The 56,443-nt window shown below is 36.4% G+C and overlaps 5 protein-coding genes across 5 annotated transcripts in view; all 5 read right to left on the reverse strand.

The window, feature by feature from the left end:
- LOC306757115 (green-sensitive opsin-like) overlaps positions 1 to 6,373 on the reverse strand; it is a gene marked incomplete at both ends in the record, with an annotated part of 12,428 nt that extends 6,055 nt beyond the window's left edge. The window contains 5 exons of the mRNA XM_079242080.1: positions 2,879 to 2,959; positions 3,790 to 4,029; positions 4,583 to 4,748; positions 5,688 to 5,856; positions 6,010 to 6,373. Of these exons, the coding sequence (XP_079098206.1) occupies positions 2,879 to 2,959; positions 3,790 to 4,029; positions 4,583 to 4,748; positions 5,688 to 5,856; positions 6,010 to 6,373 (1,020 nt within the window). The remainder of the gene's footprint in view (positions 1 to 2,878; positions 2,960 to 3,789; positions 4,030 to 4,582; positions 4,749 to 5,687; positions 5,857 to 6,009) is intronic.
- Positions 6,374 to 9,947: 3,574 nt separating this feature from the next.
- On the reverse strand, positions 9,948 to 14,045 carry LOC306756655 (green-sensitive opsin-like; the record flags this gene model as incomplete). Its single annotated transcript, XM_079241474.1, has 5 exons — positions 9,948 to 10,046; positions 11,668 to 11,907; positions 12,684 to 12,849; positions 13,348 to 13,516; positions 13,682 to 14,045. 5 exons carry the CDS (start codon positions 14,043 to 14,045, stop codon positions 9,948 to 9,950), a joined length of 1,038 nt encoding a protein of 345 aa, XP_079097600.1.
- Positions 14,046 to 20,306: 6,261 nt separating this feature from the next.
- On the reverse strand, positions 20,307 to 25,604 carry LOC306757846 (green-sensitive opsin-like; the record flags this gene model as incomplete). Its single annotated transcript, XM_079243014.1, has 5 exons — positions 20,307 to 20,405; positions 22,746 to 22,985; positions 23,746 to 23,911; positions 24,909 to 25,077; positions 25,241 to 25,604. The coding sequence occupies 5 exons, from the start codon at positions 25,602 to 25,604 to the stop codon at positions 20,307 to 20,309; spliced, it is 1,038 nt and encodes a 345-aa protein (XP_079099140.1).
- A 4,682-nt stretch (positions 25,605 to 30,286) lies between these two features.
- Positions 30,287 to 35,879, reverse strand: LOC306756714 (green-sensitive opsin-like; the record flags this gene model as incomplete). Its single annotated transcript, XM_079241548.1, has 5 exons — positions 30,287 to 30,385; positions 32,759 to 32,998; positions 33,797 to 33,962; positions 35,181 to 35,349; positions 35,516 to 35,879. 5 exons carry the CDS (start codon positions 35,877 to 35,879, stop codon positions 30,287 to 30,289), a joined length of 1,038 nt encoding a protein of 345 aa, XP_079097674.1.
- Positions 35,880 to 40,204: 4,325 nt separating this feature from the next.
- On the reverse strand, positions 40,205 to 46,665 carry LOC306757853 (green-sensitive opsin-like; the record flags this gene model as incomplete). The annotated part of the gene is made up of 5 exons (XM_079243022.1): positions 40,205 to 40,303; positions 40,951 to 41,190; positions 44,334 to 44,499; positions 45,969 to 46,137; positions 46,302 to 46,665. The coding sequence occupies 5 exons, from the start codon at positions 46,663 to 46,665 to the stop codon at positions 40,205 to 40,207; spliced, it is 1,038 nt and encodes a 345-aa protein (XP_079099148.1).
- Between the last annotated feature and the right edge of the window lie 9,778 nt (positions 46,666 to 56,443).

Here is a 56,443-nt window from a genome sequence, read left to right on the forward strand (position 1 = left end):
AATCAATAATAAATCAATATGCATATTGCACCAACACTGATGTATCCTCTGATTGAAGTATCTCAGATTGATCGATTGATGGTGAGGTTTCTGAAAAAAGTCAAGGAAAATTAAATGTATCTTTGAAGATTTAAGGGACAGAAGACAGAGCTGTTACATTAGGTGCTACATCGGTGCCATAACTTATGATGAAGAAGGCTGACTGTTATGGACCAGTCTTGAACCTGGTGAAGTGACAGGAGGAAAACATCAAAGTTGTCATTAATCATGGACCATTGCTCCCCTCATGAGATTCTTAGAGCCCTGAAAAGCACCATCAGTAGCAAGCTTCTTCACCCATAGTGCAGGACAGAGAGACACAGGTCTTTCCTACCCTCTGATGTCAGACTCCACGATCAGGCCTGCTTCCAACAAAACTTGTTATCCACAACCCACAACAGTGCTCATTACCATGCAATATCTGATCATAATAACAGTATTCACATTTATACCTATTTATTTGATCCAACTGTCACTTTGCACTCTATTCATTCATGGCTTTTTCTTGCCCAGTATTGATAAATGCTGTTCTCAATAGACGTATAATTTTTTGTTGAACATTTTAAATACCTTTGAGTGTCTGCTTTTTATTTTTTCATCAAAATTTACCGTGAGCTGTCCAAGGTGTACCCTGACTTTCGCCAACAGACTGCTGGGAAAGGCTCCAGCTTCCCTGCGACCCTTCATCGGATTAAGCGGTTAGGATAATGAATAAATGAATACTAAAACGTGTGCAAAATCACTGAACAAACTAAGACAAGTATAAAATGATTTATTAACAGCGTGCACTGCTTTCAAAATACAAACTTGCGTGTTTGCATCCATTATATGTCCACGTGAATGAATACACAATATGGAATGTCCACGCTATTTTGTGTGTTTTGCGAGGAGAAAATGTAAATATATTAATTTGGTACCTGCATCAAACCCGATAAAAAAAAGTTTTCACAGAAACTGGGCTTATAGCCTTTTTTGATCCGTTTAACAAGGACGCCTGTGTGCGTAATTGCGCACGTGGCTGCGGTTATTGCCACAAGGAGACGCCGAAACAAAGCAACGAGACGCAGAAAACGCGCTTTCCACCCTCGTTTACACACCGTATTTTTATGATCAATACGCTCCGCTTATCCAGCATTTTGGAGCTGTCTGAGGTACCCGGGATGGATTTGGAGAGGAGTCAGACATACCTGCAAACGACAGATAGCCCACTGCGTGTCACAGCTGGGATTCGCCAATCCAGTTTTGTCTGGTTTCGTTTTGTTTTTTGTTTTTTAAATGTGCTGTCCAAGTCCTAAATGCCATGAGTCGCCGGATGGTCAAGCACTCGGCGGTCATATACTCAGACCAAACTTTTTTTTTTCAGTAGCTGGATTTCTAACAGTGATTTTTGTTTAGTTGACCTGCAATGTCTGCGATGGACTGGCGACCTGTCCAGGGTGTACCCTACCTTTCGCCCTAAGACTACTGGGGTGGGCTCCAGCTTCCCCGCGACCCTGAATCGGATTAGGCGGCTAGTAAAATGAATGAATGAATGACCTTCTAATGTCTTTAGACCGGCTTTTTACTTAATAAACTTTTTGCATTGTTTTACCAACAGCATGAACTTTTTCATACATTTGTTTCCAACTAGCATTTCGCAGCTTTGTAGCATTCATGCTTCATCTCCAAATTATCCAGGCTGAAAAACTACTTCAAGTGCAAAACCCTCATTTAAATAGGGAGTCGTTTGCACCTGCCGCTCAGTCACTCCTAAATCACCGACACCCTGCGGTGACCCTGGCTCAGCCCCACATGCAAAATTCTAGATTGCATCCGGACCTAAGTTCTTCTACCCCGTTGGTGCTAGGCGTTCCTTTAGTGGGATGTGACAAATAATTGTGTATTCTAATCAGTCTCTTTCAAATAGGCTACATACACAGATTTTAGGATACAGCATTGGAAAGATAGTGTTCTTGAAATCTGAATGATCTATTCAGTACCAGCCTACAATCATAATTGTGGAAGTCATACTGTTCTCCAACAGCAGATGCAACTGAAAGAAAAACACAAAACAACAACAAAATAAAAACACTCCTTTCACACCAGCAAGTACATTATCTGGTAAAAAAAAAAAAAAAAAAAAAAAAAAAAAAAAATAGTTGATCTAAAACAAGTATTTTAGCCATGAAAAAAGGGTTTGTTTGTTAAGATGTTCAATATGTTGGAACGGTCTCTTGGCAAGCTTTGATGACATGATATGTCAGAAACAAAAGCCTTAAAGACTCCTTCTTTTACTTTCCTACTCTAATAAGGTTACACAACTAACACCGACAGTGATACCACTGGTATTAAACTTTAGCAAGGACAACTTTGTCACTGTCAACAGTATTGAACATTTAATATTTATAAAAGTTTCTGACCTTAAAGAAAAAAAATGAAGATAAGGAAGGACAAACCATCACATCTTTTCATGCATGCATTTATTGTGCTGTTCTACATAATTTTTTTCTTTATAAAATATTTACAGGCTATTTTCATAGAGAATCAAACATATGAAAACCTCTTAATTTCAGACATAAACAAATGTGAGTCTCATTCATTCACCATTCAAGCATTTCACAAGCAGATGTTACCAGCATTGTTGAACAAGGAAACACTTCAGACTGTGTTTCATTTTAAAGTCCAGTAAAATACTTTCCATGGCCAGTGTTGAGAAATTTGTGTCCATTTGTTCCAGAACATATTACCTTGTATCGATTTACTTGTATCCATGTTACAAGTGCCACTCAGAAAGAGGAAGTCATAAGGAATTAAGCTGTCGAGAAAAGTGTAATTGTTGTCCTTAAGCAGCAGTTGAGACTTCTGTCTTGCTGGTCGACACTGAGGTCTCATCTTCAACCATTCCACCCATTCCAATTGTAGCCAGCATGCAATTACGAAACTATAAAATTCAAACATAAGGAGAAAACAAATAGAAACAAAATCAGACAATGAATGAGATGCTAACGTCTAATGCCAAAACTTTCTCTGGATTATCAACTTTTCTATCATTGTTATTGAATATATTGTTTCTTTTGGAAGACGTATCACTTCATTTTTCTTTAAAATTAGACACTTTGTCTGTGTTTGCAAGCTGTTACCCTTAGAGAGATATAAAGTATTTTAATCCAAATACAAACATGTAATTGCTGTGTGATAAGAAACCAACATGTGTTTGTCTTTCCCAATTAGACAATAGATCTTTCTTTTTAGTTTGTCAAAACAAGCTAATTTAATGAGTAGGAGATTGTTTGAAAAGGTTAAGCAGACTATTTAGACTTTTTAGGAACTAATAACAGGTGCAACTGCATAGTCTGACTTCTCAGGAATTGCCATTTCAGTTGTTATTTAAAATTACATGAACTCATTGTTTCCTTTCAATTTTCTTTAACTTTCATGTTTCTTTGACGAGCACCATTTATTTGGTGCTTGTTGATATACGTCTCTGCTTAAATCCTGAGTTGCAACACTATAATTGCAAGATAACACTAATCCTAAACAATACTAGTTTGTATCATCATGCTTATGTACAATTTTTTCTTGCATTTTTGTACCATGTGCTTGCATAAAATTAGGTTAAATAAAATCTTGTTATGATCCATTTAATAACAAATTAAAAATTTGTAACACAAAATTAATCCTGAGTTAAATCGGGAGGCTGGTGCTGGTACATTTGATTGTCTGAAAGCCCTATTATAAGTTATGTGTATATGACTAAAAAAAGCAACTGACCTGTTTGTTCATCAAAATGTAGATGATAGGATTGAACAACGCTGAGCTCTTTGAAAAGAAGGAGGGGATGGCAAAGGCTAAAGCCGTGAAGGAAGCTCCTCTGTTTAAGAATATCCATGCAGCAAATGATGCATATGGGACCCATGCAAGGAGGAAGCCACACACCATCAAGATGCACATACGTGTCACCTCTTTCTCAGCTTTCTGAGTGGAAGCAGAATCCTGCTGCTGGGCTGCAGCCTGGAAATGAGATCAACAGTTCAAGTCTACGCTTGTTTCATGGCTGATTTCTGATTTAATGTTAAAGAGAGATCAAAAATAAAGGTCAGATTAATAATGTTAAACATGTCACTGAAATTATTGAGAGGTGGAGTTGGTTGTCATGTCACAATGTTTACGTTCAAAGTAGAAAGACATATTAGACAGCAAGAGGAGTCAGTTCTTGTAACTAATCTGTTGAATAGATGTTTTAAAAAATCCAATTAGACATAAGTAGCATTGCCAAGGGTTAAGTTCAGATTCCCAGCGTTCTATGAAAGAGGGCATTTTTAAATGTCTGGTATTAGAGTCTTTACATGGATGTTTTAAGAATCTATTTTTCACAATGAAAGACAAAATGGTTTGGATACTGGAGGCTGATCAGTGCACTTGTAAGATATATCTCTGACCCTGGAAATGAGCTTTTAGTTGGAAATACTTTCTTTTCATGCAATAATGGCTTCTTATGTACTATATTATTAAGATATATTCTATAATATTGGCAAATAAAAGCAAGTAGATTTTAAACACTTACTGCTTTGACAGTCAACACAAGGCTTCCGTAGGTGAAGAAAATGGTAAAGACGGGGACACAGAAGTGGCAGCTGAACATGTACATTAAATATGTATCGTTGTTGTAGCCTGGGGCCATGGTGTAATAGTCAGGTCCACAGGAAACCTGAATCCCCTCAGGAATATACCTGTGAACAGAGAAATTACATTACTTTCCAGCAAGCTATTTTCTACACAAATACAGCAAATACCTTCATATTACATAGAAAGCACTTATCACAAAAGCCTTAGCACACATGTCTTGATGAAGTGCAGTTATGGTACAAAAGCTGTTCTTTATAAAGTTTTTACATCCAAAATATTCTGCCTGATTGCAGACAATCAATAGATGTTACAGGAAAAGCAGGTCCTTTTTTTCTTCCAGTTGAAATAATGATGTTTAGAAGCTTTAAAGAGAGTAGCAGCCAATCTGGAAAGGTCACGAAGGTTATTTGTGTTATTTGACCAACTAAACTTGAGGCAAAATATCTAATCCAATATCTGAATAAGCTGTTTAGTGGGGAAAGAAATTGGAATAGTAAGCACACAAAGTTAAAAAAAAAAAAAAGTTTAAAAATAACAACAGCTCAAGAGTCAGATTTACAAGGAAAATCTTGGGTTTCTTGAGAATCCCAATAACAATTATTGCAGTCAAATTCAATAAACTTAAGCACTTTCCTGTCTAAATGGTAATGATAATGATGTTTGATAAACTAGTGTTACCAGACTGCATGCCAAAGGTAGCAATGGGTAACAGAAACTGTATTAGCAATAAGGTTTGTTAACAACTTGTGTTTCACAACTCCAAGCTAATAGATGAGGCAATTATAGGATCCCTATTGTAAAACTGACATAACCTAACCTAAAGGAGTTCAAGATAGACCGATCCTACTTGTCTTCATCAGACAGATGTAGGTTTCATTGCAATCTGCCTGTCAGATCAATTAACAAAGGTTTAATAATTATCTTTTAAAGGACTATTTCCGTGTCGCAAACTTTATTTCAAACTTCCACCAAAACATTTCAATTTCCATTCCATCCAGATGTGGACATCTCTTGTGAGGCAATTTATGCAATGATCTAATTACCTTGACCAGCCAACCAAAGGAGGAACAGCACAAGAGCAAGCCATGAACCAGGTGAAAGCACAGCCTACTGCAGAGTGAGTGGCTGTAAATTTGAAACTTCCCATGGGTTTGCAGACCACAATGTATCTCTCAACAGCTAAGACCACAAGAGACCAGAGAGACACTTGACCTGTTAAAATAAAAAACACAAAACAAAAGATGTGATCTCACCATCTCCTTTATCAGCAACACACCGATCTTGTCTGACAAATTTATTAAGAAAAGAAAAAAAATCTGAAATCAAGTAATGAAATAATCTTCAGGTGGATCACTTGAGACTTACCTCCCAATGTAGCAAAGAATCCTTCCATCGCACAGCTTGTAGGTCCCAGACTAAAATAGCCGAACATGCAAGAATAAATGGTGACTGTGAATCCAAAGCAGACCATGATCAGTCCAGCCACAGCCAAGTTGACCAGGATGAAGTTCAGAGGTTGTCGGAGCTTCTTGTTCTGAGCTGTGACCACCAGTGTCAGAGCATTGATGGGGAAACCAGTGCAGAACAGGAAAAACATGTAGGCACCCAGTAATTTGAAAAACCAGGGTTCTGCCAAATAGTACTGTGGATATTCAAAAGGACTCCTGACAAGCCCCGTCCTGTTGTTCATGGGGATATAGAAGTTCTTGCCTTCTGTACCGTTCTCCATCTTTGCGAGTTAGGATCTGGATTAACGGAGGAGTAACCTCTGAGTTCAGTGTATGCAGCTGCCTCTGCTCTCTTACCTCTTCCATGTGGTTTTGGAGGCATGGTTATATACCCCCTAGGGGACGTTATAAGAAGATGAGCTAAGAGGATCTTGGAATTCAAGCCATAATCTCTTAGTATAATTAAGTGTTAATCACTGATTTGAGTGATCAGTGATCGCTTTTGTTGTTTTTAGGGCATGTTTACAAACAGAAAGTATTAAAGTCTCCGACCCATGGGAGAGAACTCTTCTTGCTTCATTTTTTCCAAGTTTTTTTCTTTTTTTTTACGCCTTTCATTGATCTCTTGGGTAAATTCTTACTCCACAAGTATGTATGTCTTTAACATAAAAATAAAAACTACAGTCTCAGAAACACTCAAATTCCAGCTCATCTGTCCCCACATGGGTTTTAAGTTACCCTCCCTGAGACAAGTCCCCTTTAAACATTTGACATAATCTGCCAGTGGAGATTAAACTTTCACTAAATGTAGACACTTTAAAATCAAGGAAGAAAACAGTTATTCTTATCTATTTCTGATCTGGCCTATATGCCATTGCAACTGAGGAATTATAAGAACAATGTGGGCCACGCAGTCGTTGAGCATCAAAACAGAACCAAGACTCATGGTGATTACAGCATTTTAGATAAGGGATTTTGGGTTTGTGTTCACATCATTCAGAAGGGGACAAGAAAATGTGATAATAAGTCCAAGTTGCTGAAGAATGGAACATCTTGGGATAAAGTTTTACCAAGATGTATAGATACCGTTCGGCTTATAATTTTTTTCCTTTCTACTTTGAATCTTGTTTTAATTCTCCCATCTTTAATGTTCCTTTTGCACCTTGCTGCAATGGTGTTAATGCTTTATGTAAAGCACCCTGCATATTTTTATACATGAAATGTGTTAAACAATTAAAGCTGTCTTGTCTGAAGAGCCTAATGCATTGAAAGTTGAATGACGCATATGAAGTTGAAGTTACTATTCTAAGTCCGTCGGTTCTAAGTGGCCTGACTGGGCCAGAAAAAACTATAAATAAATAAATCTTAAACATTAAAGGCATATATTAAAAAGTTCAAAACTTTTTATGTGTTTACTTAAAATGTGTCTACTGAAACATTATGATATGTCTTATTTTACAATATAAATCATTTGGTGGGTCCTCCAGGGCCAAATACTTCCAGTGGGCAGGTGTTAGAAACTTTATGATACCTTTGATCTCACCACCAGCAACAACAGTCAGCAGCAACTGCAAGTGAGTTAACCAGTTAATTAATGCATGAAAGGAAGCTGAATTTATTTAGCTTGGCATAGCATTATGATCATAGTTAAGATATTCCAAGGCTCGTCTGGCTGTCAAATATTTCATCTACAGTGAAAGTTGCTGTGGTTTGCTGCAGGATTGTTCTATCTTCCAGAAGCCCAAACATAAAATCAACTCTATATACTGACATTGGATGTACAGTAGGTCTTATGTAGCATGGTACAACCAAGATTAAATATTAGTTAATATTATGTGCTGCATTAAACTACCAGGTGACTATTTTAATAGTTCTTACAGAAATACTGTTCATTACTGTTATTGTCCAACTCAGAAACATCAACAAAACTATGCCAAGTAGTCTAATTAGGCCAAATATACATATATAATGAGGGAACCTCCTGCCTATAACAGTTTTTTCAATATGGTTATCTGGTTAAATATGTATTGATCTCTGACATTTTACATCAAAAAGGAGTTTGTGTTTGATGATTGGAATGAGTGGTGCTCCGGAATGGACAAACATCTCCGTGAGAACCTTGTGAGTTTTAATCCTGCAGTACCGGCTTTGCTTGATAGGGGCTAGAGCACCGTTCAAGATAAGCAACACCTTGAAGGGTACATGGAAAAAGAAAGTATACATGTATGTCCTTTTGAAGTAGTTACCTGCAGCTGAGACCACTGGATCCACTTGCAGATCAAAACTCGTTTATGTCTGGAGGAATTTTGCCCTCTCACAGCCACTATCCATTCACAACTTGCTTTGCCCATCTTTACAGCTAGATGTCCCTCATTCATACACGCTGTAACTTAAAATTAATATAGTCTTTTATCTTCATAAGTTGAGTTGACTTTTTCATTTTCTAACATTATTTAAATCACATCATGGGACGTTGTTGTTGATCAGACTTTGCCTTATACCTTTGTGTTTAATATTTGTGTTGGAATATTATAGCCTACTTACCACAGTAAAATGTGATCGAAGTGACTTGCTGACAAAATGATGCAGTAAAGTTGTTTTGGTCCAAAACACATATCATGAATACTTGAGTCCAGTTAATACTGTTGTATCAAGTCTTTTAATAGTGGTAGCGGAGAGAAACACATTGGACTAGTGGCTTATAGCTTTATGTAAATGTTTTAGTCTATAATTGAATAATGAGCTTTGGTGATCACTTAGCCCATGTGCCCATTTAACTGTGTGTTTGTGTACAGTTTGTGAATTGGGGTGGCCTTGGTGAGTGACCTCGAGTTTGACTTTTTGTCCCAGTCTAGTATCAGGTTACTGATAAAGTTGTTCCATGATGACATTGCAATATGAGAACATCCAAACCTTTGCAGTTAATAAAGTGTTTTACACTAAATCTGAAGATGTTGAGTGGATATGTCGACATCTTAGTGCCTCTCAAGATGATCAACTCATTATTCTTTGTCAAACCTTAATCACTTCTTCCTCTACCACCTTAATAAACAAACCAATCAGATAGTCATCAGATTATGCAATAACTAATAAGTTGACTTAATTCTAACTGTACTATCCCAAAAGTGAGCAATGGACTGTGGATGTAAACAGAAAAGCACCCTTAAAAAAGACAAGAGTCCTTAACCTTTTGGTACCAAATGTCCCATTGGTGGAGCTCAACAAATATTACTATTTTACTCAATCTCTATCAAATAACTACACTACATCTACAACACCGATTGTATCCATAAAAACTGATTTAGGCAAAAGAAATTAAGGATTTTAAAGTGATATGGGATCCTTTGAACAGTCTTCTGGAAAGCTTTGATGAAATGATATGTAAGAAACAAGCACATTCAAGTCTTGCATATTTCATATTTTTGAGCAGGTTCTGACTTTAAACAACAAACATGAAGATAAGGAAAGACAAACCATCAGAACTTTTTTTGCATGCATTTATTGTGCTATTCTACTGTTTTTCTTTTATAAAATATTTACAGGCTATTATAATTATAGCGGAAACATATTGAAATCTCTCAGTTTCATTAATATACGAAGCTGAATGTCATTCCTTCACCATCCAAGCATTTCACATGCAGATGTTACCAACATTGTTGAACAAGGAAAAATTTCAGACTGTTTCATTTTAAAGTCCATTAAAATACATTCAATGGCCGGTGTCCAGAAATTTGTGTCCATTTGTTCCAGAACATATTACCTTGTATTGATTTACTTTTATCCACGTCACAACGGCCACTCAGAAAGAGGAAGCCATAAGGAATGAAGCTGTCCAGAAAAGTGTAATTGTTGTCTTTAAGCAGCAGTTGAGACTTCTGTCTTGCTGGTTGACACTGAGGTTTCATCTTCCACCATTCCACCCATTCCAATTGTAGCCAGCATGCAATTACGAAACTAAACATTCAAACAAGAGGAGGAAAACATGATTATTATTATTATTATTATTATTATTATTATTATTATTATTATTATTATTATTATTATTATTATTATTATTATTATTATCAGTAGTAGTAGTGGTAGTAGCATTAATGATTTTGGTGATATTGGTAGTTATAAATTTTTTTTTTTGGAAGAAGTGGTCTAGAAAATGAATGAATGAATGAATGAATTTTTTTTAAACACATTTATTTTTAAACTAATTCTAAGTTTTCTTAAATATTATTGGAATTTTAATATTTCCTGCCATTATTTGAATATCTTGAATTTTGTTTTCTCATTTCTTATGAGTTCAATTACAAACGCCATTATTGAGACAAGTACAACAGTTATTATACATTTGTTATTGTGTATTATTATTATTATTATTATTATTATTATTATTACTGTTGTTATTATTATTGATTACATTTTTTGAACTTTTTCTCTCTGTAAGAGAATTCTCTTATGTGTGTTTGCTCCAGCTGGGCTTCCCTGATTGCTCTTTATCCTCACTATGCTCAGCCCTTCTTAAACTCTCTCAAGTCTTTCATTCCCTGCCAGATTATCGACAGCCTTGTGCCAAGTTAAGGTCCACTGTTTGCTTCTAAGTTCCAGTTTTCCTGTTACTGGCCGAGATATGTCCAAGGATTAGTCTTTCCTAGTCCATGATGGCTCTCCTTCAACTTGTGATTATCTGGATGCCAACACCTACTTGAATCTGACCGCCTGTACCTTGCCTGTACCTTTTGGATAAATATCCTGACTTCTGCCTCTCTGTGTATGACCCTTACTGTTCTCTTGATTATGCATCTTTACATCGGACTTATGCTCTGTTTTTTGGGAGTGTTTTCAGACCCCAGAGCTAACCTGTCTTGGAGTACACTTCTGCCCAATGTGACCAGACTGCTTCCTCCAAGTTTTTTTTTAAAAATTCCTACCACACATGCTGTCTCACTCCTTACAATAAGCCAACTTGTGTTTAAACCTTAAGTCTTGTGTGTGTGTGTGTGTGTGTGTGTGTGTGTGGGGGGGGGGGGGGTGCGTGTGTGTGTGTGTGTAAATGTCCAGGTCCTCTGGCTTATCCATTACAACTTACTACTATTTACTATTTCTTTTTGCTTATTAGTAATACTATTCCTATAAAAACAAGAAATAACTAACTATTTGTTGTACACATTTTCATTTATATACATATACATCTGGAGTGAGTGGAGTTGCATTTCTCTTTTTGCAACACATACTACAGTCATTTATTTTTGCATAACTTTGTACCAAAATGTTTTTGTACAACTTTTCTTGTTCCATGCTTCTTTGTACTTTTTTGTGTTTGGATAAAATAAAGTTAAAAATAAAAATCCAGTTATGATACATTTATTAACAGATTAAATATCTGTAATAAATATGCAATTAATGCCAGGTTAAAACAGGAACCTTGTGATTAATGGATATTAAAAATTAAAAATACTAAATATCTGTACTAACATAGAATATTTATTCATATATATATATATATATATATATATATATATATATATATATATATATATATATATACTTTATTTTAATATAATTTAAAAAAAACAAAACAACTCACCTGTTTGTTCATCAAAATGTAGATGATAGGATTGAACAACGCTGAGCTCTTTGAAAAGAAGGAGGGGATGGCAAAAGCAAGGGCTGGGAAGGCAGCTCCTCTGTTTAAGAAGATCCATATTGCAAATGATGCGTATGGGACCCATGCAACGAGGAAGCCACACACCATCAAGATGCACATACGTGTCACCTCTTTCTCAGCTTTCTGAGTAGAAGCAGAGTCCTGCTGCTGGGCTGCAGCCTGGAGATGAGATCAACAATTAATGTAATACCATTATCCTTATTGGTTTCTGATATAATGCTAAAGATAGATTAGGATTAAAAATAAGATTAAGACTGTCATCCATAGTAATATTTGACTGAGAGCATTCACTTAAACCACTGACAGGTGGAGTTTTTTTGTCAGGTAAAAATCACAGGACGTGTGACTTATGAGGCAAGAGTTCTTGTGAGTGATGCCTTAAATAGATTGAAATTATTATGAAATAATATTAAGTAGAATTGTGTTTGTTCAGCATTTAAATAAAGATATTGCAACAACGATGTTACAATACAAAAGCTAAAACATTCTCCTCTGCTGCTCATTCTGAGAGGTAACACGTTTCTTCGGATGAGGATGCACAAGCAGGATGTTGCACCCTGCCACATGTCAGTCAGCATGCATCGGGGCTCCACCTTGTATTGGATTTAAAGGATCTACTACATCACAGTAACTTCCAAACAAGAGAAGCTTAAGATGACTAACATTGTAGTCCATACCGAGATGTTTCAGAACTCCAATTTTCATGACACATAAAATAATTTACATTCTGTTTACATAATGTAGGCTGATCTGTGTAGTTTTAAAATGACATCTCTATCTCTGGAATTATTTTAAGTGGGAAAAAGTCTTCATTAATGTAATAACAGTTAGTCATAAAACAACTGCATATAAAAACATACCATGAGCAAGTTATGTCACAGCATTATTATTTTTAAAACAAATTATGTCAGAGCAATATCATTGTAAACACTTACAGCTTTGACAGTCAACACAAGGCTTCCATATGTGAAGAAAATGGTGGTGACAGGGACACAGAAGTGGCAGCAGAACAGGTACATCAAATATGTGTCATTGTTGTAGCCTGGGGCCAGAGTGTAATAGTCAGGTCCACAGGAAACCTGAATCCCCTCAGGAATATACCTGTAAAGAGAGAAATTACATTACCACCAGTTGTTCTTTTAAAATATTCAAGTTTCCTCTAAGGGATGGTTAAGCCGGCACAGTAGAGTGAATTACTATTCATAAACACACATACAAACCATTCCCCACACAGCACACACTGTCACATTACATAGAAAACACCTTTCACAACGACCCTACTGCAGACATCATTGTGCAATTACAGTTTTGGAAGATTGTCCTGGTTTTTATTATTTTTGTAAATTGTAAATTGAATTTACAATAAGTTTTGTTAAAAAAGACTTTACTATTGACTGAGTCTGCTCATCTTCATTAGGTTTTTATTGAATGATGCATATCCATCTTGTCCATTTGCAAAGGTTTTACACAATATTTTATGACGGAAAATTTTAAGCTCACAATATTTATTATAGACTTTCACCACTACATCTAAGTTTCCACTCCGCTAAACCAGATGTGGACATGTCCTGTAATCCATTTGTGGGAACGATCTCTTACCTTGACCAGCCAACCAAAGGAGGAACAGCACAAGCACAAGCCATGAACCAGGTGAAAGCACAGCCTATTGCAGAGTGAGTGGCTGTAAATTTGAAACTTCCCATGGGTTTGCAGACCACAATGTATCTCTCAACAGCTAAGACCACAAGAGACCAGAGAGACACTTGACCTGTTGAAAAAAACAGGGAAGAAGTTGTCATCAGATGCAACAGATTTCAACATCTCCTTTACAAGCAAAAGACTGATTTAGTTTGACAACTGCACTTATAAAAAAAAATAGTTAGAAATAAAGTCAAGCAATAATCTAACATTCAAAAAGAGTTAAAAGACTTACCTCCCAATGTAGCAAAGAATCCTTCCATATTACAGCTAGTAGGTCCCAGACTAAAGTAGCCAAACATGCAAGAATAAATGGTGACTGTGAATCCAAAGGTGACCATGATCAGTCCAGCCACAGCCAAGTTGACCAGGATGAAGTTCAGAGGTTGTCGGAGCTTCTTGTTCTGAGCTGTGACCACCAGTGTCAGAGCATTGATGGGGAAACCAGTGCAGAGCAGGAAAAACATGTAGGCACCCAGTAATTTGAAAAACCAGGGTTCTGCCAAATAGTACTGTGGATATTCAAAAGGACTCCTGACAAGCCCCGTCCTGTTGTTCATGGGGATATAGAAGTTCTTGCCTTCTGTACCGTTCTCCATCTTCGCGAGTTAGGATCTGGATTAACGGAGGAGTAACCTCTGAGTTCAGTGTATGCAGCTGCCTCTGCTCTCTTACCTCTTCCATGTGGTTCTGGAGGCATGGTTATATACCCCCTAGGGGACGTTATAAGAAGATGAGCTAAGAGGATCTTGGAATTCAAGCCATAATCTCTTAGTATAATTAAGTGTTAATCAGTGATGTGAGTGATCTCTTTTGTTGTTTTTTAGGACATGTTTACAAATCAAAAGCATCATTGTCTCCAATGCATTAAGGATTCATTTGTTTGGCTTCTTTTTTTCTTTTTATTTGCCCCATTCACTGCTTTTTTTTTTTTTAACTAAACAGGTACTCATTTATTTAAAATCACTTAAAAGGGGCACTGTTTGTTTTTGTAAACATGCAAATTCCAACTAGTCTGTCCCCACATACGTTTTAAATGTTCTTTTCTGAGAGTCTTTTAAAATCTAGGTTTAAAACATGACTTGTGGACTTCTATGTTTTAACTCATCTACGCTGATGTTTGCATTTTAAAATTTCCCATTAGCCACTGCCTTAAATGAAAAATATTGTTAATTCCTCATAATTATAGATTTCAGTTTTTTTTTTTTTGTTTTATCTTTTAAACTATCTAATTTTATTCTGTTGGCACCTAATTGTGGTCTGAGCTCATGCTATTTCAACTGGGGAACGAAAACATGAATGAGATGAACCTAGTCAATCCTTGGGAATTGAATCAGAACCAAGACTCATGATGACAAAAGCATTTTATTGCATTCATTCATTCATTCATTCATTCACTCATTCATTATCCTCACAGCATAATCCGAAGAAGGGTAGCGGAGAAACTGGAGCCTATCCCAGTAGTCTTTAGGTAAAAGGCACAGTACACCCTGGACAGCTCGCCAGTCCACTGCAGGGCATTTTAGTGCAATGACAGGAAATTTGTGTTTCTGTTCTCATCATTCAGATGTGGGACAGAAATAGCTAATCTTATAAATCAATCAATCAATCAAATTTTATTTATAAAGCGCTTTACAACAACCTTAGTTGACCAAAGTGCTGAACAAAGATAAAAACAAGTAAAAATATAAAATAGCAGTTCATTCACATGTAAAAATCTCAACAGCCAAAGGCTGATCTAAACAGATGAGTCTTTAGCCTGGCCTTAAACAGAGGCAGGTCCATGATGGAGCGTAACTCCAGAGGCAGAGAGTTCCAGAGTTTGGGCCCTGCCACTGCGAAGGCCCGATCGCCCCACTGTTTACACCTAGACCGAGGGACCACCAGGAGGTGCTGATCAGAGGAGCGCAGGGCTCTGCTGGGCTGGTGAGGAGTCAGGAGGTCACAAAGGTACAGAGGTGCAAGGCCATGGATGGAGCAGAAAACAAACAGAAGGATTTTGAATTGAATTCTGAACTGAACCGGGAGCCAGTGTAAAGAGAACAGTACAGGGGAGATATGGTCATGTTTGCGTGTGTTGGTGAGAAGGCGGGCAGCTGCATTCTGCACAAGCTGTAGACGGTGCAGAGAAGCCTGGCTGAGTCCAATGTAGAGGGCGTTGCAATAGTCCAAACGTGAACTGATGAAGGCGTGGATGGCTGTTTCAAGGTCTTGACGAGTGAGAAAGGATTTGATTTTGGCCAACTGGCGAAGCTGAAAAAAGCTTGCCCTGACCACAGAGTCTATTTGTTTATTGAGTCTGAGATTATTGTCCAACGTCACTCCAAGGTTCCTAACTGTCTGACTGAGATGGTTGGTGAGAGGTGTGAACAATGGAGCTGCATTTGCTGGGCTGGGGGCACCAAAGAGGATAAATTCAGATTTTGACTCATTCAGACAGAGGAAGTTTTGCGATAGCCACTGCTTAATGTCATCCAGACACCTGTAGATGGACTGTGTGTCTGAGGAGTTCTGGGAAACTGGCAGATAGATTTGGAGATCGTCTGCATACAAGTGGAATGAGACATTATGGCGGGATATCACAGAGCCGAGGGGCAACATATACAAAGAGAACAGAACAGGGCCAAGAATGGAACCCTGTGGCACACCGGAAGACAGAGAAGCTGAAGATGAAGAGAGGTCATTAATCATTACTGAGAAAGATCTATCAGTCAGGTATGACTTGAACCATTGGAGCACAGGTCCCTGAAGACCCACTTGCTGGGCTAAGCGAGTGAGAAGGACAGAGTGTGTTGTGGAACACTGGAAAGCCAAACTCTGTGAAAATTCTGTCAAGATGGACACATGCATTTCGGTCCGTATTCAGTTTTTTTCTTATTTTAATTCTCCTATATGTATTGTTTGTTTTGCACCTTTCTGTAATGTCCCAAATGTTTATGTCATGCCCTTGAAGTTAAAATCTTAAAGTTAAATCTGCCTTGCTTTCAAAGAAGAGTTTGATGCACTTGAAGTTAAATGATACATATAAACATGCAGGTGTTATTTAAACACAGCACATGACTAGCCCACAGTAGGAATGATATAAGTCCCCATGACAAGACCCTAGTCAGCTTGACTAACCCAACTAAAAACAAAACAATTTGAGGAGAAGGTGAGCATATATTGGCAAATTCTCTTGCAAGCAACAACCTGCAATCAAGAGCAACAGTTGAGTTTAACTTTTAGTAATTGCATGAGATAGCTGTGTGTTACAAGCTGCAAACCTTTAGCTTTGCACAACACAAGGATTACTTGTTCAGATTCTCCATCCATAGAAAATGTTGCTGTTGTTTGTTGCAGGATTGTTCTCTCCCAGTAAGGCAAAACAAATTAATTTGTACAGCACATTTCATATCTAAGTCAATTTAAAGTGCTTAACATACAATAAAAAAAAATCTTACAGATGGTCAAATGAAGCATTTAAACATAGTAAAACACAGCAACAGATGGCAAGAATCACAATAAAATCGAATTTAAAATCATTAATAAAATTTAAATGAATAAGATTTTTTCAAAGTAACCTTGCAGATTTCATGTATGGGCCTCATAGCACAAACATAAAAGCTACTCTCTATTCCCATCTTGGACACACAGTACATCCTTTGTAGGATTTCCTGGTATAACCAAGATTAAATACTAGCTAATATTTTATGCTGTATTAAACTGATGGGTAACAATTTTAAAACTAAGGCAGCTGGGCTATATTAGTCTGTACATACATGTCCTTGTTCAACTCAGATAAACTTAAAAAAAACTATGCTAATGAGGAACATATTATTAGTCCAGATCAAATTATCATGAGTGTACTCTTTGACTGAAACTGTTTTTGTTTTGATGTCTGAGATTTTTGTTCACAACTTCACATGGAGTTTGGATTTCTTGATGTATTTCTTCTTACAAGAACAGATATTTCTGATTTTACTGCATTATTTATTTGGTAGGTTGTGTTGGGCCAAACATACCTCCATAGGTGGCCTCTGCCCAGAAAAGTTTGGGGATTCATTTAAAAGAGTGTTTAACATAATGAAAGGTCTTAAACAAAACAATTTATATATCAATAAATCCTGTGAATCAATTGGCATCTAATCACATTTTTAAAACAATTGTTGTGATTCTAGACACTTGCAATGAGCCAATAATGTCTACTTTGCCCTGGGTCCACATATATAATAGCTGCCATATTTGTATTGATGTTTTTCTATGATTTTTATGGATGAGCAAACAACTTCTTGAGCCAATGAAGTTTAAACGCTGCAGTACCGGTTTTGTTTGATAGGGGCTAGAGCACCATTCAGGATAAGCAACACCTGACAAGGTTCATAGAAGAAGAAAAACATGTGCTTATTCATACTTTTGAAGTAGTTACCTGTATTGCTGTCATTGCTGTACCCCTGGAGGCCACTGGATCCACTCGCAGATGAAAACATGTTTAATATTGCCGTTTATCTATGTAAGTCGAATTGAATTTACTATTTTCTAATATTACTTAGATCACAACAGGGAACATCATTGACAATCAATCTTTGTTTTTTAGCTTTGTATTACATATTTGTAAGGTAAGCATTGGAATTTCGCTTATAGCTTTATGATATAGACATGCCAGACTATAACAAAATGTCCACTTATGATCCTCAAAGGTCACAATGCTGCAGGTTCTACATGTCTCTCTTGTCCAAAATCCCTGATTCAACTTAAATGGCTCTCATCAAAAGCTTTTTGCCACTTTCTGCCCAAACATGTTGACCCATCAGTCCTCTTCAGGTGTCCTGCAGCAAAAAACATCCAAACTCTGCAGGGAAGCGTCATTTGAGATCAAACTTTTGGACATCCCCTGTCATAAGAACAATGAGCTTTGGTTATAACTTCGCCCACGTGAACACGTTGAAACTTGTGTGTGAGCTTATGCATGCAGTATGAGTTGGGGTGGTATGTAAGAGTGTGCGACTCAGTCTGAATTTTAGTCCCAGTCCAGTATTAGGTAACATATAACAGATAACATTGTATGATCACATTCCATGATGAGAACCTTCAAACCTTCACAGTTATTGAGCTGCTTCTACACAAAATCTGGTGATGTGCTGATGTGACGACGTCTCAGTGCATCTAATGGTGATAAGCTCAGTATTTATTGCCAAATCTTAATCATTTCCTTCTCCACCTTTTTTTTTTATAAACAAACTATTCATTCATTCATTCATTCATTTTCTTAACCGCTTAGTCCAAATAAGGGTCATGAGGAAGCTGGAGTCTATCCTATCAATCATTTGGCGAGAGGCAGGGTACACCCTGGCAACTTGTCCAGGGTACACCCTGGACAAGTTGCCAGTCCATCACAAGGACCAAACCAATCAGATGGTCCAAGCACAAATAGCCCGACCAGCTGGTTGGATGTTTAAATCTTATATCACACACAAATGTATATATAGTGTAAATGGGTCGCCACATTTAAGTCTGCCTCAAAGCACCACTAGCCACACATACTGCTTGCCATCATCATGTATAAATCGAAAGTGAATTAATGATGGATTCAGTGTAAAACCTTTTAAGGTAACATGTTAAGTACTATAGAAATAGAAGAAATCATGATTATTATTATATTCTTTCAAGTAAATTAATGACAATATGAATATGATTATTAATTACCATTTTAAACAGCCATTTGTACTTAATTTATAGAAACAAAAGTAAAACCAATACATTAAATTTAAATGCATATTGCACCAACATTAATGCATCTTCTGTCCAAAGTATTTCCGATGTGAACAATGAATTGTAAGAAAAAGTAAAAAGAAAAGTACCATAACTCTTTTGAAAAAAAAGATAGAGGAATATATAATATATTAACCATATAATTACCATTTTACTCAATCTTCCTTCCAAATACCTACGCCAGTGGCAAGCATTCTTTAAATTGGAGCGATGTATTACATTCCAGCCTGGCACAATCATATCTGTAGCTTCAGTAAAACACATATTTCTGACAAGGGTTAAAGGGAATTTTTTGAAGCCATACTGTACTTCAATGGCATATAATACTGGAAAAAAAATATTAAAAAAATAATAATAATAATAATTTTACATCAGTAAAGGTGTACTAAAAGTAATTCAGTAAACATTTGGTCTGTAACAAAGACAATATCCATAAAAATACTTTCAGGCTGAACTGAAGAATGTTAAGGGGAAAAGATATTCTTGATGTTGGAACAGTGTCTTGGCAACATGATATTTCAGAAAGAAGAGCCATAAAGTCCTCTTCTTTGACTTTCTCACTCTAATTCAGTTACACAACTAACACTGACAGTTATACCACTGGAATTTGCAGTAATAATCAAAAAGACAAGATCTCTTTAACACTGTCAGTATCAATGTATTTTTTTATATTTTGAAACAGGTTATGACTTTAAACAATAAAAATGAAGATAAGGAAGGACAAACCATGACTTCTTTTCATGCATGCATTTATTGTGCTGTTCTACTCTTTTTTTTTCTTTTATAAAATATTTACAGGCTAGTGTAATGGAGGCTGAAACATATGAAAACCTCCAAATTTCATTAACATACAAAGCTGAATCTTGTTCATTTACCATCCAAGCATTTTCCAAGCAGATGATTCTGCCATTGTTGAACAAGGAAACACTTCAGACTGTGTTTCACTTTAAAGTCCTATAAATACTTTCAATGGCCAGTGTTGAGAAATCTGTGTCCATATGTTCCAGAACATATTACCTTGTATCGATTTACTTGTATCCATGTTATAACTGCCACTCAGAAAGAGGAAGCCATAAGCAGGAAGCCCGTCCAGAAAAGTGTATTTGTTGTCCTTAAGCAGCAGTTGAGACTTCTGTCTTGCTGGTTGACACTGAGGTCTCATCTTCAACCATTCCACCCATTCCAATTGTAGCCAGCATGCAATTACGAAACTAAACATTCAAAGAAGAGGAGAAAAAAGGCATACTTAGTAACTTAATCAATCCACAAATCAGATACTACAGCCTATATGTAAAAACTCCCTCTAGACCATTTCTGTTATTTGTTGTTGTAGAATAATTTTTTTCTGTTAGAAGACATGTATCTCCATCTTCTACATATTTACTGTCAGACACCCAGTCTATGTTTGCTAGCTCGTGCCTACAAGAAGATATTTATAGTGTAGATATTAGGTATTCTGATCACATTACAAAATCATAAGCGCGTTGTGTGATAGGAATCCAACATGTGTTTGTAATTCCCAGGAAGACAATGGATCTTTATTTTTAGTTAATGAAATTACCAAGCCCAGTGATGGACTGGTGACTTGTCCAGGATGTACCCTGCCTCTCACTCAATAATTGCTAAGATGAATGAATGAATGAATGAATGACAAATTCATTGAGAATTAATGGTCAATCATTGGTCAATGCGTATAAAGTCTAACTGTTTGGCAGGTTACGCAGATTTATTAACAACCACTAGCTAGTGCAATCTCATTCATTGACCACTCAGTTGTTGTTGTTTTCTTTTTGGCTTGTCCCTCTGAAGGGGTCGCCACAGCAAAATCTGTCACCAGATGCCCTTCCTGACATAATCCTCTTCATTCATCCAGGCTTGGGACTGGCCCTTAGAGAACAATTGTGTCCCCCTGCAGCAGTGTAGAGGAGCAGAACTTAAACTGCAGACGGCCAGGTCACAAGACAGGTGGCACTACCACCTGTCTTTGACTACTTAGTCATTTCTAATATTTTAAACCTATTTAATGACTAACCCAGGGCCCTAGTGCATGTTTTTCTTCAATAACAGATTTGTGAAAAAAATTTATCAAGAAGAGAATGGTCATCCTTGCCAAAGATTGTACTCTCAGTACCTTTTCCCCATTTTCACCATCAGTACCACTGGTACTCTACCCAGGAAAAATGGAGGATGATCATGATGATATTATTATTATTGATTTAATTCATTGAACTTTTTCTCTCTGTAAGAGAATTTTCTTAGCTTTGTTTGTTCCAACTGAGCTTCCCTGATTGCTCTTTATCCTCACTATGCTCAGCCCTTCTTAAACTCTCTCAAGTCTTTCATTCCCTGCCAGATTATCGACAGCGTTGTGCCAAGTTGAAGTCCAGTGTTTGTTTCTAAGTTCCAGTTTTCCTGTTACTGGCCGAGATATGTCCAAGGATTAGTCTTTCCTTGTGAATGATGGCTCTCCTTCAACTTGTGATTATCTGGATGCCAACACCTACTTGAATCTGACCGCCTGTACCTTGCCTGTACCTTTTGGATAAATATCCTGACTTCTACCTCGCTGGGTATGACCCTTACTGTTCTCTTGACCATGCCTCTTTACATCGGACCTATGCTCTGTTTATTGGGAGTGTTTTCAGATTCCAGAGCTAACCTGTCTTGGAGTACACTTCTGCCCAATGTGACCAGACTGCCTTCCCAAAGTTGTTTTTTTTTTTGTTTTGTTTTGTTTTTTTTTAACAACCACCCATGCATTCTCACCCCTTACAATAAGATAACTTGTGTTTGTGTGTGTGTATGTGTGTGTGTGTGTTTGTGTGTGTGTGTGTGTGTGTGTGTGTGTGTGTTGCTAAATTTTCAGCTCCTCGGGTTTATCTATTTCAACTTTTTACAATTATTACAATTATTTGCATATTTCATGTTGCTTATTGGCATATTTATTCCTATGACAGCAAAAATTCTAACTGGTTTGTTAAATACTATTATCATTACATTATTTTAAAATCATTTTTACTCATTTACCCTTTCTTTGATCCTTTTCAATCTTTCTTTTTGTCGTATCCTGGACAAAAATGTCATTAAACAGTATAATCATTTTTTCCAATGACAAATAAGATTATTATTTTGATTTTTCAAATCGTAATTGACATAACTTTAACAATATTATTTGCATTTAATTTAGATTTTCATATGAAATAGGTGGAGTTACATTCCCTTTGTTGCTAAAACTGAAAGCGCTCTGTTTATTTATTTATTTTTTTTTTTTTCAAAAATCCATACCACCATGTTAATGAACATCTTTATTTATTTATTTATTTTCTATTTTGTGTGCATGTTTGTAAGAAATAAAGTTGAAAAATCCTGGGATGATACATCTAAGAACAGATAAAAATCTGTGATTAACATGCAATCAATCCCGAGTTCAATCAGGAAATTTGTGATGAATGGTGAATAAATATTTTGAATGTCTCAAAGTCCTAACATATGATATTATACATATATATGTGTGTATGTGTGTGGGGGGGGGGAATAAAAAAGAAACTCACCTGTTTGTTCATCAATATGTAGATGATAGGATTAAACAACGCTGAGCTCTTTGAAAAGAAGGAAGGGATTGCCAAGGCTACAGCTGAGAAGGCAGCTCCGCGGTTTAAGAAGAGCCATACTGCAAATGATGCGTATGGGACCCAAGCAAGGAGGAAGCCACACACCATCAAGATGCACATACGTGTCACCTCTTTCTCAGCTTTTTGTGTAGAAGCAGAGTCCTGCTGTTGTGCTGCAGCCTGGAGATGAGATCAACAATTAATGTCAATACCATTATCCTTATTGGTTTCTGATATAATGCTAAAGATAAATCAAGATTAAAGATCAGATTAAGACTGTCATCCAAGGTAATGTTCCACTGACAACATTCATCACTTAAACCACTGACAGGTGGAATTTTTTGTCATGTAAAAATCACAGGGCTTGTGACTTATGAGGCGAGAGTTCTTGTGAGTTATGCCTTGAATTGATTAAAAATATTAAACTAAATAGTAAGAAGAATTGACAAGGGCTAAATTGTGTTTGTTCTACATTTATATAAAGATATTGCAACAACTGTGTTACAATACAAAAGCTAAAACATTCTCCTCTGCTGCTCATTCTGAGAGGTAACACGTTTCTTCGGATGAGGATGCACAAGCAGGATGTTGCACCCTGCCACATGTCAGTCAGCATGCATCGAGGCTCCACCTTGTATTGGATTTAAAGGATCTGCTACATCACAGTAACTTCCAAACAAGAGAAGCTTAAGATGACTAACATTGTAGTCCATACCGAGATGTTTCAGAACTCCAATTTTCATGAAACACAAAATAATATACATGCTGTTTACATAATGCAGGCTAATCTGTGTAGTTTTAAAATGACATCTCTATCTCTGGAATTAGTTTTAGTGGGAAAAAGTCTTCATTAATGTAATAACAGTTAGTCATAAAAAACTGCATATAAAAACATACCATGATCAAATTATGTCAGAGCAATATCATTGTAAACACTTACAGCTTTGACAGTCAACACAAGACTTCCATATGTGAAGAAAATGGTGGTGACAGGGATACAGAAGCAGCAGCTGAACAGGTACATCAAATATGTGTCATTGTTGTAGCCTGGGGCCAGAGTGTAATAGTCAGGTCCACAGGAAACCTGAATCCCCTCAGGAATATACCTGTAAAGAGAGAAATTACATTACCACCAGTTGTTCTTTTAAAATATTCAAGTTTCTTGTAAGGGATGGTTAAGCTGGCACAATATAATTAATATAGTTCCCCACACAGCATTTACCTTGACATTTCTCAGAAAACATCTTTCACAGTAGCCTTAACTTATAAGTCATTCTTACATGCAGTTACTGTTTTTGTATGAAAGCTGTTCGTTAGGGATGATTGTCATAGTTTTTTTGTCCCATATCTCATGTCTGATGGTAGATGCTCAATAAATGTTACAGAAAAAGCATGTCTTTTCACTTTCAGTTAAAAGATGTTTAATAGCTTTAAGCAGCATTGAAAAGTCTGAAAGAGACACAAAGGGCTGTGTGTGTTACTTGTCCAGTTGGACTCTACTAAATACATCAAACATAACATCTTAATAAGTTGCTTACTGAGGAAAAGCTTAGAATATATATATATATAAGAAATATTCTAAAAATAAAAACATAGTTTTGAAAGGAAAATCATGGATTTCTTATTCAAAATCCTAATAAAATATATTGTAGAAAACAAGTTATTTATGAACATTAAATCGTCTTATACTATTTCATCTCTACATTGTCATTATGTTTGTTAAACTATAATGTGGCAGACTGTATTTATAAGGTAGCAAGATGCAACTGACATTGAATTAGTCATAAATTTTGAGGATTATTTTATCTTGACTTGATATTTTATCTTGCTTGTCCTCTTTAAATTTTATTGCAATGCGTATCTGTCTTGTCCATCTGGAAAGGTTTTATTAAATATTTTATGACGGAAAATTTTAAGTTCAAATTTTTTATACAGCTGAGATAGGCTCGAGCTTCCCCGCGACCCTAAATTGGATTAAGCGGTTTGGAAAATAAATGAATTAATGAATGAATTTTTATATTAGACTTTCACCACTACATCTAAGTTATCCCTCCGCTAAACCAGATGTGGACATGTCCTGTAATCCAGAGAATGATCTCTTACCTTGACCAGCCAACCAAAGGAGGAACGGCACAAGTGCTAGCCATCATCCAGGTGAAAGCACAGCCTATTGCAGAGTGAGTGGCTGTAAATTTGAAACTTCCCATGGGTTTGCAGACCACAATGTATCTCTCAACAGCTAAGACCACAAGAGACCAGAGAGACACTTGACCTGTTGAAAAAAACAGGGAAGAAGTTGTCATCAGATGCAACAGATTTCAACATCTCCTTTACAAGCAAAAGACTGATTTAGTCAACACCATTGGTACAAAAACTAAATTTTTGGAAATACAGTAAAGCAATAATCTAAAATTAAAAAGAGTTAAAAGTCTTACCCCCCAATGTGGCAAAGAATCCTTCCATATTACAGCTTATAGGTCCCAGACTAAAGTAGCCGAACATGCAAGAATAAATGGTGACTGTGAATCCAAAGGTAACCATGATCAGTCCAGCCACAGCCAAGTTGACCAGGATGAAGTTCAGAGGTTGTCGGAGCTTCTTGTTCTGAGCTGTGACCACCAGTGTCAGAGCATTGATGGGGAAACCAGTGCAGAGCAGGAAAAACATGTAGGCACCCAGTAATTTGAAAAACCAGGGTTCTGCCAAATAGTACTGTGGATATTCAAAAGGACTCCTGACAAGCCCCGTCCTGTTGTTCATGGGGATATAAAAGTTCTTGCCTTCTGTTCCGTTTTCCATCTTTGCGAGTTAGGATCTGGATTAACGGAGGAGTAACCTCTGAGTTCAGTGTATGCAGCTGCCTCTGCTCTCTTACCTCTTCCATGTGGTTCTGGAGGCATGGTTATATACCCCCTAGGGGACGTTATAAGAAGATGAGCTAAGAGGATCTTGGAATTCAAGCCATAATCTCTTAGTATAATTAAGTGTTAATCAGTGATGTGAGTGATCTCTTTTGTTGTTTGTAGGACATGTTTACAAATCAAAAACATTGATGTCTCCTAAGCACCAGGGATAAAGTCCCCACCCCCCTCCTTCATTGCTCTCTTGGGTTTACTTTTACTAAACAGGTATGCATTTATTTAAATTAATGTAGCTGCAGTGACACTGTTTGTTTTGGTAAACATGCAAATTCCATCTTATCCATCCTCACATCCGTTTTAAATTTCCGTTCCTGAGACATGTCCCAATTAGACAAATGGAACAAACTGGAACTTCATGCTGTTTTATATAACAAGGTTTTGTGTTTCTGTTCACATCATCCAGATGGGGAACAGAACTAGCTAATATTGTGATAACGGCCACTTGTTGACAACTATAAGCCCAGACTGGGTGAAAAGCTGGACAGATGCTATTCTGTTTATATCTCTTTTGTTATTATCTCTTTTTCTACTATTTTTAATGGGGTTTTTTTTGTTTGTTTTTTTCTTTTTTTACCTTGTTGTATTTTCTTTAGTGTTTAACCAAAGTTTTTGACATTGCCTTATACATTAAATGTGTTAAACAATTAAACCTGCTTTGCTTTCAAAGAAGAGTTTAATGCTTTAAGTTGAATGATGCACATAAACATGTGGGTACTTTTTAAACCCAAGCCATGACTAGCCCACATTTGGCGCAATCTAATTTCCCATGGTCACAACCTAATCAATCTGATATGCCCTGAAAAAAAGAAAAACTACTTGAGGATAAGGTGGGCATATATTGCAGGTTGTTCCCACCAGTAACAACCTGCCATCAGGAGCAACAATTGAGTTGACTAATTACTTATAACTAATAATAACTGCATGATATGGGTGAAACAGCTGTTTGTTACGAGGTACAAACTTTTAACTTTAATAACACGATGATCACTAGTGGAAGAACGATGAAATTCTCCAAAACCCTTTTGATGTAAATTGTTTTATAATGTAAAGCACTTTGTATTGTTTTTAAGCACAAAAAGTGCTATACAAATAAAGTTTGATTTGATTTGATTTGATTAATGTAGCTGGAATATTCACCTTCATCCCACTTACTGTCAAAACTTCCATCCATAGAAAATGTTGCTGCTGTTTGTTGCAGGATTTTTCTCTCCCAGTAAGGTAAAGAAAGTTTGTTTGTACAGCACATTTCATGTCTAAGTCAATTCAAAGTGCTTAATATACAATGAAAAAAGTATTACAGATTGTCAAACGAAGCATTTAAAAGTAGTAAAAGACAGCAAAAGATGGCAAAAATCACTATAAAATCAAAATAAATCATAAATAAAATGACATAGGACATAGATAGGACATGTTCAAAGTTACCTTCCAGATTTAATGCATAGGCCTTATAGCACAAACATAAAAGCTACTCTCTATTCCCATCTTGGACACACAGTACGTCTTTTGTAGGATTTCCTGCTATAACCACGATTAAATCCTAATTAATATTTTATGCTGTTTTAAACTGATGAGTAACAATTTTAAAACTAAGGCAGTTGGGCTATATTAGTCTGTACATACATGTCTTTGTTCAACTTAGATAAACTTACAAAACTATGCTAATGAGGAACATATTATTAGTCCAGATCTAGTTATTATGAGTGTACTCTTTGACTGAAACTGTTTATCATTGTACCTACCTGGTTAGATTTGTTTTGAGGTCTGAGATTTTTGTTCACAACTTCACATGGAGTTTGGATTTCTTGATGTATTTTTTCTTACAAGAACAGATATTTCTGATTTTACTGCATTAATTATTTGGTAGGTTGTGTTGGGCCAATCATACCTCCATAGGTGGCCTCTGCCTAGAAAAGTTTGGGGATTGATTTAAAGCAGTGTTTAACATAATGAAAGGTCTGAAACAAAACAATTTCTATATCAATAAAATCTCTGAATCAATTGTTATCTAATCAGATTTTTAAAACAATTGTTGTGATTCTAGGCACTTGCAGTGAGCCCTTAATGTATACTTTGCCCTAGTATATGATAGCTGCGATATTTGTATTGATGTTTTTCTATGATGTTTGTGGATGTGCAAACAACTTCTTGAGCCAATTAAGTTTAAACGCTGCAGTACCGTTTTTGCTTGATAGGGGCTAGAGCACCATTTAGGATAAGCAACGCCTGAAAGGGTTCATAGAATAACAAAGTATGCCTATACATTATTTTGAAGTAGTTACCTGTATTGCTGTCATCGCTGCACCTGAGACCACTGGATCCACTCGCAGATGAAAACATGTTTAATTTTGCCCACTGTCTGACAGCCACCATTCATTCAGTACTTGCTATGCTCACCTTTACAGCTAGATGTCATCCATTCTCACACACTATAATTCGAAAATAAGACAGTCGCTTATCTACGTAAGTTAAATACTTTTTGTTTTATTTTCTAAAATTACTTAGATCACAACAGGGAATGTTTTTGGCAATCAAACTTTGTTTTTTACCATTGTATTGAATATTTGTAAGGTCACATTGGACTGTTGGCTTATGAGTTTTTGTATTTGTTGGTCTATATCAGTCATGATCCTTGCAAGTTGTAATCCCGCAGGTTCTTTTTGTCTTTCTTTTCCAAAATCACTGATTTAAATTGAATGGCTTTCCTTCATAGCTTATTGCCACTCTCTGCCGAAAATTGTTGACCCATCAATCTGATTTAAGTATGCTGCAGCAAAAAACATCCATAACTTGCAGGAAAAGGGCCCTTGAGATCCAACTTTTGGACACCATTGGTTTATATAAGAATGAGCTTTGGTTATTACTTAGTCCATGTGCGTGTGTGTGGACTTTCGTGTGAGCTTATGCATGCAGTGTATGAGTTGGGATGGCGTAAGGGAGCATGTGATTCTCAGTCTGGCTCTTTGTTCCAGTGTAGTATCAGGTAACATGTAACAGATGACATTGTTCAATGATCACATTCCATTGTAAGAACCTACAAACCTTTGCAGTGATTGAGTTGCTTCTACACAAAATCCAGTAATGTTTGGATCTTTCGATTTCTCCGTGCCTCTAAAGATTATAAGCTCATTATTCTTTCCCAAACCATAATCACTTGTTCCTCCACCTTCTTAACATACAAACCAATCAGATAATCAACATATTGTCCAAGGACAGATCGCTGTGTCGTTGAGAAAAGCATTTCAATCACATTGTGTCCAAAATTTGGTTAGGGCACCTGTATCTACTGATGCTGCTTACTGATGTATAAATAAAAGGTGAATTAAACACAGATTCAGTGTTAAACCTTTTAAGTAACATGTAAAATGCTATATAAATATAACAAATGATGATCATTATTATATTCATTCATGTCAAATTAATGACCATATGACAATATGATAACAATGATTAACTGCCATCATAAACAGTCATTTGTTCTGTAAATGTGGCCAGATTTCCTTTGAGTGAACACATTTGGAATTAATGCAAACATATCGTAACAAAAACAAAAAGGAAAAGCAATAGGTTCAATTTAGATGTGTATTGCACCAACATTAATGTATGTTTTGTCTGTATCTTGGATCTGAGTAATGAATTGTGGGCGTTTTGAAACACCAAGTAAACAGAAAAGCACCCTTGAAAATTCCTAGGACAAAATTCCAAATACATTTAAACCTGTGGAACCTTGTGTTCAGTTGGTGGGAAATCACAAATATGTTGTGTATTTTACTCAGTCTTCCTTCTAAATACCTACATTTTATCCACCAGTGGCTAGCATTTTTTTTAAATTGTAATGATGTACTCCATTCCAGCCTACAATCATATTTGTAGCATCAGTAAACACATATTTCTGACAAGGGCTATATAAAGAATTTTAAGGATATAATGGATGCTTAATTTTGGAACTGTGCCATGGCAAGCTTTGATGACATGATATGTCAGGCACAAGAGCCTGTTGACTCCTTCTTTGACTGCCCTATAACCAGATGACACAACCAGCTCAGACAGTTATACCAGTGGTATTTGCAGTAATAAAATTAAGCAAAAGGACAACATTTCTTTAACACTGTCAGTAGCATTGCACATTTTATATTTTGAAACAGGTTCTGACCTTAAATAACAAAATTGAAGATAAGGAAGGACAAACCATCACATCTTTTCATGCATGCATTTATTGTGTTGTTCTACTTCTTTTCTTTTATAAAATATTTACAGGCTATTATAACAGAGGCTGAAACATATGAAAACCTCTAAATTTCATTAATATACAAAGCTGAATCTCATTCATTCACCATCCAAGCATTTTCCAAGCAGATGCTACCACAATTGTTGAACAAGTAAACACTTCAGACTGTATTTCATTTTAAAGTCCATTAAAATGCTTTGTGTTGAGAAGTTCGTGTCCATATGTTCCAGAACATATTACCTTGTATGAACTTGCTTGTATCCATGTCATAACTGCCATCCAGAAAGAGGAAGTCAAAAGAAATGAGGCTGTCCAGAAAAGTGTATTGGTTGTCCTTAAGAAGCAGTTGAGACTTCTGTCTTGCTGGTCGACACTGAGGTCTCATCTTCAACCATTCCACCCATTCCAATTGTAGCCAGCATGCAATTACGAAACTAAACATTCAAACAAGAGAATAAATCATGTAAATGTTGAGGTCATAATTAGAATACATTAATTGTTGATGTTTATCAAAACTGTCTCTGGATTATTGCCATTTTTGTAATTTATTGTTGTATAGAATTCCTTTTAGAAGATGTGTATTTCCATTTTCTATCGATTTACAGTTAGACACGAATTCAGTTTTTGGAAGCTGGTGCCCACATCAGATGTATGTTACAGACACAAGGTATGTTGATGTGATCACAAACACTTAAGCATGTTGTGTGATATGAAAAAACCATATGTTCATAACCACCAGTAAAACAATGGATCTTTATTTTCAGTTAGTGAAAATGACCAATTCAACAAGTATCAAACTTTTTGAAAATGTTAGGTAAATTATTTAGAATTATTTACAACTTCTCTGCTTTCCTTGACCTCACAATAACTATTATTTTACTTCAATTGTAATCTTAAAATACATTAACGCTCTAGTGTAAGGTTCTGTTTGTTTCCATTTATTTGATGCTTGTTGATAATTGTTTCTGCATAAATGCTGTGTTGCACCACCACACAAAAAAGTTAAATGTAACACAATTTTAAGATACACAATCTGCGACTTGTTTCCGTAAAAGATGCAGAGATAGAGCAGCATTTCTCAAGTAGAAATGGACACATGATGTGTCTTCTGTGCCCTACAGCTCTGCAAGATGATTTTCTCAACAAGCCTAAGGTTTACATTTCATCTAAAATCCTGCATGCAGTGAAAGCAAATATCTAAAGACAGTTTGTTACAGATAAGTTCTACCAGAAAGGTCAGAAGTGTATAAGAAAGCATGTTTCCCTGTCTGTATGTATGTCTGTGTATGTACATCTATAGTCACTTAATATCAAGTGAGTAAATCTAGCAAGTAACTAAAGTACCTTATGTCATAATTGCAGTTACAATATTTAAAATATTATTATACCAATTTTATGTCAACTCCCTGATGAGCTGGGCCCCAGCCCAGGGACACGGGAGCAGTTCTGAGAAGGAGTATGGACTGTGGTTGGCTCTCACCCAGACGGGTCTGGGGGCAACCCACTGTCCTACTGCATGGTTTTTCAATGAAAAAATAATTTAAAACTATTATCAAGAAGGAGCTGGTCATTCTTGCCAATCGTAATGGCAAGACTATTGGTATTATTTTTATATAAATGATATTGGTAATAATAATTGTTTTTAATTCAATTTCAAATGTATATATTTCTTTATTATTATTACAATTAACCATCCCCCATTATTATGGCAATTAGAATTGTAATTATACATTTGCAATTATTGTTATTGTTATTCTTATCATTATTAATCGATTTTTTTTTTTTTTTTTTTTTTTTTTTTAGCTTTTGCTCTCTTGCTTTGATCCTTCGTTATGTCATGGTTTATGTTCTGCCAGACACCCAGTGGTTGCTTCTGAAATCAGATTTATTTGTTCCACGTGGGCTTCAATTATTGCTACTTATCCTCCCCTGTGCTCAGCCCTACTTAAACTCTCTCCAGTCTCTCATTCCTTGTAAGATTATCAACAGCTTTGTGCCAAGTTGAGATCCAGCATTTGTTTCCATGTTCTGCTTTGACCAAGCATGTTCTGCTTTGACCGAGCCATGTCTCGGGACTGGTCTTACCTCGCTATACCCATACTGGATCTGTCTCAACTTGTGATTATCTGGACACCAACATCTGCTCTGATCTGACCATGGATTCTTGCCTACCCCTTTGGATAATTATCCCGTTCTCTTGACCATCCATCACCATGGTTCTAAGGCTGAAATCCGGCAACTTTTCCATGTATCCCTGCTCCAACACACCTGACTCAAATAATCAGACACTGAAAGGAAATTCATAGACTTTTAGGTCTATTTGATTTAAACCAGGTGTGTTGGCGTACAAGAAAAAAAGCATGACAGTGGCTTTGGACACCTCTGCTTAAGTGTTTAATGTTTTCAAATCCCAGGGCCAAGCTGTCTGGGAGTGTGCGTCTACCCCTTGTTACTAGAATGCCTTCACAGGGTCGGGGGGGAGGGGGTCTTTTTTGGGTTTTCCAGCTTATCCATTATTAATGATTTACCATCTGCATATTTCTTGTTGCTTAATGGATATACTACTCCTATGATGACCCAGATTATTATTTTAATTAGGATATAGGTAATTATTATAAGTATTTAATTTTTTTTATTTAGATTTACATCTAGAGTTTTAAAAAAGTTGTTATCATATAAATAATAACAAATTAAATAATGTAATATACAATTAATTCTGAGTTAAATCGGGAGGTTGGTGATGGTAAATTTGATTGTCTGAAAGCTTGGACAGAAGTTACATTTATGTGATAAAAATAGAAACTCACCTGTTTGTTCATCAATATGTAGATAACAGGATTGAACAACGCTGAGCTCTTTGAAAAGAAGGAAGGGATGGCCAAGGCTACAGCTGAGAAGGCAGCTCCGCGGTTTAAGAAGAGCCATACTGCAAATGATGCATATGGGACCCAAGCAAGGAGGAAGCCACACACCATCAAGATGCACATACGTGTGACCTCTTTCTCAGCTTTCTGAGTAGAAGCAGAATCCTGCTGCTGGGCTGCAGCCTGGAAATGAGATCAACAATTAATGTCAAGATGTTTTTCCTTATTGCTTTTTGATGAAATGCTAAAAAAAAAAAATCAAGATTAAAGATAATAATAATATTTGAAACTACACTGTTTACATTAGTCTAAACAGAGACATCACTGAAACCAATAACAGGTAGAGTTGATTGTCATGTAACAATAACTGTTTGCTGCAGTGAGAAAGCAGCAAAGAAAGAGTCTTTTCTTGTGAGTGATGATTTGAATGAATTAAAATAATTCAATATTAAATATTAGTAGAATAGACAAGGATTTGTTTTTGTTCAGCAATTACATAAAAATATTGCAACAATGGTGTAACAAAACAAAACCTAATAGACCTTCTCATGATCGCTGCTGCCCAGTCTGATAGATAACATGTTTCTTCGGGTCAGGATGCACGAGCAAGATGTTGCACCCTGCCACACTGTTAGTCAGCATGCATAAAGGCTCCACCTTGCAATGGATTTAAGGGATCTACTACAAATATCTAAGTGACTTACAAATGAGAGAAGCTTAAGAAGTCTTGCCTTGGAATCTATACCAAGATGTTTTGAACTCCGTTTTTCACAATGAACCACAAAATAATTTCTATGTTTAGATATTGGAGGTTGATTAGTGTATTTGTAAAATGCCATTTGCTAAGTTTGGATATGGGCTTTTATTTAGATATATTTTCTTTTCTTTAATAACAGTTAGTCAGAAAATAACTGCATATAAAAGCATACAATTACTTGAATAAACAAATTATGTCAGAGCAATATTACTGTAAACACTTACAGCTTTGACAGTCAACACAAGGCTCCCATATGTGAAGAAAATGGTGGTTACAGGGATACAGAAGCAGCAGCTGAACAGGTACATCAAATATGTGTCATTGTTGTAGCCTGGGGCCAGAGTGTAATAGTCAGGTCCACAGGAAACCTGAATCCCCTCAGGAATATACCTGTGAATTGAGAAAATAATTAACCCCCTTTCATTGTTCTTTCATGGCAAAAAAAATGTTCAAGGTTACTCTGAAGGATCAATAAGCTGCCATAACAGAGCTAATTTCTATTTGTAAACATTCACACATACAAGCCTTTCCCTACATAGCAGATCCAATAGTATCCAATGAAAAACACCTATCACAACAGCCTTAATGCATGCATGACTTTTTTTTTAATTGTCCCATATCTCATGCCTGATGGCAGATGTTCAATAGAGGTTAAAGTAAAAGCAAATCTTTTTCTTTTTTATTTGAAATAATATTGTACAGTGGCTTAATCAAGAACAGCAGCCAATCTGAAAGGGCTGCAAAGGCCCAGTTGTGGTACTTGTCCAATCAGACTCTCGTAAAAACATCAAACCCAGTTCTGAATAAATTGTTCAAGTAGAAAAAGATTAGAATTATGAGCACACAAGGCTAAAGAAAAGTTTTTTTAAAAAAAGACTGTTTTGAAGGGAAAATCTGAGGTTTCTTATCAAGAGTCCCAATAAAAAGCATTGTTGTTGAACATTAGAACCATTTATCTTCTGCCAGGGATCTCCAAATCCAGTTCTTTAAGGTCTGTGTCTTACAGTTATTGGATGTTTCCATGTAGCAACACATATTATTCTAATGAATGCATCAACAGACTTGTGAAGAACTGACAACAGGCAACAGAGATCAATTTTATTTGAATCAGGCTTGTTGTAATAGGGAAATACTTAGTAACTGCCGGACTCAGGTCCTGACATACCAGATTTGGAGAGCCCAGTTGTTAAAATGTATCTCCTATCTAAATGGTAGCTTTCATTGTTTTTGTTCAACTGTTGTGTTGGCAGACAGTGTTGCGTTGCTAAGGTAGCACAAGGTAACTGAAATTGCATTATAAAGAAAGCTTGTTCAGAACCTTCGTTTCACAACTCCAAGCTGATAGATGTAAAAATGATCCATTTAACAGATGTATGTTGTAAAATGAATAGTATTTGATCTCAAGGACTTAAATTTTGACAGACCCTGCTTGTCTCCATCAGACACATGTAGATTTTATAACAAAATGTAATGTTAAAAGATATCTTTTGAAAGACTATTTCGGGCTTACAACCTTTATTTCAGACTTCTACCAAAGCAAGTTTCCAACTCAAAACTAAACCAGATGTGGACATGTCATGTGATCCATTTCATGAAATGATCTCTTACCTTGACCAGCCAACCAAAGGAGGAACGGCACAAGTGCTAGCCATCATCCAGGTGAAAGCACAGCCTATTGCAGAGTGAGTGGCTGTAAATTTGAAACTTCCCATGGGTTTGCAGACCACAATGTATCTCTCAACAGCTAAGACCACAAGAGACCAGAGAGACACTTGACCTGTTGAAAAAACACAGGAGCAAAAGTTGTCATGAGAAACTACAGATTATACCATATCCTTTACCAGCAAAAAACTGATTTAGTTTGACAACGTTTGTTCTAAAACGTTTGTCAGGAAACAAATAATTAAGATAATCTACAAGTGCGATGAATTTAACAGGCTTACCTCCCAATGTAGCAAAGAATCCTTCCATATTGCAGCCCACAGCTCCCAAAGGAAAATAGCCAAACATGCAACAATAAACGCAGACAGTGTGTCCAAAGGTGACCATGATCAGTCCAGCCACAGCCAAGTTGACCAGGATGAAGTTCAGAGGTTGTCGGAGCTTCTTGTTCTGAGCTGTGACCACCAGTGTCAGAGCATTGATGGGGAAACCAGTGCAGAACAGGAAAAACATGTAGGCACCCAGTAATTTGAAAAACCAGGGTTCTGCCAAATAGTACTGTGGATATTCAAATGGACTCCTGACAAGCCCCGTCCTGTTGTTCATGGGGATATAGAAGTTCTTGCCTTCTGTACCGTTCTCCATCTTCGCGAGTTAGGATCTGGATTAACAGACAGGAGTAACCCTTAGGATCAGTCTATCTAGTAACCTCTGCACTCCAGCCGCGTCCATGTGGTTTTGGAGGCATGGTTATATACCCCCTAGGGGACGTTATAAGAAGATGAGCTAAGAGGATTTGGGAATTCAAGCCATAATCTCTTAGTATCATTAAGTGTTTATCAGTGATGTGAGTGATCTCTTTTGTTGTTTTTTAGGACACATTTACTAACAAAAGAATTAATGCTTCCTAAGCAGTGGAGATAGATTCTTCCAATTTCTCATTTTTGTTTTCTGTTTTTTACCCTTTTCATTGATCTCTTGGGTATGCTTTTCCAAAAAAAGGTATGCATTTACTTACAGGAGATAACTGCAGAGGCATACTGTTTGTTTTTCGTAAACATGCAAATTCCAACTTATCCATCCCTACATCCGTTCTAAATTTTCCTTCCTGAGACAAGTCGCCTTCAGGCAAAAGGAACAAACTGCCAGTGGAGAGTAAACTTTCACCAAGCATAGATTCTTTTAAATCCAGGTTGACATGACTTGTGAACTTTAACTTTGAATCCATCTGGACTGCTCTTTGCCTTTTAAAAAGTTTCCATTTATTGCTGACTTGTATGAAAACGGTTGTTAATTCCTCATAACACATGTTTTTTTTTTTTTTTTTAATATTCATTTTAGCTGTTAAACTCTATTTTAAGCTACCTTGTTGGCCTCTATAACCGGTCCAAACTTTATGGTATTTCAACCGGGAAGCAACAGGAAAGACGAGGTAGCCTATGCAATCCTTGAGCATGAAAGGAGAATCAAACTCGTGGTGACAACAGTATTTAAGTGCAAAATTAGATAAACCATTCAGTGTTTCTGTTCATATCATTTAGATGTAGAACACAAATTTGATAATAAGACCTGCTTGCAGCAAACTGTAAGGCCATACTGGGTGAATATTTTTGTCACATGGACAGATGCTGTTCAGTTCATGTTTTTTTCATCATTCTTCCTTTTTTTTTAATCCCCCATTTGTATTGTTTGTTTTACACCTTGTTGTATTATTTTTAATGCCAATTTAAAGCCTCTGAAGTTGCCTTGTGCATGAAATATGTTAAACAATTAAACCTGCCTGGCCTTTTTAAAACAAACTTGATTTACTTGTAGTTGAATGATACATATCAACTTGGGTATTTCTTAAACCTGGCGGACAGTAGGAATGGCATTACTCCCCGTGGGCAGATCCTAAATAGCTAATTAGCCCTGTATAAAATTAATGAAATAAATATTTGTGGAAAAGATGGACATATGTTGGAAAGTTTACAACTCCACATGAAGTTTGGGTTTCTTGATGTGTTTCTTCTTACAAGTAATGACATCTCTCCTTTCACTGCATTAATTATTTGGTGAGTCACGTTGGGCCAAACATAATTCCAAAGGTGACTGCTGCCCGAAAAATTGTCTTTAAGGTGTAGTGTATCATATAATCAAAAGTCTCTAAAAGAAAATGTACATATAATTAAAAACTGGGAATATATTGGCATCTAATCACTTTCATAAAACAACAGTTTGAGTTCTAGGCTCTTACAATGAGCCTTTAATGTACGTTCTGCCCTGGGTCCATATATATGATAGCTGCCATATTTGTGCCTCCTTTTCTCTGTGGCATTTGTGAATTGGCAAACAAGTTATCTTTATGAAGTGAGAGACAATTGAGTTTAAACACTGCAGTACCAGCTTTGTTTGATAGGGGCTAGAGCACTGTTCAGGATGAGCAACACCGGAAAGGGTTCATCGAAGAAGAAAGTATACCTATACATAATATTGAAGTAGTTACCTGTATTGCTGTCATCGCTGGATGCACTCGCAGATGAGAGCATGTTCACATCTGGAAAAATTTGCCACTGACAGCTACTATCATGCTATGCCCATCTTTACAGCTAGATGTCAGTCATTCTTACACACTGTACCTCGAAAGTAAGACAGTCGTTTTTCGGTGTAAGTTTAATTGACTTTTTCATTTTCTTATATTACTTAGATCATAACAGGGAATGTTGTTGTTGGCCAAACTTTGTTTGTTACCCTTGTAGAGTACTTGTGTTGTGAATATTTGAATTGAGGCAACTGATAACTTTGGAGGTAGAAAAGTACTGAACTGGTGGCTAATAGCCTTATGTAAATGTTAGTCTATGTCAGTCATTTCCACCTCTGATCCTCAAAGGTCAAAATCTGCAGGTTCTATGTCTCTCTTTTCCAAAATCCCTGATGGAAAATAGATGGCTTTCCTCAACAGCTTATTGCCACTTTCTGGTCAAACGTGTTGACCCATCAATCTGATTCAGGTAAGCGTCCAAAATCTGCAGGAAAGTGACCTTTGAGATCCAACTTTGGACACCCCCAGTCGGTAGAATAATGAGCTTTGGTTATTTTGGTTATTACTTAGCCCATGTGACGTGTCAGCTTGTGCATGCAGTGTATAAGTTGGGGTGGCGTGTAGGTGTGTTTGACTCTCCGTCTGGCTTTTTGTCCCAGTCCAGTATCAGGTAACATGTAGTTGATAACATTGTTCTATGTTCTCACATTCCAAAATAAGAACCTACAAACCTTTAAAGTTATTGAGTTGCTTCTGCACTAAATCTAGTGATGTGTGGATGTGACGACTTCTCTAATGGTGACAAGCTCAGTATTTATTGCCAACCCTCAATCAATTCCTCCTCCTTTATTAACAAACAAATCAGATAGTCAGTATATTTCCAACCAGAAAGGAAAAATAGATCATGTCATTTCCATGAATAGTTGTAGAACATTCAAGTTATCTGTTTGTTTTTGGTCATCTGACTCGTTAGCAAACCATGGCAACGGGTCAGACAAGGGCGGCCCCAATCTTTTTGTTTGCTTATTTTTGCATTGATGATTAGATGATTAACCACATTTGTATAGACACTTTAATTGCATTTTTGGCAAAAGTGGCTCAAGCAGTAGGGCAGAGTGTCCTATAAGTGCAAAGTTGGCTGTTCAAATCTTGTTTGATCATAGTCAATCTGTTGTGTCCTTGGCCAAGGCATTTCACCCACTTCAGTTCCAATGGTCATGGAGGCCACTGGTGTAGTTTATAGTTGAAACAGTTGTGTAAATCTGCTTTGTTGTACTCGTGCCACTTAATGTCTTTACTATGTAAATATAACCAATTATTATCATTTGTTTGTGTAAACTAATAACAATGTGATTATCATAATAAACTCTCATGAAAAACAGTCCTTTATACTTGAAATGCAGCTGACTTTAGACTGAACACATTAGGGTATAAAACTAAATTTTGGTAACAAAACCAAAACATAGAGACAATAAGTTAAATTTATTGAATATTGCACCAACATTTATGTATGTCCTATCTATTACTGTTAAGTATATCAGATGCAAGCAATGGCTTTTTGATATTTTTAAAACACAAAGCAAACAAAAGCAGATTTGAAAGAGGACAAAAGACAAAGTCCTTTAACCTGTTGGCACGAGATGTCCTGTATGTGGGAATGAAAGAATATTTACAATTCTTTTCAGTCACCCTTCCAAGAAACTTGCACTTGTCATACACTATTTGAAACCTAGTTTTCTTGAGATCTGAATGATGTATTACAGGTTATAATAATAACTTTAGAGTAAACATGTATTTCTGACCAGGGTGAAATACATTTTTTCTTTGAAGTTATTCTGTGCTCCAATAGCAGATGATGCAGCTCCTGTATGCTACTGTTACATCAACAAGTGTCTACTAAAAATATATTTTAAAGGGAAAGGGATTCTTGATGTTGGAGGAGTCTCTTGTGAAGCTTGGAACAAGAACTTCCAACATCACTCACTGTCAATAGCATTGCACATTTCTTTTCTTTTTTAAGCTTCTGATCTTTAACAACAAAGGTGAAGATAAGGAAGGACAAAAGATCACATCTTTTCATGCATGCATTTATTGTGCTGGTCTACTTTTTTTTTCTTTTATAAAATATTTACAGGCTATTATAATGGAGACTGAAACATATGAAAACCTCTCAATTTCATTAATATACAATATACAATCTCACTGATTCACCATCCAAGCATTTCCAAAGCAGATATTACCAACATTGTTGAACAAAGAAACACTTCAGGCTGTGTTTTATTTTAAAGTCCAGTAAAATGCTTTCAATGGCCAGTGTTGAGAAATTTGTGTCCATATGTTCCAGAACATATTACCTTGTATCGATTTACTTGTATCCATGCCACAACTGACACTCAGAAAAGGGAAACCATAAGAAATGAGGTTGTCCAGAAAGATGAAATTGATATCCTTAAGCAGCAGTTGAGACTTCTGTCTTGCTGGTCGACACTGAGCTCTCATCTTCAACCATTCCACCCATTCCAATTGCTGACAGCATGCAACTGCGAAACTATAAAATTCCAACAGGAGGAGAAGAAACTACAGTGTGAGATCATACTTACGCAAAGAATTAGATGTTACCATACAATGAAAAAACTGTCTCCAGATAATCAACATTTCTATTATTTAGTGTTATGCAACATCTCATGTCTTTTAAAAGACATGTATCTATATCTTCTATCCATTTACATTAAGACATCCAGTCTGTGTTTGCAAGCCAGTGCCCACATGGCACTTATTCAGACTTGTACAGACTTTAAGTATTTTGATCTGACAAAAATGTAGTTTTTGGAGTGTGAAATCACATGTCTTTATAATTCCCAGCAAGATAATCAGTCTTTATTTTAGTCAGGGAATAGTCAATTCAATTTGAGCATTAAATATTTTGAATATGTTTGGCAGATTACCAAGCCATATCAACAACTACCAACAAGTGCAACTGAAATCTTTGACATCTCAGTCATTAATATTTCAATTCTAATATAAAATGCATGAATTTAAGGGTCATTTTACCCTTGTAAACACATATATATATATATATATATATATATATATATATATATATATATATATATATATATATATATATATGTACATGTGTGTGTGTGTGTGTGTGTGTGTGTGTGTGTGTGTAAAAAAAAAAAACATGAAACTGACCTGTTTGTTCAACAAAATGTAGATAATAGGATTGAACAATGCTGAGCCCTTTGCAAAGAAGGAAGGGATGGTCAAGGCTACAGCTGAGAAGGCAGCCCCTCGGTTTAAGAAGAGCCATATAGCAAATATGGCATATGGGACCCATGCACAGAGAAAGCCCAACACCATCAAGATGCACATACGTGTCACCTCTTTCTCAGCTTTCTGAGTGGAAGCAGAGTCCTGCTGTTGGGCTGCAGCCTGGAAATGAGATCAACAACAGCTATTAGTCATATGTTCAGCAATTGAACAGAATGTTTTTTGTTATATTGGAAGCTATCTAAAGACTTTATAACCTAAACATGTTTTCCTAAAATAACAAAGGTTATACAGTGGTTATCACTAATATGTTCTCAAATTTAATGCTGATGGCTGATATCAGTGAAGCAGCTGGGATGTAACCTGATGCTTGATTATTGGTGTGGATAACTCTTTTAGTTCTATGATTTCATTGGCTAGCATGGAGAGGTATTTTGGATGTCCAATGAAGAAATCAAATATTGTAATTTGCCCAATAAAAGGTTAATTTCTATACTTTGTTCCAAACTTATTTCTAATTTAATGTTAAAATTACATTAAGATTAAACTGAGACATCCCTATACCCACTGACTGGTAGGTCTACTTGTCATGTTTGAATAAGTCTGTTTAAAGGAGTGAGACATATTAAGCAGAAAGTATGGAGACAGTTCTTGTCATTGATGCTCTTTGTGTTTAAATATCAAGCATAAGTAGCTTTGACAAGGGCAAAATTCCAGTCTGTTTGTAGCTGAGAACTAATTGAGCTAACACATAGCTAATGTGAGCTACACAGCTAATGGCAGAATGCAGGCTAAAGCGAAGTCACACTGCTAGCTGGTGAAAAACTGCAGTTTTGCTACACACTGGATGTCGGATACCTGCCAATTAAAGGATACGCTCACAATCATGCCAAATATATGATATTCAAATACTTGTAAAAAGATGAGTTGTAAAAAAGAAAAATTCAATCCTCCCACAGTTGTCATGAGGGTAAACCTGACCTATTATACCCAAAATGTGTTTTTTGTTTGTTTCTTTCTTTGTTTTTTGATGTTGTTTTTTTAACCTGGCTGTAAACATGTTTGTTTGTACTGTGAAGTTGGCTTTTTTCACACGTGAGTATTTGAGGATCAGTTCTCTTTGGAGCAAGTCCTAAGTAGATGAGGGAGGAACTGCAGTTTTTGGCACTTTATGGGCTTCACTTTAAACCACCGGATATACTGTCAGACAATCTTGTGTCCGGACATTCATGAACAGAGTTGTATAAAATATAAGTAGAAACAAAAAATAAAGTAGAAGTCTTGCCATGTTTTTGGATCTACTGATGCATTTAGAACAGGTGTTTTCACTAACAGGCTCATCCACCTTGCAGTGGAGCTGAGCTGATTACATTCACCTGGTTTAGTGGGTTGTTGGAAAGAGCTGCCGAACAAGACTTCTACTTCTACCTCTACTTTATACATCTCTGTTCATCTACACAAACCAGAACAGTGTTGCAAAAGATTTACAGCAGTATTCCCAGAGGAGAGTGTTGATTTTTTTGCAGGATGTTGCCCTCTGCAACACTCAAAAAGTTGTTTGAGATTGGGATGAAAATCCATTTAAAGAGATTTAAAGATGTTGACTTGACTTATTCCAAATGTTCCAGGTTACAATTTTGTCCAGCATCCATTGAGACTTCACCTTGTAGCATAGAAGACTTAGTTTCAGTAGGTGCATAAATAATTTTTTTTTTTTTTTTTTAAATTGTGTTCTTCATAATTTGCAACAAAAACTATTTCTGTTATCAATCATAATAAAGTATGTTATCGTTGGGGTCTGTTGACCTCAAATAAAACAAAATCAACATTGTTAGAATAAAACTTGGAGTATATAACAAGTCTATATATGCAAATAGTACATCAAAAAGTATATTTGAGCATTGTGCTAGGGATTGTTGGATGCTATGTATGCCAATACATATATATCCTTTGCAACAGTTAAAGGCTTTATCTTCTCCAGATATGAGGTTTTACCAATGTGTAATCCTGGCTTTCCAAGAAAATCATCCTTTTTCTAAGCTTGTCTATCATTCCTGTCCTTATTTCACTTCATTTTAAAAAAAAAAATTAAAAAAGAAAAAGCATTATAGCCATGATAAAATTACATAGATCCAGTAGGCAGTCATGTGTTGGCAGATGGCTGCTGTTGCTGTGACCAATGTGAAGGTCATCACATGTCTTCACTGCGTTGTATCTTGTAGTCTTTGACATTAGTCATTTTCTGTCTTTTCTGGAGCTCAGGACAACATCTTCATGTGTGGTACTCGTTGACAAAACATTTAGCCCTTTCTTGGGGCAACATAAGATAACACTTGCTCTGTTAGTGAAGGCAAACGCTGAGGGTGTTGCAAACATCCTAAAGTCCGTCCTGAAGCAGCCATGGTCCAGCTTCATCTTCTTAATTTAAACAATGTAACTCCTTAAGTTCGGCTGTCTTTTCTGGAGTAGGGTGTATCCAGTGAGCTCTTTTTGTCTTTTCTTTTGTTGCATGGCTGTCTTGTCTTGGCTTGATGTAGAATCCACCTTCTTACCTTGCAAGTTTGTTTTATAAGTTTCATAATTTATTCACAATTTGGCATTGCACTTGGCGTACATAGATAGAAATGTCAATAATTTACCTCTGAATAATTCGCAATTGTGAGTCGTTTAATCGCATCGGTCCCGATATGTAAAGGCTGAACTTACCATTTAATTTAATCAATTTAAACAATGGTTTAAATGACATATAGAATTCAAGATGCTCCTAAAGATCCAAATAAATGTGTGTATAATTTTGACATCTGTGTATGCTTTAAACAGCTAAAATGGTCTGTGGTCACACTCGTGCCAAAAACCACCAATGCATACAACATGTGTACGAGACACTGAAAACATGTTGACATTTACCCAGTTATCCTCATTAAGTAAGGAAAAGTCTTTCCATTTGTAGAAAAAAATAATGATAAATATATTTCAAGATGTTGAAAATTGAATAGGATCAAACTGCTCCCAAAGGTAATATGAGGGTTAAATGATCTACAAATTTTCAGTGACTTATAAAAGATCGAGTCCATACATAAATGTTTCAAAACTCTCACAGACCCCACTGTATTATTTATTTTGTTTAACTATTGAAGGCTGGTCAGTGTACTTTTAAAATTACATCTCTACACTTGGACATGATCTTTTAATGGGAAATACTTTAGTAATGTAATAATAGGTTTTTCGCCTAAATAAATGCATATAAGAGCATGCCTGTTGTAAAAAAAAAAAACCATCAGATCCATTTCATTTTTAACACTTACAGCTTTGACTGTCAACACAAGGCTTCCATAGGTGAAGAAAATGGTGGTGACGGGCAGAGTGAAGCAGCAGCAGAATAGGTACGTCAAGAATGAGTCATTGTTGTAGCCTGGGGCCAAAGTATAAAAGTCTGGTCCACAGGAAATCTGAATCCCCTCTGGAATATATCTGTGAATACAAGACATAGAGTTATATTACCATCATTACTACATCGTTTTTATTGTTCAAATATCCTTGAAGGGATAGTTGAACTGGAATACTTGTGTGCATTCCTATTGCAAAATATTTACACATGCAAACCTTTCCTCACACAGCTCATCCCCCTAATATTATATATCAAACAACTATTACATCATTCTTGGTGTATTTGTCATTTTAACGTCCTATTGCAGCTTTACAACAAAAACGTTTTTTCTCAGTAGCTTTTTTCTTATTTTTATTGTCCTATATCCTCTGCCTGATATTCTGTAGATGCTACAAGAAAGCAACCAATTTGCCAATTAAAATCATGTTTTCCTGTGGCTTTAAAGAGCGTGTTGGCAAATCTAAAAGGGCTGCAGAGAATGTGTTACTTGTCAAATAGGATATATATACCATCTACATATGTTGTTAGGTAAATCAAAGGTTAGGAGAGCAGAAGTACAAAACTATATACATATATATATATATATATATATATATTCTAAAAAAAAAAATTAAAACAGCACAAATGGCATATTTACAAAAGCTGAGAGCAGCCGTATTCACTTTTTTCACACAATTTTCATGGGAGACTGGATCATTTAAAAGAAACTTTTTTTTCTCTTGTAGATTAATGTAATTTAGTCTTGCAAAAGGACTGTTCATAGTCCGTTTCAGAACCAGCATAAGACTAACATTTAGGTTCGAACACAGTCCTTATGAGAATTTAGAGACTCAAATCAGCATCACTTGCATGTATTTGGACTGTAGGAGGAAGTCAGGAGAAAACTGTTTTTATATACCCAGAAAAATACTTGCTTTTAATATATAAGAATTACAAAAATTATAAAAATTAATGAATAAATTGTATTGGATTTTATTAAGTGTCTTTATGGTTTACTGTGACCAGTGTCAATCTAACTGCTGCAGATGCAGCAGTCAATCACTGAAGGAGCTCTGCAGTCCTGTCAGTGGGGGATGGGGGCTAGACTGTCCTTTAAATGGGGGAGCTTAGTTTATCTCCTTCTCTCCCAAAACTTTAACTACTGAGTGCAAGTACAGAGCTGTTTCTGTACTGGGATGCCATTTTGCATTCCATCAAGCAAAGGACACAAGCTGACATTAGATAGAGGAACATCTGTCACTGATCAATACATTAAATTTTTTTCCTATCATGTTTGACAAAGGCTGAAATTGCAATGTGTCTGACTATAATATTTTTACTAATCACTCATTGACAGAATGACGCAAAGACACCATTAATTCAGCTCTCTCCAGCTGAATAATAGTCGGACGCTCTCAACTTCCATACGTATTTAAAGGTAAAATGCACAAAGAAATGAATAATTCAGGGTATGCTTATATACAGAGAGCACCAATAAAATACTTAAATTTCATTTTCTGCTAACCCAGATGCAAGTATGTCATGTGATCTATTTTAGGGAATGACATCTTACCTTGACCAGCCAACCAAAGGAGGAATAGCAACAGTCAAAGCCATGAACCAGGTGAAAGCACAGCCAATTGCAGAGTGAGTGGCTGTAAATTTGAAACTTCCCATGGGTTTGCAGACCACAATGTATCTCTCAATAGCTAAGACCACAAGAGACCAGAGAGACACTTGACCTATTAAAAAAATAAAGATACACAACAGCAGAGGTTGTCATGAGAAACTACAGATCTCACCATTCTTATACCAGCAAAGGTCTGGCAGCACATGATACGAAAAAAGTTGTCAGTAATCAAGTAATTAAAATAATCTACAAGTGGGATGAGTTTAACAGGCTTACCTCCAATTGTAGAACAGAATCCTTCACTATTACAGGCCCAAGCTGGCAGGGGAAAATAGCCAAACATGCTACAATAAATGCAGACTGTGTGTCCAAAGCAGACCATGATCAGTCCAGCCACAGTCAAGTTGACCAGGATGAAGTTCAGAGGTTGTCGGAGCTTCTTGTTCTGAGCTGTGACCACCAGTGTCAGAATGTTGATGGGGAAGGCAGTAATGAATATGAAAAACATGTAGGCACCCACTAATTTGAAAAACCATGGATCTGCCAAATAGTACTGTGGATATATGTAAGGATCCCTCACAAGCCCCGTCCTGTTGTTCATGGGGATATAGAAGTTCTTGCCTTCTGTGCCGTTCTCCATCTTCGTGAGTTAGGATCTGGATTAACAAAGAGGAGTAACCCTTGAGCTTTGTCTATGCAGCTGCCTCTGCTCTCCAACTTCTTTCATTGGATTCATGGGCCATGGTTATATACCCACTAGGGGATGTTTAAGAAGATGTGCTAAGAGGATTTGGGAAATCAACCCATAATCTCTTGGTATAATTACTTGTTAATCGTAGCCAGCTTGATCTAAGTGATATTTGGGCAGTTTTTAAGAACATGTTCACAATTTATTGCATAAATATGTCAGATGCTTTAGATGATACATTTAATATTCTTGGGTCCTTTTTGTTTTGTTTGGTTTGTTTGTTCATTTGTTTGTCTGTTCTTCATTGTTCTTTTGGGTAAACAAGTTTGCATTCATTTAAAATTACCAAACTTCAGTGGTATACTGCTTGTTCCCAGAAACAAGCAAATATGCCTTATCCATCCCTTTATCTGTTTTAAATTTCTTTTCCCAAGAAAAGTCCCATTCAAACAAGTAGAACAAACTGTCTGTGGAAAGTAAAAACTTTTTCAAATGTAAACACTATTGAATCCATGTTTAAAACCTTTGTTCTCTAAAGTACTCATGCAAGATATGCAAGAGATTTTACTCATCCATTTTAATTTTTTTAATCCATCTTTAACATACCATGACAGGTATTTTGCATTGGTCATCTTCAACACCATATAATAGTCAAACATAGTCTTGTTCTGCTCCACCATTTATGAGATATTTTGTTTCATGACACACGTTCATTTTTATTCACCTTTTTAATTTCTGTTAGCATGGCCATCGGCTCTCTCCATCTCCTGTCTTCTATTGCTCTGTGTTGGTTTTCTTAATACTCCTCTGTGCCCTTTAGACAATAATGGCACATTTTCATAAACATATTTAGTTTTTTAGCTTTAGAAGCAAGGCTCTGCAAATTGGAACCCAGTAGGTAGTCAATCCCTTGTAACTGGTGTAGAACCATTTAGAGAGGCTAACCCAGTTTGCAAATCCTCAAAACTCCTATGCAGCTGGGACCCCAGGTCAACTGGCTGATGTTCAAGAGGAAGTATAGCCCCAACCTTAAGCCCATGGCTCACCAGCAACCTGTCAAACAGATTTTCTCCACTCGACACGTCTGCTGAGGAAAAAACCCTGGTGATTAGCAGCTCCATGTCAGAAACTTGGCATAGAGATAATAAAACCATGAAGCACAAATATTGTAACATTGTCCCACATATAGTATGGTTGTAATTCACATCAGCAGTAATGAAATTGGATCATCTAAATTATTTTTGTTTCAGTGTGTAACTTTGCTAAAACCATGTTGGATCTGTAGTTTTCTCGGAACCCTTGCCAAATCTGACCAGTGATGACGCTTAGCCGCATGTCGTCCTTTAACCATTGGCTGTCTACGCGGTGTCCAGAAAACATTGTGGGCTTTACAAATAATTAAAAAACTCTCTGGGAAAAACTTGATATTATTAGAAAAGATGACCTTCATCCCAGGTTGGATGGAGCAGCTCTCATATCCAAGGATAAGATTGATATGAAGCTGAGAACAGGAGCCAGAAATGTAATATTAAATGCTACTCTGCAGACTCCCAGCTGGCACTCCCTCCCAAAAACTCATGACTGTGTCTGCATTCTCAGCACCCAAAATGAATAAATTCCCAAACACATACAGGCTAACTTATGAATGTCATAAATATCCCAATAATAAAATTTAAAAGAATAATTTCTTTTTTTAAAAATTCACTAAATGTGGTTTGCTGAATATCAGATTTCTCATTTTTAATTCTCTGTTAGTCAAATGTTTGATTGGTGATCATCATATTGATTTATTGTGACTTGCAGAAATCTGTCAGGGCATACTATGATAGAATCAATGAATCACCTCCACTGAATTATCATGTTACATTTATTTTTCAGACTTCTGCTGATGTTGTGCTGAATGCAGATGAAGTCATTGTTCTGGGTGACTTAAACATTAAAGCTGACAATAAAAATGACAACTTAGATATCGTATTTATTTCTATACTAAACTAAATTTCTCAGACCTATTCTCATAATTCTGCTCTTGATCATGATCTGACATATGGCATTAACAGTGAATAGTTTTCCTCATTTTATCAACTTCTGAATTTATTTTGTCACAGTGGTTGAGAGGAAATCTTATCAAAGTATATGTCCATCAGATTGCGTGCCCAAAATTAGTGTTGTGATTTTTTTTTTATGATGCTGTGTCAATATCACAAAGAGCAGTCACCTGAATTGTACTCCTAAACAGGTTAATCGTCTTGTTGAAAGAAAAATAGTTAAAATACTACAAAAAGACAATGCTGCCCTTCTAAAATGAAGTTATCGGTCAAAAGAAACAGACTCTTTGGTTTAATTTCACATCCATGAGCTTCGAGAAAGTGCCGCTCATCAGATCTAAAAGATCTAAAAGATTTTCTTGTAGTATGGAAATAAAGTTTAACTGTATGTAAGAAAACTCATCTCAAGGCTAGAACCACTTATTAAATATCATTGATAGAGGAGTTTCATTTCAGCTCTGATCCCAGGCTAAAAGAGCCATAGTGCCATTGAGCAATGTATTTCTATTACTCTCAGCTGCAATGACTAATCATTGGACACAAAATCCATGATATCACTCTTACTATTGATAATGTCTCATTTACAGCAGCTTTAGAGACATGTGTAGAACATGATTCATATTTGGACAATTTCTGTTCTGTTGAGCTCCCCGAGATAACCAGAACAACTGCTTCATCTAAACCTGCAACTTGTATTTTAGACCCTATCCCAACCAGACTGTTCAAGGAAGTTTCTCTTTTAATTAATACATCTGTATTGGATTTGATCAACTTATGTTATGTTATTGACAGATTGTGTACCTCACTCTTTAAAGACCACTATAACTAAATGCTTACTTTAAAAGCCTATTCTTGGTCCACAAGAGTTAAGTTATTATAAACCTATATCCAACCTCTTATTTAAGTTTAAATATAGATTTTAACTGAACTGTGGGTTCATTTGAGAATAAATAACCATTTTTGAAGAGTTTCAATCAGGATTTAAAACTCATCTCAGAACAGACAGCACTGGTGAAAATTAATAAAGATCTACTCATGGCCTCAGGTAAAGGGCTCCTGTCGGTACTTATCTTGTTAGATCAGTGTTCACTTAACACCACTGATCATTACATTCTGCTAAAGAGGCTTGTCCATGTTAATGTGATTGAAAGAAGTGAATTTGACTGGTTAAAGTTATATTTATCTAATAGGCTTCACCTTCTTATGACCAAAGATGGTATTATACATGGCATTTCACATTGTCAGCAACAGATTGGGCATAAAAAATTATTAACCTTCCTCACAGCAGATTAAGTCACGGAGTTCTTCAGGGTTTTGTACTTAGACAGATGCTTTTTACATTGTATATGTTTCCTTTAGGTAAAACTTTTTTTCGCATGGTATAAACTTTCATTTTATGCAGATAATTTAGCAATTAGTGTACCCAAGAAGGCTGATAAAAAGCAATTCATTTGTCAGATAATAAAGATGTCCCAAAGACATAAAGGCCTGAGTGACTGAAATCTTTCATTCTAAATTCAGGTTGACGTCCTTGGCAATTATATAGCTACACAAAATTGTGTAGCTATGCAATTAATCCAGATTGCATTAAATTTGCTTCTAAAACTACAGTGAGGAATTTTAGATGTTTTATTTGTTGTTTTTTCTGTTTGTTTGTTTGTTTTTTACCAGGATTTGTCCTTTGGCTCGTATATAAAACAGGTTTCCAAGACCATCTTCCTCCTCCTACATAACATCCTCTTACAGAGTGATGCAGAGAAACTAGTCCATCCTTTTGTTGCTTCCAGATTAGACTACTGTAATGCCTTACTACTGAGCTGTTGAAGAGATGTCCTGAAAAGCCTCAAGCTGATTCAAAATTATGCAGTGATGGTTTTGATAAGAACTGGAAGCAAAGTCTATAGTTCTCCAGTTTTAGCTTTTCTTTATGGGCTCCCTGTGAAATCCAGAATGCGATTTAAAATGATTCAATTTAAAGTGGTCCATGACCAGGTTACATTGCATATCAAACATCATAGCACCTTGTTTTTATGTGAAATAGAATTCATTTATATTTTTAATACAATATTATATCATCGTTATAAATCGTATTATTTATAGGTAAATTATGTCAATTTTTAGAAGTTTGTTCTTGGGATTAATAAAGTATTTTTTATGTCATTTATTGTCTCAGCAGAGCATTTTGGTCTCAGACTGCAGGTTTACTTGTGGTTACTAAGGTCTCTTAGAGTAAAATGTGAGGCAGAGTCTTTGGTGATCAGTCCCTCTCTTGTGGAACCAGCTCCCAGTCTGGTTTCGGGAGACAGTGACCCTCTCTACATATAAAACGAGACTTAAGACATTCCTTAGATTTGATCAATCTTATAAATAGGGGTGGTTATCCGTTCATTGGTTATGCTGCCATTGGCTTAGATTGTTTAGAAAAACAGCATTATCCTTTTCCCTTTTAGTCTTTTGGATGTTTATTTTCCATGTATACATTTACTCCATGACATTATTGACATAAAGTTTCATTTTTCTTTTTCTCTCTCAGCAGATTTCCCAAGCAATAAGTTGGAGTACCTGTTGATATCTCTTTCCTACTCTCCACTGCCAACCAGCGTGCTTTAAGCTGCAGTCATAAAGACTCGAAACAAAACTTTCCTGGATGTGAGTCAGTCATGTAATGTTAATTCATCCAAACTGACTCTCTAAAAGGAATCTGGGGGTTTCACGTGGACTGCAGGAGAAATCTTGCTTATAGTCACAGGTGATGATCCCATGACCAACAACATACGCCTCCATGGTAACTTATGGTGTCAGCTTGAAATGCTTAGAAGCTCAGCCAAGGTTGTTTGAAAAGCTTAAAAATGTTTGCAAATATTAAAGCAGCCTTAATATTTCTTTACATTAAAAATTTTGGATGACCCATAATCCTCTGCAGTGCAGTCCTTATCATTGCTACCTTCCATGTAAAAAGACAAGAAATGTTATAAGCTACCTTTGTCGATGCAACTTCCCAAATTGCAAGATCTTTGGTTTCACTCCAACAAGCAAAATCATTGCATTTAATGTCTCTTCTGCTTGAAGTCAGCCGCACAGTATCTAATGTAACTGACAAAAAATGTATTAATTTTTCATTTATTTATTTTGTTAATTTATTTGAAAGGGACAGTGGGTTTTACTTTTTATAAATGGAAATGTTTCTGAATTTACTTAGAAGGTTATTAGTTTACCTTAACAGAATAAATAGAATAAAAAAATATTTAAATTATTACAGCACAATTAATTAGATGTTGAGAAATATCACTCATACCAGACCAATAGGACTTGTTTTACTTCAGATAATTGCACTGTTCTATGATGCAATACAACCACAAAGCAATCTTAAGAATTTAGAGACAACGTTATTCATGCAGAACAATCTCCTGTGTCAAAAAGACAAAGTCCTGCAGCAGTAGACAAAGCTCTGATCTTGACATCACCTGGCCAGTCTGGGATTACATGAAAAGACAGAAGACAGTTAGACAAACTTAATCCACTGACTTAAGAGTGGCCAACATCCCAAGTACCTTGGTAAACTGCAGGCAACAGAAAGAAGCCTGGTGTTATTTTTGCTATATTGTAAGTTAGTAAAAAAAAAATTTGGTTCACAGAAATTCACTGAAATTCACAGAAATTATTTTAAAATCCCAAACTATGCTGTATACTAGCTGCAACCTCACAGCTACAGATTTTACAACGTAGTTTAGGCATCCTGTTGTTCTGCCAATTGCATCATTCTTTATGTCAGTTCTTCCAATGAGATTTCTTTTCAAACTGTAAGTTCTTCTGCCTAAACATTGTTTTTGTTATTCACAACAAATTTGATTATCTTAATCATTTAAGGATTTGCTTAAATCACTATCTGAAAAAGTAAAAATGTTTTTTTCAAGTTATTGATTGCAAAACGAGGAATGAAGTTTGCATTTGTTTATTCATTGTTTTGTTTATTTTGTTAATTGTTTGGTTTTGTTTACTTTTCTAACTTGTCCCATCATCATAGCTAGCGGAATGATGTCTGACTGTGGGGCTTAAGACTTAAGCATTATTTGTATTTACATCCTCATGATTATCAGTGGCATATAATTAGAATATAATGTTTGGGTAACCAGCCTGAACAAGGATTCATAATCCGTAAATCAACTTTGTAAGCTCATCCGGCATGTGTGGTATTACCTAGGCACACATTTTCGATGAGTCAAAAGTCAAAGAAGGTGGCATCAACCGTCAGCATACTTAACGGGGGCCACAGGGTACTGTGCGTTCACAGACAGAAATTTATGATTAAAAAAAAATCTGGTTTTGTAGCACCTAATGTGGCAGTGGGTCTCCAGGATCACATTCAGTCATAATGACTTGTCATAATGACTTGCATGCATACAGAGAACTACAGAAGTGGAGGAGGGTACGGTAAAAAGTCAACCGATATATTTACCTACTCATTGTGCTGCATCTTGGCAACTAAACATGTTTAATGATGTACATTTCCTGATACACTGAGCTTCCTTCTCTCTGTCTTTATCCCCCCCAATAACAGTGTTGCATCATTAAGATGTATGCCTCCTGTCTCAGCAGGTCTCCTTGGCCAGGAGTAGCAGTTCCTGTTATCTGTTGTCTTTCTGTCCTCTCCCCCCCCCCCCCCCCCCCACACAGCAGAGGCAGATGGCTGCCTGTCCTTGAGCCGGGTTCTGCCTGAGGTGTCCTTCCTGTTAAAAAGAAGTTTTTTCCTTCCCACTGTCGCCAGTGCACTTGCAGATTGAGTTGGAAGGTCCAACTCAATCTGTTGGTTTCCTTATATAGGCTATTATGAATAGGCTTTCATTATGGTTTTTTTTTCTGTCTGTAAAGCGTCTTGAGATGGCATTGCCGTGATTTGACGCCATATAAATAAAGTTGAATTGAATTGAATTGAATCTAATTGAACTGAATTGAACTTTTAGGGATTTACCACTGTAAAAAATCGTTGAACACATAACCTATATACATTGCTCAAATAAATAAAGGGAATACTTTACATTACACCATTCATCTTAGATCTTCTTGACTGAAATATTCCAGTTGAAAATATTAATTCATTACTAAGTGGACTGTGTTGATAAGAAAATATCATCAAAATGATAAATGGAAATCAAAATTATTAACCCACGGATGTCTGGAGTCAGAATCATATTCAAAATAACAGTGGAAAGATCAGATCACAGGCTGATCTGAATTCTGTGGAAAATTCCTCAAGACTAATGAAAATGAGCTTTAGTAGTTGTGTGTAGTGTGTGTTTGTATGCACTCCCCACAATTTCTGGCCATGCTCCTGATGACACAATGGATGTTCTCCTGAGGGATCTCCCCCAATACCTGAATTAGAGTATCATTTTACCGCTGCACTGTCTGTGATGTCTCAGAGGTGTTCAGTTGGATTCAGGACAGTGAACAGGCAGGGCCCAACATCAATGCCTTTGTAATGCAGAAACTGCTGGCACACTCCAGCCAGACTTAGACTAAGGGGCGTCCCATGATGCACTGAGTACTTCCTTTTCATCTCTCTGCTACTTATCTTGCATGTATAAACATATCCTCCTGACTACCAGGGAAAAAAATGTGTAACTACAACAAATGTCCACTACGGAGGACATTGCTTAAACCTTTAAATATTGTGGTAAAATATAGTTATATTTATCTAAGAAACGATTTAATGTGTTTATAAGATATTCAATGAAAATATAACTACAAAATTTCAAGTAAAAATCAGCACAAAGAAAAGTATTATGTAATTTTGCTCTTCCCATAAAACATGCTTGTTACAATGGAGGCCATTTTTCTTGAAGAGAGAAAGAAAGTTCACAAAGGCCCCCTCAGATGAGGTACCATTTAAAAGCACTAAATGTCCTCTTTAAAAACCAAAGGGTGTTAGTTCAGTAGCATTCAGGGAGATGAAAATATTTAGGTTTACAAAGGTCCTCCACAGAGGACAAATTTCAGCTACTGGTAGTCAGGAGGATATAACAGTATTGGCATCTCTAATGTATTTCTCTTCTTTCTGCTTGTCTTCCTGGACAAAAGTTGCAGTGCATATTTCCTGTTCTCTGCACCCCAACCAGTCCAGGCAGATGACTGCCCTCCCTAAGGGAGGGTTTTTTTTCTTTCCACTGTCATCTTGTGCATGCTTAGGATGGGGGATGGGATCAAGGTCAAGATTAAATGTAATCTCTACTTCCTTATCTCGGCTATTTATTATAAATTGACTCAAACTGATGTGTCTCTGAAGTATCCTGAGATGAATAGCATTGCATATGAGGCTGAGCATTTTCATGAGTCAGAAGGAACCCAGGTCCCACTGCAGCAGCACATGGTCTGTCCATGAATCTGAGGATCACATCTTGGCATCTGATTGCAATGAGGGTACCTCTAGTTAATACATGGAAGGCTGTGCAGCCCTCCAAGAATATGCCTCCCCATATCATTACTGGTCAAACCAGTCATATTGGAGGATGTTGCGGGCAGCAAAATGGTCTCCACTCCAGACTGTTTCACATCTGTCATACATACTCAAAGTGAACCTGTTCTCATAGGAGAAGGGCACAAAGAAGCAATGCTAAATCTACCAATACTGGTGTTGTGGTGTATTGTGCTGTGAGCACAGGCTCCACTTGTGGACCCAAGGCCCCTCATGCCACTCTCTTGGAGTTTGTTTCTGACAGTTTGAGCAGAATAAATTCACATAAGTAGCCCGATGGAGGTCACTTTGTTGGGCTGTGGCATTGTTCCTCCTGTTCCTTCTTGAGCAAGAAGCAGATAGTAGTCCTGGGTAGCTTGCGTCCTTTGGTCCTCTTCACAGCTCTTTGTCTAGTGGTATCTCCAACATTCCCTTGACATTATGCTGGTAAACATGGCAAACCTTGCCACAACACACATTGATATGAAATCCTGTAAAGCTGTCTTATCTGAGTAACTTCGGTGGGTTGCAGAGACCACCTGATTTCACCTCCAGTGAAAAAGGACTGATTTTGTATTTTAGAAAAATGATGAACATATTAAGGTTGGCAGCAATTTTTTTTTTTTTTTTTTTTTTTAAATGTTGTTGTTGAAAGGTTAGCCTATGTATGCATGAACACTGGTATCCTGAAGACAGGGATTTTCTCTCCTCTTTCACCACAGCTTTGTGTGGTAATCTCGCTGTGCAATTAAGACCAACCTGCTTAGGATTGTTTACACCGCCTAAAGTCTTGAAGGTGTTAAAGACCAGACATCCCTGCTGACTATTTAAGAACAAACAACCCTAGGGTAGCCAGTAAGGTAATCAAAGCTTCGTTTACTTGAAGCATTTTTTATCTATACATCCAGTCAGAATACGTCATGTAAACATGTAAACCACAGCTTATCCAATTGGCCTAGATTGGAAATAATTTTCAATTTACTCAGGTGGGGTGGACAGCAGACCTATTGGCAGAAACAAAGACAACCATGTAAAGATTCACTCTGGTGTTTGTTGGTTTTGTGTATGCATGAACCACATGGGAGTTAGTTGACATCAGTTTCAGGAAAGACTTGGGAAAAATGGCGGCAGCAACACAGACCTGGACTGTGGCAGATACAATGCATTTGTTTAAAACTGAGTTAATTAAGAACTGAGTGTCTTGGTTGAAAGGCTTGAAATGAAAAAAAAATCT

The sequence above is a fragment of the Telmatherina bonti genome (assembly GCF_933228915.1).
Source record: "Telmatherina bonti genome assembly, chromosome: 6".
Lineage (NCBI taxonomy): Eukaryota > Metazoa > Chordata > Actinopteri > Atheriniformes > Telmatherinidae > Telmatherina > Telmatherina bonti.